A 72089-nucleotide genomic window follows, 5' to 3' on the forward strand; every position below is an offset into this window, starting at 1 on the left:
AAGTTGAATATTCCACTAGTAATTGGAATGACATTGTGGACTCTCCATGTCATAGGGAAGAAATACATGTAATGTGCATTTTCTAAATATGAAAACGGTTTAAGTGTTGTTATATGTCAGATAATTATGAATTTAAGTTTGGATATTACCATAAAATTCTTCTTTAGCTAATATAAGAGTGATGAGATGTATGTGTGAATGTGGACTTTAAATGAAACCTGTTTCTGAACATTTCATCACCATACACGTAATAGCTCAGAAGGAAAGGCTATGGTACACTACACGGTGTGTAATTGGCTAAATTAAACAGGAAGCTTCAGGAAGTCATACACATGGTAGTCTAGTTTGTTTTATTATAATCCTTTGTGTGTATGCAGCCCTTAAAGTGACAACACACTGGGAGTCTGCATGGATATATGGTTTCCATGTGTGGCCTAAACTGGCACCAAGACTACTCCTTAACAACTCCCTCAGCTTCTTACAAAGTAGATTGCTTGATGGCTTCTGACTGGGACTGGAGGAGCTTGGTGTCCTGTGTCAAGCCTGATGGAGATTAGCTGCAGCATGCTGTGGCACAAGGACTGTGGAAAGGTCCACATCTGCCTGGCAACATGGTGCAGTGAAGTTCGTGCTGTATGGTCCAGAAAGACATAAATATAGGATTCCCTTAAAAAGACAGTCAAGACAAAATTATATGTTTATGATTCAGATAGAGCATGCAATTTTAAACAACTTTCTAATTTCTTCTATTGTGAATTTTTCTTCATTCTCTTGGTATCTTTTGTTGAAAAGCAGGGGCGTATGCTTAGGAGCTGGCCCATTTCTAGAGCATTAGATGGCAGCAGTTTTGCAAGAATGTTATCCATTTGCAAGAGCACTAGATGGCAGCACTATTTCCTGCCATGTATCGCTCCAGAAGCCTACCTAGGTTTTATTATTATACTTTATAAAGCGCTAACAAAGTCTGAAGCGCTGTCCATGGGTACAATAGGAGAACAACGATGATGCAATACTTGTAAGAGAAGACACAAATTATCAGACAAATACATGAGGAACTGAGAGCCCTATTCCCTTGGGAACTTACAATCTCTCTTCAACACAGAACATCAAGAGAACAAAGTAAACTTGATAATAAAAGTAAATTGGAAAGTTTTTAAAACTGGTATGCTCTGTCTGAATCAATAAATAAAGTTTTTGGGTTTCATATCCCTTTAAGAGCATTAGGCCAACCTTGGTCAAGTTCTTGGATATATTCCCCTTGCAGTCTGCTCTATAACAATGTTCCTGCACTGGATAACCCATGGTCCCACTTGACAGTTAGCCTCAAGGTGACCTGGCACACTCACTATGATCTTCTCCTGCCCATCCTATATAAAACAATAGGGACTGAACTGGCATTCTTCACCTTACCATGCGTGGTGTCTGTGGGAAAGGTTTTTTTCACCATTATTTGCAAACATCACTTAAAGGGACATGAAATACATTTTTATTCTTTTTTTTCATGAATCGGATACAACGTAATTTTAACCAACTTTCCAATTTACTTATTTTATCTAATTTGTTTTTTGTTTTCTAGGTATCCTTTGTTGCAAAGGATACCCAGGTAGGCTGAGCTGCCGATTGGTGACTGTGCATATATGCCCCATCGCATTGGTTTACCCAATGCATTAACTAGCTCCCAGTAGTGCATTGCTGCTCCTTCAACAAAGGATACCAAAAGGAACAAAACAAATTAGCTACTAGAAGTATATACATTGGAAAGTTGTTTTAAATCAGAAGCTCTATCTGTACCCTCTGTGTCTTTATTTTGCACTAAATTCCTTAGCTTTCTCTGAAGTTTAGGGGTTTAGACTTTAATGCATAATACAACTAATTCATGTAGCAGCTGACAATACTGCTAATATGGTTTGTACCTCTTATGTTTTTATACCTTCCATAACCTTAATCTTTTTTTTATAGGTTTGATTTATTTACCCAGCCTGCCTTAGAAGGCTATAAAAATACACAGTCACGCACCAGAATGCGGTGCAGCTGTACTCCATACTGAACTTAAATGGACCGTATACACTACTATAAAGAATATGCAGATACTGATCTAAAAATCCAGTATAAAATATATATATAAAAACTTACTTGATAACTCCCAGTTTAGCACTGTTGATGAGGTTAGGCTGGGACACCCAGTGAAAGGGGCTGGAAAAGCAGAAAGGGCAAAAACGCCCCCTCCCTGCATATGAAAAGATCCATTACACAACCAGGAGTTTGTAGACATTAGTATACATCTAAACCTTTGGGACTTGGTTAAGAGTCTGAAAATCAGCACAATGTTATTAAATTTTTTTTTAAAAAAAATAAACATTGTTACAGAAACACTCCCAGATTGGCTAAATAAACTGATTGTCTACAAAACATTTATGCAAAGAAAAATCTAGTGTACAATCTCTCTTGAAATTACAGGGCTCTATAAAGGGGTTTATGATGCTGGAAACCAGCGGATTTGAAATATTTCTTCACCATGTAGCCCACAATCCTTGTGTTTTCCCATAACCTTTGTAGAGTGTTATAAAAAATAAACTTTCACGGTTCAGATGGAGCAGGCTATTTACATACATATTTATCTTGGTATCATTTGTTTAATTCTTGTTATTTTCCATGAGAGCATACTGAGGTTGGCTCCGGAGTGTGCACCTGTGTAGAGCACTATATGGCAGCAATAACAACATTATGCAAATAGAGCTGAAGACACATGCACACTCCAGGGCCTACCTCAGTATGCTCTCATGGAATGGAACAAAAGTCTGAATCATGACATTTTAATTTCCATATGACTTTAAAAGGGACCTGAAACTCAACATTGTTCTTTCATGACTCATATATAGCATACAATTTTAGACAACTTTCATATTTACGTCTATTCTCAGATTTGCTTCATTCTCTTGATATCCTTTGTTGATGGAGCAATTCATTACTGAGCCAATGACAAGAGGCATATATGTGCAGCCACCAATCACCAGCTAGCTCCCAATAGTGCATTGAGGATCCTGAGCCTACCTAGGTATACTTTTCAACAAAAGATACCAAAAGAATGAAGCAAATTGCTAGATAATAGAAGTAAATTGGAAAATTGTTTTGTATTCTCTAGCTGAATCATGAAATATTGAGCTTCATGTCCCTTTAACAATATTTATAAATGATTATTTTGAAACATCTATTGCACCCCCCTCATTTCTTTGTAAATGGGTTTGTTTTTCTGTAAATTAACATAAAACTCTAAATTGAAGTGCAACTGAATATATTTCAGTTTTCCAACACAAATGTATTAGTGAAAATGACTTAGTGATACATTTTACTATTCATTTCAAGTCATTGTATGTCCTTTTTATTATTTTTAGAACTCTGCATAGCAACCAGCATGTGATGACATTTGCATTTTCTATAAATGTACAGATCCAAAGCCTTAGCAGATAAACAGTCGCATTAGGTTCAGTTAAATAAGTTCTACACAATGTTAATATGACTAATACAGTACCTTACACACAACAAGAAAATCCAAAATTATTATATATAAAAGCAAACATGGTGCATTAGTCTATGTAGGAGGAATTAGTCATTTGTAGTGAGTGAAAATGACCTAAAAGTTAGACCCTGAAATATGTTTTTAGAACCATTTAGATATGACATCTGAACAGAAAGCTACAGATATTAAAACTCAATGTGTCGGCTTCATTAATAGTTCTTATTGGGGGATTTTTTGTTTCTACGTGGAGTCCTGTTTTGGTTTCTGTTACCATATCCCACATTGGAATGCGACGTACTGGATCCATTTTCTGCTCCCCTTCTGTTGGACGAATCCCTGCCATTCTCACCTCCTGCTCCTCTAAGGAGAGTAGGCCGGGGTAAGCTATCTTGCATACATTTGTGCTCATCATCTGCATGGTCATCAGTGTTCTTGCTTTTTGTAGTAGGGGGACGAGGATCATACATTTCTGCCCCCCCTCTGACATTATAGGGCTTTCTTTGGTAGGTTTCTTTAATTGCTTTGCATTGCTGCATAAACTCATAGGTATCTTTGGAAAACCCAATCAGATGTAATGAATCTTCATAAATCCTTGACAAAATGCCACATCTCATTGCACCCTCTTTAATTTTGCCAACAATTTCTGTCCTATATTGAGCTGGGAATTCTTTCAGATTAAGGTCTTCGGTTCTCAGTTGTGTCTGGCACAAGGTGAACAACTGTGATATTTCATTACGAGCCTTTTCAAAGTCTGTCGATGTGCAGTGTTGCTTTGGTTTTAAGGTGACATAGCTCAAATCATCTGTAGTTGCGGTAACAATATCAACTGCATATTTTGTGAGAATATCATTCACCGATTGTTTTTTGAAGACATTTATATACTCTAATATATCACATTCTAAAATGAAGGTTTCTGATTGGCTTGAGTTTGAGGGTGTTCCACTGACAGATTCTGAAGACAGCCCAGTAGATGATGCGGATGAGGGATCTGCAAATCTCTGAGATGCTTCAACGTTTCCTTTAATGGACACCACACTGGTTGTTTCTGGCGGTAAACTGCTTCCCTGACTTGAGAATGGTTGACGTTCTGATTTTGAGTATACGTTGCTGGGTGAATTTCTTTCATGATCCCTTGCTGAAAAACCAGCTGTGTTTTTCTTATTAAAGGGTATCTTGGGACGTACTGAATTGTTGGCTTTGTAGTGCGATTCAGAAGCCTTGTAATTTGTACCATTTACATTTGCTTTAATTTCAGTGTGTGCTGAAGGAAAGACATCACTAGATGATACATGCTGACCTCTTCCAGAGCTTCTAAATTGTGGACTCCTTTTTCCTTTAGGTACTCGCTCAATGTCTGCATGACGGGATGTTGTATGAGGCCCATGATTGGCCGAGCTACATTCACTTATCATGTTGGCAAGTTCATTTCTAAACCTTCTTAATTCTTGGAACTCCCCTTCTATCTCAATCTCTGTTCCCCTTCTGAAAAGTATTCTCAGTCCACATTTCTTCACTATTGTCTCTACTTCTCTTTCGTCCTTAAAAGGTTGCAGGTTCAATGTTGCTTTTGTGCGCATCGTGAACTGCAGATGAAAAAAACAGAAAGCTAGTGACCATATGGTACTGGAAAACCTCCCAAAACAACAAGCCTCTCTTTCTTGTGTAGGAAGCCCTTATTATGTTACTATAGTTCCACTTCAAAGTCTGTGTGGCAGTTATGTGGGCATAATGATGTCCCTGGAGACATTGCTATAGGGGGGAAACTCACTCACAATGCACTGGTATCCAAGGAGTTATAGGGATATGAAACCCATTTTTTTTTCCTTTCATGATTCAGATACAGCATGCTATTTTAAACAACTTTCTAATTTACTCCTTTTATCAAGTTTGTTCATTCTCTTGTTATCTTTTGTTGAAAAACATAATTAATGCTTACCCGATAAATTCCTTTCCTTCCGGATAGTGAGAGTCCACGGCTTCATTCCTTACTGTTGGGAAATACAACACCTGGCCACCAGGAGGAGGCAAAGACACCCTAGCTAAAGGCTTAAATATCCCTCCCACTTCCTCATTACCCCAGTCATTCTGCTGAGGTAACAAGGAAAAGTAGGAGAAACATTAGGGTATAAATGGTGCCAGAAGAATAAAATAAATAATAGGGGACCGCCCATAGGCAAGAAAAAACGTGCGGGGGGGGCGTGGACTCTCCCTATCCGGAAGGAAAGGAATTTATCTGGTAAGCATAAATTATGTTTTCCTTCCTAAGATTGGGAGAGTCCACGGCTTCATTCCTTACTGTTGGGAAAACTATACCCAAGCTCCACAGGACACTGAATGAATAACAGGAGGGAACAAAAAGGAAGAGGCGGAGCCTATTCTGAAGGCACCAGAGCCTGCAAAACTTCTCAAGAAAGCTGTTTCAGCTGAAGCAAAAACATCAAACTTGTAAAATGTTGAAAAAGTATGTAAGGGGACCAGGTAGTCGCCTTACAAATCTGATCCATAGAGGCCTCGTTCTTAAAGGCCCAAGAGGAAGCCACTGCTCTAGTGGAATGAGCCGTTATCCTCTCAGGAGAACGATGTCCCGCTGTCTCGTAAGCTAAGCGGATGACACTCCTTAACCAAAAAGATAGGGAAGTCGAAGTAACCTTCTGCCCCTTACGCTTCCCTGAATAGACAACAAACAAAGAGGAAGATTGTCTAAACTCCTTAGTAGCCTGAAGATAGAACTTCAAGGCGAGAACCACATCCAAATTGTGAAGTAAGCGTTCCTTCGATGAAGAAGGATTAGGTCATAAGGAAGGAACCACAATCTCCTGATTGATCTTGCGATCTGACACAACCTTAGGAAGAAAACTGAATTTAGTACGTAAAACTGCCTTATCTGCATGAAAAATCAGATAAGGGGGCTCACATTGCAAAGCAGAGATCTCAGAAACTCTGCGCGCAGAGGCAATAGCCAATAAAAAGAGAACCTTCCAAGATAACAATTTAATGTCAATGGAATGCAGAGCCTCAAACGGAACCTGTTGCAAAACCTGAAGAACAAGATTTAGGCTCCAAGGAGGAGCCCCAGATCTAAACACAGGTCTGATCCTAATCAGAGCCTTAACAAAGGACTGCACATCTGGAAGCTCAGCCAGTCTCTTGTGCAATAAAACTGACAGTGCCGAAATCTGTCCCCTCAGGGAACTAGCAGAAAGGCCCTTCTACAGCCCATCCAGGAGAAAAAATAAGATCCTGGCAACCTTAACTCTGTGCCAGGAAAAACCATGCTCTTCACACCAGAATAACATAATTTATGTAAGAATTTACCTGATAAATTCATTTCTTTCATATTAGCAAGAGTCCATGAGCTAGTGACGTATAGTTTCCCAAACCTCAAAATGCCTATAAATACACCCCTCACCACACCCACAATTCAGTTTAACGAATAGCCAAGAAGTGGGGTGATAAAGAAAGGAGCAAAAGCATAAACAAAGGAATTGGAATAATTGTGCTTTATACAAAAAAATCATAACCACCATAAAAAGGGTGGGCCTCATGGACTCTTGCCAATATGAAAGAAATTAATTTATCAGGTAAATTCTTACATAAATTATGTTTTCTTTCATGTAATTGGCAAGAGTCCATGAGCTAGTGACGTATGGGATAGCAATACCCAAGATGTGGAACTCCACGCAAGAGTCACTAGAGAGGGAGGGATAAAAAAAATAAAGACAGCCAATTCCGCTGAAAAATTTAATCCACAACCCAAATCATACGTTTTAATCTTATAATGGAAAATAAAAAAACTGAAATTATAAGCAGAAGAATCAAACTGAAACAGCTGCCTGAAGAACTTTTCTACCAAAAATTGCTTCTGAAGAAGAAAAAACATCAAAATGGTAGAACTTAGTAAATGTATGCAAAGAAGACCAAATTGCTGCTTTGCAAATCTGATCAACTGAAGCTTCATTCTTAAAAGCTCAGGAAGTGATGAATCAAAAGCTTTAACCAAGATGCTAAATAAATGGCAGAAGCCTTCTGACCTTTCCTAGAACCAGAAAAGATAACAAATAGACTAGAAGTCTTCCTGAAATCTTTAGTAGCTTCAATATAATATTTCAAAGCTCTCACCACATCCAAAGAATGTAAAGATCTTTCCAAAGAATTCTTAGGATGGGGACACAAAGAAGGGACAACAATTTCCCTACTAATGTTGTTGGAATTCACAACTTTAGGTAAGAATTTAAATGAAGTCCGCAAATCTGCCTTATCCTGATGGAAAAACAAAATTTATGCTTACCTGATAAATTTATTTCTCTTGTGGTGTATCCAGTCCACGGGTTCATCCATTACTTGTGGGATATTCTCCTTCCCAACAGGAAGCTGCAAGAGGACACCCACAGCAGAGCTGTCTATATAGCTCCTCCCCTAACTGCCACCCCCAGTCATTCGACTGAAGACAAGAAAGAAAAAAAAAGGAGAAACTATAGGGTGCAGTGGTGACTGTAGTTTAAAAATATTTAAAAAAAAAACACCTGCCTTAAAATGACAGGTCGGGCCGTGGACTGGATACACCACGAGAGAAATAAATTTATCAGGTAAGCATAAATTTTGTTTTCTCTTGTAAAGGTGTATCCAGTCCACGGGTTCATCCATTACTTGTGGGATACCAATACCAAAGCTTTAGGGCACGGATGAAGGGAGGGACAAGGCAGGAACTTAAACGGAAGGCACCACTGCCTGTAAGACCTTTCTCCCAAAAATAGCCCCCGAAGAAGCAAAAGTATCAAATTTATAGAATTTAGATAAGGTATGAAGCGAAGACCAAGTCGCCGCCTTACAAATCTATTCAACAGAGGCCTCATGTTTAAAAGCCAATGTTGAAGCTACTGCTCTAGTAGAATGAGCTGTAATTCTTTCAGGAGGCTGCTGGCCAGCAGTCTCATAAGCTAAGCGTATTATACTTCTTAGCCAAAAAGAAAGAGAAGTTGCCGAAGCCTTTTGGCCTCTCCTCTGTCCAGAGTAGACAACAAACAAAGCAGATGTTTGACAAAAATCCTTTGTAGCTTGTAAATAAAACTTTAAAGCACGAACCACATCAAGATTGTGTAATAGACGTTCCTTCTTTGAAGAAGGATTAGGATATAGTGAAGGAACAACAATCTCCTGATTGATATTCTTATTAGATACCACCTTAGGAAGAAACCCAGGTTTGGTATGTAACACTACCTTATCTGCATGGAAAATCAGATAAGGGGAATCACATTGTAAAGCAGATAACTCCGAAACTCTTCGAGCCGAGGAGATAGCTACTAAAAACAGAACTTTCCAAGATAAAAGCTTAATATCTATGGAATGCAAAGGTTCAAACGGAACCCCTTGAAGAATTTTAAGAACTAAATTTAAACTCCATGGCGGAGCAACAGGTTTAAACACAGGCTTGATTCTAACTAAAGCCTGACAAAACGCCTGAACGTCTGGAACCTCAGCCAGACGTTTGTGCAAAAGAATAGACAGAGCAGAAATCTGTCCCTTTAAGGAACTAGCTGACAAACCCTTCTCCAATCCTTCTTGGAGAAAAGATAATATCCTAGGAATCCTGACCTTACTCCATGAGTAACCCTTGGATTCACACCAATGAAGATATTTACACCATATCTTATGATAGATTTTCCTGGTGACAGGCTTTCGCGCCTGAATTAAGGTATCAATGACCGATTCGGAAAAAACAGGCTTTGATAAAATCAAGCGTTCAATCTCCAAGCAGTCAGACGTAGAGAAATTAGATTTGGATGTTTGAAGGGACCTTGAAGTAGAAGGTCCTGCCTTAGCGGCAGAGTCCATGGTGGAAAGGATGACATGTCCACCAGATCTGCATACCAAGTCCTGCGTGGCCACGCAGGGGCTATCAAGATCACCGAAGCTCTCTCCTGCTTGATCTTGGCAATCAGACGAGGGAGCAGAGGAAACGGTGGAAACACATAAGCCAGGCTGAAGGACCAGGGCGCTGCTAGAGCATCTATCAGTGCTGCCTTGGGAACCCTGGACCTGGACCCGTAACAAGGAAGCTTGGCGTTCTGACGAGACGCCATGAGATCCAGTTCTGGTTTGCCCCAAAGTTGGATCAACTGGGCAAATACCTCCGGATGGAGCTCCCACTCCCCCGGATGAAAAGTCTGCCGACTTAGAAAATCCGCCTGCCAGTTCTCTACTCCTGGGATATGGATAGCTGAGAGATGGCAAGAGTGAACCTCTGCCCATAGAATTATCTTTGAAACCTCCAACATTGCCAAGGGGCTCCTTGTTTCCCCCTGATGGTTGATATAGGCTACAGTCGTGATGTTCTCCGACTGAAATCTGATGAACCTGACCGCAGCTAGCTGAGGCCAAGCCTGAAGAGCATTGAATATCGCTCTTAGTTCCAGAATGTTTATCGGAAGGAGGGCCTCCTCCTGAGTCCACGAACCCTGAGCCTTCAGGGAGTTACAGACTGCACCCCAGCCCAGAAGGCTGGCATCTGTCGTTACTATAGTCCATTCTGGCCTACGGAAACTCATTCCCTTGGACAGATGGACCCGAGATAGCCACCAGAGAAGAGAATCCCTGGTCTCTTGATCCAGATTTAGTAGAGGGGACAAATCTGTGTAATCCCCATTCCACTGATTGAGCATGCAAAGTTGCAGTGGTCTGAGATGTAGGTGGGCAATGTCCGATGCCGCTACCATTAATCCGATTACCTCCATACACTGAGCCACTGATGGACGAGAAATGGAATAAAGAGCACGGCAGGAAGTTAGAAGTTTTGACAACCTGACCTCTGTCAGATAAATCTTCATTTCTACTGAATCTATCAGAGTTCCTAGGAAGGAAACTCTTGTGAGAGGTGAGAGAGAACTCTGTCCTTTGTTCACCTTCCACCCGTGAGACCTTAGGAATGCCAGAACAATGTCCGTTTGGGACCTGGCGATTTGAAAAGTTGACGCCTGTATCAGGATGTCGTCTAGGTAAGGGGCTACTGCTATACCCCGCGGTCTTAGAACCGCCAGAAGGGACCCTAGAACCTTCGTAAAGATTCTTGGTGCCGTGGCTAACCCAAAGGGAAGAGCCACAAACTGGTAATGCCTGTCTAGGAAGGCGAACCTGAGAAACTGATGATGATCCCTGTGTATCGGAATATGTAGATAAGCATCCTTTAAATCCACGGTAGTCATATATTGACCCTCCTGGATCATAGGTAGGATGGTTCGAATAGTCTCCATCTTGAAGGATGGGACCCTGAGAAATTTGTTTAGGATCTTGAGATCCAAGATTGGTCTGAAAGTTCCCTCTTTCTTGGGAACTATAAACAGATTTGAATAGAAGCCCTGCCCCTGTTCCTCCTTTGGAACTGGGTGGATTACTCCCATAATTGTGAGAGATGAAATCTCCCCTTTGGAGATGAAGCTTTGAAATCCAGAAGATATCCCTGGGAAATAATCTCCAGAGCCCAGGGATCCTGGACGTCTCTTGCCCAAGCCTGGGTGAAGAGAGAAAGTCTGCCCCCCACTAGATCCGGTCCCGGATCGGGGGCTACTCCTTCATGCTGTCTTAGAGGCAGCAGCAGGCTTTTTGGCCTGTTTCCCCTTGTTCCAAGCCTGGTTAGGTCTCCAGACTAGCTTGGACTGGGCAAAATTTCCCTCTAGTTTTGTAGAAGAGGAAGATGAAGCTGCGCCACTTTTGAACTTTCGAAAGGAACGAAAATGAGTCTGTTTGGTCCTTAACTTGTTGGACCTATCCTGGGGAAGGGCGTGGCCTTTTCCTCCAGTAATATGAGAAATGATCTCCTTCAGTCCAGGCCCAAATAGGGTCTGCCCTTTGAAGGGGATATTGAGAAGTTTAGACTTTGAAGTGACATCAGCTGACCAGGATTTAAGCCATAGCGCCCTACGTGCCTGAATGGCAAAACCTGAATTTTTAGCCGTTAGCTTGGTTAAATGAAAAACAGCATCAGAAATAAATGAATTGGCTAACTTAAGAGCTTTAAACCTGTCAAGGATATCATCCAACGGGGTCTCTACCTGTAAAGCCTCCTCCAGAGACTCGAACCAGAAAGCCGCTGCAGCAGTGACTGGGGCAATGCATGCAAGAGGCTGGAGAATAAAACCTTGTTGTATAAAGATTTTCTTAAGGAAACTCTCTAATTTCTTATCCATAGGATCTAGGAAAGCACAACTGTCCTCGACAGGAATAGTTGTACGCTTAGCTAGGGTAGAGAGTGCTCCCTCCACCTTAGGGACCGTCTGCCACAAGTCCCGTGTAGCGGCATCTATAGGAAACATTTTCTTAAAAGCAGGAGGGGGAGAGAACGGCACACCTGGTCTATCCCATTCCTTAATAATTTCTGAAAACCTCTTAGGGATTGGAAAAACATCAGTGTAAACAGGCACTGCAAAGTATTTGTCCATTTTACACAATTTCTCTGGGACTACAATGGTGTCACAGTCATCCAGAGTCGCTAAAACCTCCCTGAGCAACACGCTGAGGTGTTCAAGCTTAAATTTAAATGCTGTCATTTCAGAGTCAGACTGAAGTTACGCCTTCCCTGAATCAGAGAAGGCACCCACAGATAGAAGCTCTCCTGCTTCAACTTCTGCACATTGTGAGGGTATATCAGACATAGCTACTAAAGCGTCAGAGAGCTCTGTATTTGTTCTAGCCCCAGTGCTGTCTCGCTTTCCTTGTAACCCTGGCAGTTTGGACAATACCTCAGTGAGGGTATGATTCATAACTGCCGCCATGTCTTGTAAAGTAAACGCATTGGACGCGCTAGATGTACTTGGCGTCCCTTGAGCGGGAGTTATAGGTTCTGACACGTGGGGAGAGCTAGATAGCATAACCTCCCTTTTGTCAGTCTCAGAAACCTCAGGTGATAAATCTTTAAAAGTCATAATATGGTCTTTATAACTTATAGAAAGGTCAGTGCAGTTGGTACACATTCTAAGAGGGGGTTCCACAATGGCTTCTAAACATAATGAACAAGGAGTTTCCTCTATGTCAGACATGTTTAACAGACTAGTAATGAGACCAGCAAGCTTGGAAAACACTTTAATAAATGTGAAAAAAGCAATAATAAAAAACGGTACTGTGCCTTTAAGAGAAAAAAACTACCACATAAACTGCAAAACAGTGAAAAAAAGTAGTAAACTCTACGAAATTTTTAGAGTGTGTATAAGGGACTAAAGCAGCATTGCACCCACTTGCAAATGGATGATTAACACCTCAGGCCCAAAAACTAATTAGAAAAACTTAAAACCTGTTAACAAACAGTCAAACACACTGCCACAGCCCTGCTGTGGTCCTACCTGCCCTTAAAAACGATTTTTGCAGGAACAAAACCCTCTATAGAGGTCCTATAAGCCAGAGGACTCCTTCAGGGAAGCTGGATGTCTCAGACTGAAAACGAAAATAGGCCCCTCCCACCATGCACTCAAAGTCAGAGGGCCTTAAAAAAGTACTCCTAGGAGTAATCTAACAAGCCATGTGGAAATTAGGCCCCAAATAAAGATTTATCACCCTCAGAGAAAAAATGTTTTTATTTATAAATCATGCAAACGTTTTTACACTAAGTAATATAGGTTTTAACATGAATATTATCCCTTTTTGCAAGCATGATCCCAGTTGTTGTTAAATCACTGTATCAGGCTTACCTTAAATATACCAGGCACTGTCAGCATTTTCTAGAACTTATCATCTCTCTAGAAAAAAATATACTGAACATACCTCAAAGCAGGCAATCTGCAAACCGTCCCCCCAACTGAAGTTTTCTTTCCATACTCTTCAGTTATGTGTGAGAACAGCAATGGACCTTAGTTACAAACCGCTAAGATCATCAAACCTCCAGGCAGAAGTCTTCTTCCAATTTCTGCCTGAGAGTAAAAACAGTACAACGCCGGTACCGTTTAAAAATAACAAACTTTTGATTGAAGGTAAAAACTACACTAAGTCACCACATCTCTCTTGATACTTCCTTTCTTGTTGAGAGCTGCAAGAGAATGACTGGGGGTGGCAGTTAGGGGAGGAGCTATATAGACAGCTCTGCTGTGGGTGTCCTCTTGCAGCTTCCTGTTGGGAAGGAGAATATCCCACAAGTAATGGATGAACCCGTGGACTGGATACACCTTTACAAGAGAAATCAGAAAAGGAGACTCACAAGAAAGAGCAGATAATTCAGAAACTCTTCTAGCAGAAGAGATGGCCAAAAGAAACAACACTTTCCAAGAAAGCAATTTAATGTCCAAAGAATGCATAGGCTCAAACGGAGGAGCCTGTAAAGCCTTCAAAACCAAATTAAGACTCCAAGGAGGAGAGATTGATTTAATGACAGGCTTGATACGAACCAAAGCCTGTACAAAACAATGAATATCAGGGAGTTTAGCAATTCTTCTGTGGAATAAAACAGAAAGGATCAACTAGTGATAGTAACCAAGCGCTAAGGAATTTACCTCTAGCTGTACACAAAAGGCTTCCTAACTAGCCCAGGAAAGAATAGAGATAGTATTGGTGTGTGTACAGCGCCTATGGCCGTGGAATGGGAAAATATAATAGGAGAGAGTGACTGACTGTTAAGGCAGTAACCGTGTGGATAAACAAATAGCAAACTGTTTAAATGATTACTTTTGTTCAGTCTTTACAACAGATGGTAAAGATAGTGAGATTCTATTAAGGGATGTTACTGTAAATAATAATGTGAGTAGTACTTTTCTTTTTACAGAGGAAGAGGTTTCAAGGGCTTTATCAAAAATAAAAGTTAATAAGGCTGTGGGTCCAGATAATATTCATCCAAGAGTTCTAAAAGAACTTCGATCCGTAATAGCTACTCCATTAGCTGATTTATTTAATCAGTCACTTCTAACAGGAGTTGTTCCAAAAGACTGGAAAATTGCCAATGTAGTCCCTCTTCATAAAAAGGGTAGTAGGGAAGATTCTGCTAACTATAGGCCAGTCAGTTTGACCTCAATTGCAGGGAAATTAATGGAAACTCTTTTAAAGGAAAGACTTGTATCTTTCATTCAGACAAACAACTTAGAAGACAAAGGACAGCATGGTTTCACTGCTGGAAGATCATGCCTGACTAATCTAATTGATTTCTTTGACCATGTAACTAAAATAATAGACCAGGGAGGAGCCGTAGATGTTGCATATCTAGACTTTAGCAAAGCATTTGACACCGTCCCACACAACAAACTTATTCACAAAATGTATTGCCTTGGAATAGATGCTAAGATTGTTAAGTGGGTAGAATGCTGGCTTAAAGATAGACGACAGAGAGTTTCAATTAATGGAGTACATTCAAATGAGGCATCAGTTACTAGTGGTGTTCCCCAAGGGTCAGTTCTTGGGCCTGTTTTGTTTAACATGTTCATAAGTGATATTGGAAGTGGGCTTAAGGGGAAGGTTTGCTTGTTTGCTGATGATACAAAAATTTGTAACAGGGTAGATGTTCCAGGAGGAGTTGATCAAATGAACTGTGATATTAATAAACTAGAGGACTGGTCAAATAAATGGGATCTGAAATTTAATATTACCAAGAGCAAAATTATGCATACAGGATCCAAAAACCCAAAGGCCAATTATAGTCTCAATGGTACATTACTGACTGTAATTAAAGAAGAAAGGGATTTGGGAATTATTATTTCAGATGATTTAAAATTTGGTACACAATGCCGCAGTGCAGCCAGCAAGGCCAGTCAAATGCTTGGTTGCATTGGAAGAGGTTTTATTAGCAGAAATAGCAAGGTTCTTATGCCACTTTACAGATCATTAGTTAGACCAAATATGGAATACTGTGTACAGTTCTGGAGACCATATCTTAAGACAGATATAAATAAACTAGAAGCTGTCCAAAGGAGGGCTACTAAAATGGTACATGGTCTAAAATATAAAACATACAAAGAAAGACTCTATGATCTAAATATGTATAGTTTAGAGGATAGAAGGGAAAGAGGTGACATGATAGAAACCTTCAAATATATGAAGGGACTTAATAAAATAGAAGCTGAAAGCATTTTTCACAAAAAAATAAATGCCAAAACAAGGGGTCACAATCTAAAGTTAGAGGGTAGTAGATTCAGGAGAAATTTGAGGAAGCATTTTTTTACAGAAAGGGTGGTGGATTCATGGAATAAACTTCCATTTGAGGTGGTAAACACAAAGACTGTAAAGGAATTTAAAAATGCCTGGGACATGCATAAGGCTATCCTAAGGAAAAAGTAACATGTAATATGGGTAGACTTGATGGGCCTTTTTGGTTCTTATCTACCGTCAAATTCTATGTTTCTATGTTTCTATGTGTTGAGTGACACAAAACTTAAAAACTTAACAATATTTAATAATCAACACAATGTTTAACAAATCTAAAAACTTATTCATGGATCCATGAGTTAAAATATAATTATAACAAAGAGATTAAAATAATATGAACAGCCCTGATCTTGAAGATACTGGTATAATTTCTAAAACAACAATGGTTTCCTGCAAAGGGTGAGAATATAGTTGTGTAATTATGATGCTAGCAGACTACACATAAGAATATTGTACAATAAGGAGAGCTCTGTGTATTTAACAATAATTCATGCGTGTCCAGGCAATGATGGTAAAATGGATGGTGCAGAAATATGAAAATAAACGATGAGATGAGGGATGAACAAATGATCAATTTGAAAAAAAAATTAAAAAACAAAATTTATGCTTACCTGATAAATTTCTTTCTTTTGCGATGTACCAAGTCCACGGATTCATCCTTACTTTTGGGATATTATCCTTCCTAACAGGAAGTGGCAAAGAGAGCACCACAGCAGAGCTGTCTATATAGCTCCTCCCTTAACTCCACCCCCCAGTCATTCGACCGAAGGCCAAGGAAGAAAAAGGAGAAACTATAAGGTGCAGAGGTGACTGAAGTTTTCAATAAAAAATACTACCTGTCTTGAATAGACAGGGCGGGCCGTGGACTCGGTACATCGCAAAAGAAAGAAATTTATCAGGTAAGCATAAATTTTGTTTTCTTTTGCAAGATGTACCGAGTCCACGGATTCATCCTTACTTGTGGGATACCAATACCAAAGCTTTAGGACACGGATGAAGGAAGGGACAAGACAGGGGCCTGAAGGGAGGGACAATACAGGAGCCTAAACGGAAGGCACCACTGCTTGCAAAACCTTTCTCCCAAAAATAGCCTCAGAAGAAGCAAAAGTATCAAATTTGTAAAACTTGGAAAAGGAATGAAGCGAAGACCAAGTCGCAGCCTTACAAATCTGTTCAACAGAAGAATCATTTTTAAAAGCCCATGTGGAAGCCACCGCTCTAGTAGAATGAGCAGTAATCCTTTCAGGAGGCTGCTTTCCAGCAGTCTCGTAAGCCAAACGGATGATACTTTTCAGCCAAAAGGAAAGAGAGGTAGCCGTAGCCTTTTGACCCCTATGTTTCCCAGAATAGATAACAAACAAAGAAGATGTTTAACGAAAATATTTTGTTGCCTGCAAATAGAACTTCAAAGCACGAACCACGTCCAAGTTGTGCAATAAACGTTCCTTCTTAGAAGAAGGATTAGGACACAGAGAAGGAACAACAATTTCCTGATTGATATTCCTGTTAGTAACAACCTTAGGGAGGCACCCAGGTTTGGTACGCAAAACCACCTTATCAGCATGGAAAACAAGATAAGGCAAGTCACATTGTAATGCAGATAGTTCAGAAACTCTTCGAGCTGAAGAGATAGCAACTAGAAACAGAACTTTCCAAGATAGAAGCTTAATATCTATGGAATGCATGGGTTCAAACGGAACCCCCTGAAGAACTCGAAGAACTAAATTTAGACTCCATGGCGGAGCAACAGGTTTAAACACAGGCTTGAGTCTAACTAAAGCCTGACAAAAAGCCCGAATGTCTGGGACATCTGCCAGATGCTTGTGCAATAGAATAGACAAAGCAGATATCTGTCCTTTTAAGGAACTAGCTGACAATCCTTTCTCCAATCCTTCTTGAAGGACAAAATCCTAGGAATCCTGATCTTACTCCATGAGTAGCCTTTGGATTTGCACCAAAAAAGATATTTACGCCATATCTTATGATAGATTTTCCTGGTGACAGGCTTTCGACTCAGAGAAACCCCGCTTTGATAAAATCAAGCGTTCAATCTCCAAGCAGTCAGTTGCAGAGAAATTAGATTTGGATGCTTGAACGGACCTTGAATCAGAAGGTCCTGTCTTAGTGGCAGAGTCCATGGTGGTAGAGATGACATGTCCACCAGGTCTGCATACCAAGTCCTGCGTGGCCACGCAGGTGCTATCAAAATCACAGAAGCTCTCTCCTATTTGATTCTGGCAATCAGACGCGGAAGGAGAGGGAAAGGTGGAAATACATAAGCCAGGTTGAACGACCAGGGTACTGCTAGAGCATCTATCAGTATTGCCTGAGGATCCCTGGACCTGGATCCGTAACAAGGGAGTTTGGCGTTCTGACGAGACGCCATCAGATCCAATTCTGGTGTGCCCCATAGCTGAACCAGTTGAGCAAACACCTCCGGATGGAGCTCCCACTCCCTCGGATGAAAAGTCTGGCGACTTAGAAAATCTGCCTCCCAGTTCTCTATCCCTGGGATATAGATCGCTGATAGATGGCAAGAGTGAGTCTCTGCCCATCGGATTATCCTGGAAACTTCTATCATCGCCAAGGAACTCCTTGTTCCCCCCTGATGATTGATATAAGCTACAGTTGTGATGTTGTCCGACTGAAATCTGATGAATCCGGCGAAGCCAGCTGAGGCCACGCCTGAAGAGCATTGAATATCGCTCTTAATTCCAGAATATTTATCGGTAGGAGGGCCTCCTCCTGAGTCCACAAACCCTGTGCTTTCAGGGAATTTCAAGACTGCACCCCAGCCCAGTAGGCTGGCGTCCGTCGTCACTATAATCCACGCTGGCCTGCGGAAACACATTCCCCAGGACAGGTGATCTTGTGACAGCCACCAAAGAAGAGAGTCTCTGGTCTTTTGATCCAGATTTATCTGAGGAGATAAATCTGCATAATCCCCATTCCACTGTTTGAGTATGCATAGTTGCAGTGGTCTGAGATGCAAGCGAGCAAACGGAACTACTGTATGTCCATTGCCGCTACCATAAGTCCGATTACCTCCATACACTGAGCCACTGACGGCCGAGGAATGGAATGAAGAGCTCGGCAGGTGGTTAAAATCTTTGATTTTCTGACCTCCGTCAGAAAAAATTTCATGTCCACCGAATCTATCAGAGTTCCCAGGAATGGAACTCTTGTGAGAGGAATAAGAAAACTCTTTTTTACGTTCACCTTCCACCCATGAGATCTTAGAAAGGCCAACACTAAGTCTGTGTGAGACCTGGCTAGTTTGAAAGTCGACGCTTGAATTAGGATGTCGTCTAGATAAGGCGCCACTACTATGCCCCGCGGCCTTAGGACCGCCAGAAGGGACCCTAGCACATTTGTGAAGATTCTTGGCGCCGTGGCCAACACGAAGGGAAGAGCCACAAACTGGTAATGCCTGTCCAGAAAGGCAAACCTGAGGAACTGGTGATGATCTTTGTGGATAGGAATGTGTAGATACGCATCCTTTAAATCCACGGTGGTCATATATTGACCCTCCTGGATCATTGGTAAAATAGTCCGAATGGTCTCCATCTTGAAGGATGGAACTCTTAGGAATTGGTTTAGGATCTTGTGATCTAGAATAGGTCTGAAGGTTCCCTCTCTTTTGGGAACCACAAACAGATTGGAGTAGAAACTCCCATGGTAAAAAGGTCTTCTACACAGCGTAAGAACACCTCTCTTTTTGTCTGGATTATAGACAATTGAGAAAGATGGAATCTCCCCCTTGGAGGAGCATCTTTGAAATCTAGAAGATACCCCTTGGTTACAATTTCTACAGCCCAGGAATCCTGAACGTCTCTTGCCCAGGCCTGAGCAAAGTGAGAGAGTTTGCCCCCTACTAGATCTGGTCCCGGATCGGGGGCTACCCCTTCATGTTGTCTTAGTGGCAGCAGCAGGCTTTTTGGCCTGCTTACCCTTGTTCCAAGCCTGGTTAGGTCTCCAGGGAGGCTTGGATTGAACAAAGTTCCCCTCTTGCTTTGCAGCAGGGGAAGAGGAAGCGGGACCACCCTTGAAGGAACGAAAATTATTTTGTTTGGTCCTTGTCTTATTTGACTTATCTTGAGGGAGGGCATGGCCTTTCCCCCCAGTGATGTCTGAAATGATCTCTTTCAGTGCAGGCCCGAATAGGGTCTTACCTTTGAAAGGGATGGTCAAAAGTTTAGATTTTGATGACACATCAGCCGACCAGGACTTAAGCCATAACGCTCTACGCGATAAAATGGCAAAACCTGAATTCTTTGCCGCTAACTTAGCAAGATGAAAAGCAGCGTCTGTAATAAAAGAATTAGCTAGCTTAAGAGCCTTAATTCTGTCCAGAATATCATCTAGTGGGATCTCCACCTGAAGAGCCTCCTCTAGAGCCTCAAACCAAAAGGCAGCTGTAGTGGTTACAGGAACAATGCATGCTATAGGTTGAAGAAGAAAAACCTTGATGAACAAAAATTTTCTTTAGGAGACCCTCTAATTTTTTATCCATAGGATCAATGAAAGCACAACTGTCTTCAATAGGTATACAGGGAGTGCAGAATTATTAGGCAAATTAGTATTTTGACCACATCATCCTCTTTATGCATGTTGTCTTACTCCAAGCTGTATAGGCTCGAAAGCCTACTACCAATTAAGCATATTAGGTGATGTGCATCTCTGTAATGAGAAGGGGTGTGGTCTAATGACATCAACACCCTATATCAGGTGTGCATAATTATTAGGCAACTTCCTTTCCTTTGGCAAAATGGGTCAAAAGAAGGACTTGACAGGCTCAGAAAAGTCAAAAATAGTGAGATATCTTGCAGAGGGATGCAGCACTCTTAAAATTGCAAAGCTTCTGAAGCGTGATCATCGAACAATCAAGCGTTTCATTCAAAATAGTCAACAGGGTCGCAAGAAGCGTGTGGAAACACCAAGGCGCAAAATAACTGCCCATGAACTGAGAAAAGTCAAGCGTGCAGCTGCCAAGATGCCACTTGCCACCAGTTTGGCCATATTTCAGAGCTGCAACATCACTGGAGTGCCCAAAAGCACAAGGTGTGCAATACTCAGAGACATGGCCAAGGTAAGAAAGGCTGAAAGACGACCACCACTGAACAAGACACACAAGCTGAAACGTCAAGACTGGGCCAAGAAATATCTCAAGACTGATTTTTCTAAGGTTTTATGGACTGATGAAATGAGAGTGAGTCTTGATGGGCCAGATGGATGGGCCCGTGGCTGGATTGGTAAAGGGCAGAGAGCTCCAGTCCGACTCAGACGCCAGCAAGGTGGAGTACTGGTTTGGGCTGGTATCATCAAAGATGAGCTTGTGGGGCCTTTTCGGGTTGAGGATGGAGTCAAGCTCAACTCCCAGTCCTACTGCCAGTTTCTGGAAGACACCTTCTTCAAGCAGTGGTACAGGAAGAAGTCTGCATCCTTCAAGAAAAACATGATTTTCATGCAGGACAATGCTCCATCACACGCGTCCAAGTACTCCACAGCGTGGCTGGCAAGAAAGGGTATAAAAGAAGAAAATCTAATGACATGGCCTCCTTGTTCACCTGATCTGAACCCCATTGAGAACCTGTGGTCCATCATCAAATGTGAGATTTACAAGGAGGGAAAACAGTACACCTCTCTGAACAGTGTCTGGGAGGCTGTGGTTGCTGCTGCACGCAATGTTGATGGTGAACAGATCAAAACACTGACAGAATCCATGGATGGCAGGCTTTTGAGTGTCCTTGCAAAGAAAGGTGGCTATATTGGTCACTGATTTGTTTTTGTTTTGTTTTTGAATGTCAGAAATGTATATTTGTGAATGTTGAGATGTTATATTGGTTTCACTGGTAAAAATAAATAATTGAAATGGGTATATATTTGTTTTTTGTTAAGTTGCCTCATAATTATGCACAGTAATAGTCACCTGCACACACAGATATCCCCCTAAAATAGCTATAACTAAAAACAAACTAAAAACTACTTCCAAAACTATTCAGCTTTGATATTAATGAGTTTTTTGGGTTCATTGAGAACATGGTTGTTGTTCAATAATAAAATTAATCCTCAAAAATACAACTTGCCTAATAATTCTGCACTCCCTGTAGTTGTACGCTTAGCCAGAGTAGAAATAGCTCCCTCCACCTTAGGGTCCTTTATGGTGTTAAGATATGGGAAACATTTTCTTAAAAACAGGAAGGGGAGCGAACGGAATACCTGGTCTATCCCACTCCTTAGTAACAATGTCCGAAATCCTCCTAGGGACTGGAAAAACATCAGTGTAAACAGGAACCTCCAAATATTTATCCATTTTACAAAATTTCTCTGGAACTACAATAGGGTCACAATCAGAGTCGCTAAAACCTCCCTGAGCAATAAGCGGAGGTATTCTAGCTTAAATTTAAACGCCGTCATATCTGAATCTGACTGAGGGAACATCCTTCCTGAATCAGAAATCTCACCCTCAGATAGCAAATCCCTCATCCCTACCTCAGAACATTGTGAGGGAATATCGGATACGGTTACCAAAGCGTCAGAAGGCTCAACATTTGATCTTAACCCAGAGCTACTGCACTTCCCTTGCAACCCTGGCAGTTTAGATAAAACCTCTGTGAGGGTAGTATTCATAACTGAAGCCATATCTTGCAAGGTGAAAGAATTGTGCTGGTTGTGACACTTGGGGAGAACTAGATGGCAAAACCTGATTTCCTTCTAACTGAGAATCATCCAATGCCAAATTTTTATAAGTCAAAATATGCTGTTTTTAATTTATAGACTTATAGATTTATAGTGGGACACATTCTAAGAGGGGGTTCCACAATGGCTTCTAAACAAATTGAGCAATGTCAGACATGTTTAACAGGTTAGTAATGAGACAAGCAAGCTTGGAAAACACTTTATTTAATGAAAAAAACACAATTTACAAAGACGGTACTGTGCCTTTAAGAGAAAAAAAGGCATACACAAACTGCAAAACTGGTTAAAATTGCTTCAAATTTTCTGAAATTTTAACAGTGTACCCACAAAGCTTTAGAAAGATTGCACCACAAGTAAATAAGCAATACACCCCAAAATAAGAAAACCGGATTGATTAATGCCCAAAAACCGGTAAAAACCCCTGTCAGCACCTTGCCACAGCTCTGCTGTGGCGCCTACCTGCCCTTAGGGGACGAAAATATGAGGATAAAGCTTCGTTTAGGCTCAAGAAGAGTACCAGGACCTCTGGAAATGCTGCTTGCTGCTTGTCAGTATAAACTAAATGTGCAACTGAGGCGCGAAAATAGGCCCCGCCCATCTCACTCGATGTTGCTGGGCCTACACCAAATCCATCAAACCCTGTTTGTAAACCATGTGGGTTATAAAAACCCCTAAATAAGCCAAATGAACCCTCAAACAGATGTCCCATCAGCAAAATAAAAACGTTTACTCCCAGACACACAAACGTTTGCCCAATATATCATCAAACTGAGTGCCCATAAAATTAGCCCTTAATGCAAGCTAGTAATGCCCCTTATAAACTAGGATTACTGCTTACCCTTCCCCTAATGGGGATACTGTCAGCCTTTCTGAGTTAACACAGTCTCTGCAGAAAATATTACTGAACATACCTCATTGCTCTATAGCAAGAAACCGTTCCTCACACTGAAGTATTCCTGTACTCCTCAGCTTCTGTGAGAACAGCAGTGGACCTTAGTTACAAATGCTAAGATCATCATCCTCCAGGCAGAAATCTTCATCTATGTCCTGCCTGAGAGTAAATAGTACAACACCGGTACCATTTAAAAATAACAAACTCTTGATTGAAGATAAAATAAAACTAACAGTTTAACACCTCTTTCACTTTACCCTTCCTGCTTAGAGCCGGCAAAGAGAATGACTGGGGGGTGGAGTTAAGGGAGGAGCTATATAGACAGCTCTGCTGTGGTGCTCTATTTGCCACTTCCTGTTAGGAAGGATAATATCCCACAAGTAAGGATGAATCCATGGACTCGGTACATCTTGCAAAAGAAAATGATATATAAAAATTGTGGAAAAATGAAAAATGTGAACAATGAATAAAAAATGATGATGAAAATTTGTGATAAAAATTATCAAAAAAGTGATAGCATATGAAAAATGCAAAAATGCATGTGAAAAAATATAATGATGCAAAAAAGTGTGAGTGATGCAAAAATAACAAGAAAAAATGTAGCAATGCCCAGTGATGAAAATCCAGTAGCAAACTTTATAATCCCATGATATAAACAAGCTTGGTGATATAGTCCTTAATCCAATCAAAAGTATATAAATAAATAGTTTATGAAAAAACCTGTATATGTAGTGAAGAAAATCCTTAGTGTCCTATTGATGTTCCATTTCTCCTGTTGTTCTCATAAATTTGGAATGTCCCTTTAAAAGTAAAAAAGTCCAATAGTGTAATATATGTAATACACAAAACTAATATGGAGTGGTGCTTACCAGTAGGTCGACGCGTTTCGGCCCTTTAATCAGGCCTTTATCAAGACTCAGTCTGGCCTTAGTGGAAGTGGCCATGGTTGGCAACTGGACACCCGAACAAGATCCGCATACCAAAACCTGTGAGCCCATGCTGGAGCCACCAGCAGTACAAATGATTGCTCCATGATGATCTTGGAAATCACTCTTGGAAGAAGAACTAGAGGCGGAAAAATATAGGCAGGTTGATAACTCCAAGGAAGTGTCAATGCTGCTTCCGCGTGAGGATCCCTGGACCTGGACAGGTACCTGGGAAGTTTCTTGTTTAAATTAGATGCCATCAGATCTATTTCTGGAAGCCCCCACATCTGAAAAAATTGAAAAAAAAAATCTGGGTGAAGAGACCACTCTCCCGGATGTAAAACTTGACGACTGAGATAATCCGCTTCCCAATTGTCTATACCTGGGATATGGACCGCAGGAATTAGACAGGAGCTGGATTCTGCCCAAACAAGTATACGGGATACTTCTTTCATAGCTTGAGGACTGTGAGTCTCACCCTGATGATTGACATACGCCACAGTTGTGACATTGTCTGTCTGAAAACAAATAAACGGCTCTCTCTTCAATAGAGGCCAAAACTGAAGAGCTCTGAGAATCGCACGGAGTTCCAAAATATTTATTGGTAATCTCGCCTCTTGAGATTTCCAAACCCCTTGTGCTGTCAGAGATCCCCAGACAGGTCCCCAACCTGAAAGACTTGCATCTGTTGTGATCACAGTCCAGGTTGGACGAACAAAAGAGGCCCCTTGAGCTATACGAAGGTGATCTAACCACCAAGTCAGAGATAGTCGAACATTGGGATCTAAGGATATTAATTGTGATATCCTTGTATAATCCCTGCACCATTGGTTCAGCATACAAAGCTGAAGAGGTCTCATGTGAAAACGAGCAAAGGGGATCGCGTCCGATGCTGCAGTCATGAGATCTAAAACCTCCATGCACATAGCTACTGAAGGGAATGATTGAGACTGAAGGTTCCGACAGGCTGCAACCAATTTCAAACGTCTCTTGTCTGTTAGAGACAAAGTCATGGATACTGAATCTATTTGGAAACCTAAAAAGGTCACCCTTGTCTGAGGAATGAAAGAACTTTTTGGTAAATTGATCCTCCAACCATGTCTTTAAAGAAACAACACTATTATTAGATTCTGCAGAACGTAAAGACTGAGCAAGTACCAAGATATCGTCCAAATAAGGAAACACCGCAATACCCCGCTCTCTGATTACAGAGAGTAGGGCACCGAGAACCTTTGAAAAGATCCTTGAAGCTGTCGCTAGGCCAAAAGGAAGAGCAACAAATTGGTAATGCTTGTATAGAAAAGAGAATCTCAGGAACTGATAGTGATCTGGATGAATCGGAATATGAAGATATGCATCCTGTAAGTCTATAGTGGACATATAATGCCCTTTACAAAAGGCAGAATAGTCTTTATAGTGACCATTTTGAATGTTGGTACCCTTACATAACGATTCAAGACCTTTAGATCCAGAACTGGTCTGAATGAATTTTCTTTCTTTGGGACAATGAACAGATTTGAATAAAACCCCAGACCCTGTTCCTGAAATGAACTGGCATGATTACCCCAGATAACTCCAGGTCTGAAACACACTTCAGGAAAGCCTGCGCTTTCTCTGGGCTCACTGGAATGCGTGAGAGAAAGAAACTTTGCACAGGCGGTCTTACTCGGAAACCTATTCTGTACCCCTGAGAGACAATGTTCTGAACCCAATGATTTTGGACTGAATTTATCCAAACATCCTTGAAAAATTTTAATCTGCCCCCTACCAGCTGAGCTAGAATGAGGGCTGGACCTTCATGCGGACTTGGGGCTGGTTTAGATCTCTTAAATGGCTTGGATTTATTCCAGATTGAGGAAGGCTTCCAATTGGAGACAGATTCCTTAGGGGAAGGACTAGGTTTCTGTTCCTTATTCTGTCGAAAGGAACGAAAACGGTTAGAAGCTTTAAATTTACCCTTTGATTTTTTATCCTGAGGCAAAAAAGCTCCCTTCTCCCCAGTGACAGTTGAGATTATAGAATCCAACTGAGAACCAAATAATTTATTACCTTGGAAAGAAAGAGATAGCAATGTCGATTTAGAAGTCATATCAGCATTCCAAGATTTAAGCCATAAAGCTCTTCTAGCTAAAATAGCTAAAAACATATATAAAAAGACTATTTCTGTTTAAACAGAGTGATAGCAAAAATGTAGGGATGCACCGAAATTTCAAAAATGTGCATTGCACATTTCAGCCAAAAGAGGACCAAACGGACAAAAATTAGCCGTCCCTAATCCTCCTCCCACCACTCCGGTACAGCTTTATCCGTGGGCCCCCTTGTCACTGCTGTCCTCTCTCAGTGAAGGGGGCCCTTTCTGTGAAACATGCTGGCTATTCCGTGCAGGGTCTGGCCCAGGAGACTCCAGATTCACTTGTGGTAGGTCCTCCGAGGGGCCCGGCAGTCAGAGTGTTGCACGGGTTATATAGCGAGAGAGGGGGAGGACCTATTGCAGGTGAATCCGGAGTCTCCTGGGCCAGACCAATTCCATGGAATAGCCAACATGTTTCCACCAGGGAGTGGCTAGCGTGTCCTGGACCCCCTGCACCTAGACAGGGCCGTGCTGGGAGCCACAGGACCACCAGGGAATATAGTCCCCCCTCCCTGGCATCAGGTAAGAGGCAGGGAGGGGGAAATAAAAACAAAAACCCACAAAACTGCTCACTCCCCACAGCCCCTATCCCACAAATTCACACACACACAGACACACACACACACTGCATCCTCACACACTGCATCCACACACACTGCATCCACACACACTGCATCCACACACACTGCATCCACTACATCCACTGCATCCACTACATCCATTACACACACTGCATCCACTATACACACACACACTGCATACACTACACACACACACACTGCCTCCACTATACACACACTACATCCACTACATACACACTGCATCCACTACACACACACACTCATTTCGATGCATCCCTACAAAAATGCTAACAATTCTCTAAGCAAGTTTTTATCTAAAATTCCCAGTAGCGAAGTAATTAAAGTACCTATATATTTCATCCCCCACTAAGAACACAATCACTGCTGCCTCCCGTTTACATAACCTTTCTATATAAAAATACTGCTGTATTCATATTTTCAGTATAGGTTGTGGCCTCAACTGGAAAAAAAGATACAAGTATTTTAAATGACAAAATAAAAAGGTAAAGTAGCTATTTAGAAACCATTTGACACATTCCAGCGTGTAAAACAAATCACCGGGAATACTTTAAGCAGAGAACATTTTACAGTATAATTTCCCTTTAATCAACATTCTTATTTATACTAGTGCATATTTTTAAAGACAAACACGTGCTGTAGTGATCAGTGAATGATAAGCTATAAAAGCAGCATCTATGAGTGCATGGCTGTGTGACACGTTAACATTTCTTAATACGAAGCTTGGGTTAGGCTTCGGGTTAATACCCAGATGTTTAGTATACAAGTCACTCTTTGGGCATGGATTCTCTAAAACTCTCTGGTCTGGTGAGATTATATAAGGTGCCTTGTCTGTATTTAAGGGACGTTAAACACCTCAAGATATTAATATAAATGGTTTAATTACATGTAGTAGAACAACTTTGCAATATACTTTTATTATTTATTTTGTTCTCCTTTACTGTAATTTAATACTGAATATTATAGTTGTCCTAATTCATGTTAAACATGGAAGTGCAGACACAGCTCTATTCCAAACAGTCATTGGTTGCACACTCTAGTCAACTATTTATAACCATTCCTAATTGGCCTCAGCAGAAAAGGTAACTTAAGTTACAATATGGCGGGGCCCACTGCTCTATGGACATTAACTAGTGTTCACATGCCTACCTCTGTATTAAGGCTGTGCGGACGCATCACTTTCAGGGGATAGAACTTGCCGTCCACCGCAAACAAGTGCTTAGTTCTCAAGATCCTCTCGGCCACTGAAAAGATAATGAATAAAATGGTGTCAATCATTAATAACTTATGTCCCCGGGTTCCTGATGTGACAAGGATAGGTATAGCTGCCTAATGGCATTAAATGCCCAACTATAACCATATTGCAATAGATCTCACATTAAAGCGACATGAAACTTAAACTTTCATGCTTCAGATTCTCTTATAAAATGTATTTAGATCTCTTGGTAACCACTGTTGAACATCATATGTAGGTAGGCTCAGCAGCAACGAGGCTCTACTGGGAGCTAGCTGCTGATTGGTGGTTACAGACATATACCTACTGTCATTGGCTCACCCAATGTGTTCATCTTTCTCCGAGTGTTGTATTGCTGGTCTAGAGATGACTTTAACTATGTGTTCAAGGGTTAAGCACACAATTATATACAAGCAATATTATTTTATTAATTTTATATTGTGATGTCCCTTTAAAGGTACACTGTACCGTATGTTTTCACCCATAATATATTCCTAATGATTTATTTCTCCTCTAGGCTCATTCTTGCAACTGAAAAAGTTGGTTTTGCTCATTGTAACCCCCACCCATAATTAAAATGTCAGTAATTATTGGGCTTTGTGTATAAAGAGATAAGAAGTTCTGTTCTTCCTGTAGGCTCAGTCCATTTGAATCAGCATGTTCTTGAGTGGTGTCAATGAGCAAAACCAACTATTCCACAAACAAAAATAAGCATAAAGGAACAATGTAATGAAAACCAGTGTCCCTTTTGGCTTTGAGTGCAGAAGGGGGACACCTTTTCCTAAAGACCTTGTGCAACTACACTTGAGTACACTTACCTCAGTAAAAGAAATCACTTAAAGGGACATGGAGCTCAGTATTTTTTTTTCATGATTCATACAATAAAAAAACAAAAAGCTTCTGTTATGACATTTACTTCACTCTCATAATATTCTTTGTTGAGAACTTTCCCAGATAAGTAGCGTTTATGCATCTGGATTCTGCAAGAATCCTTTTCATGTCTTGTAAAACTTCCAAAACTGCTGCCATATAGTGCTGTAGACACGTGCACACTGAGATATGCTATTCAACAAAGAATACAATGAGAAGTAATAAGGATAACAACTGTAAATCGAAAGTTTTTTTCACATTATGAGCTAGATTACAAGTGGAACGCTAGTTTATCGCGTGCGTTGCTCGTTTGCCGGCAAGCAAATAATACACGGCCATTGCTAATGGCTGGTTATTTCTACCGCAAGCTCAGTAGAAATAAGCACTCAGAGGTAATTTTCAAAATAACCCCCAATTGCCCAAAAATAAAGTATATTTTTTTTTATTTTTAAAAAAAAAGGGGGATTAAAGTTGGGGGTCTGGGGAGTTAGAAAAAAACGGCACTGAAAAGTGCCTTTACATTGCGGTCTATGGGAACTGTGTGTTCCCAGTAAATATATATGTATAAGCTAATATACATATATATTTATACGTTAATATGTATGAGAATGAGGCTCTGATTGGAGCCTATAGAAGCGCTTCCATGCAATGCAAACGTGACCTCTTAATTACGTGAGCTGGTATTACAAGTGGAGCGCAAATATCTCGCTTGCGAATGCGCAATTTATATTTTATATATTTATTTATATTTTTATATATATATATATATTATCTGAATCACGAAATAAAGTAAGTTTACTGAAATATTAAACTTTTTTTTAAAATAATGTTGATGTTAATTCTGTGCAGACAAATTACTTTGTGCTTTTATTATTTATTTTACCTACTTTCCCTGCAATTTAATTCGGACAAATGTATTTTTTTATTTGCCCCCAGAGGCAATGAAGAATCCACACTCTGCAGCATTCTACACAGTGCTTGATCAGCGCAGGAGCTCAGTCAAAGGACAATAAAATTAGAATTACATTATTAAATACATTTCCAGTTTACTTCTCTTATCTAATTTGCTAGAAAAGCATATCTAGGAAGGCTCAGGAGCAGCAATGCACTATTGGTAGCTAGCTGCTGATTGGTGCATGCACATATATGCATCTTGTCATTGGCTCACCTGATGTGCTCAGCTAGCTCCCAGTAATGCATTGCTGCTCCTTGAACAAAGGATACCAAGAGAATGAAGCAGATCTGATAATAGAAGTAAAGTGCAATTGTATGTTCTATCTGAATCATGAAAGAACAACATTTGGTTTCATGTCCCTTTGTCACTAACTGGTGACAGCAGAGAAGATAAGATAAACATACTGAAGTGGCATTTCTATGGGTATGACCCTGTACAGCAGTTTTAAATGTAGTTTGTACATACATGTTTAGCAGTGTAGTGCCTGTTTGCTGATATATACTATGCACATATAAAATGACTTTACTGCCCCTTTAACTGCTACTATTAACCACTTAATGACCGTGACTTACTATGTACGTCGATGGTCGTTAAGGGTTTCCATGCTAACAATAGTGCGGGTCACGGTGTGAGCGGCGGGACCGTACTATTGTACCGTCCCTCCACCCTTCTGGTAATCGGAAATAGCGAGACCGCACTATTACAAATGCAATCCCCATTAAAATGTACGTCGCTGGTCCTTAAGGGGTTAATATATATTTTTTAACAGAAATCACAGATCAAACTTGTAAAACAGGAAGTCTAACATTTTCACCCAACCAGTCACATTCAGATTTTTTTTCATGAAATACCAGGAAGCAAATGTTAAAAACAATATTAACTAAAAACATAATTATGCTCTCTACTTAAAAAAAAAAAAAAAAAACACCCTCAAATGAACAATGCCATAGTCAAATACATGCGATCGTTTTCATTTGCACAAAGGTCCATATCTGCCTGGAAACATGGTGCAGTAATGTACTTTCTGTATGGGTCCAGAAATAAATAAATATAGGATTCCCTTAAAAGGACAGTCAAGTCAAAATTAAACTTTCATTATTCAGATAGAGCATGCAATTTTAAACAACTTTTATCATCAAATTTGCTTTGTTAAACCTAGGTAGGCTCATATGCTGATTTCTAAGCCCTTGAAGGCCGCTTCTTACCAAAGTGCATTTTGACAGTTTTCACAGTTAGATAGTGCTAGCTCGTGTGTGCCATATAGATACCAGTGTGCTCACTCCCGTGGAGTTATTTATGAGTCAGCACTAAACCGCAAGTCTGTAAAAAGAACTGAGATAAGGGGGAGTCTGCAGAGGCTTAGATACAAGGTAATCACAGAGGTAAAATGTGTATTAATATAACTGTGTTTGTTATGCAAAACTGGGGAATGGGTAATAAAGAGATTAACTATCTTTTTAAACAATAAAGATTTTCAAGCAGACCGCCCCTTTAAGCATAGAAATACAATGTTTATTGTGGGGATAAAAGAATGATACTTCAATAACAGTTATTAATTTAATTATTTAATATTATTAAATTATATTATAATTAAATATTATATCATTTGGTATCTTCTATATAGTCATCTTCAAATCAAAATACTTCACTTATCTAATTTGCTAAAAAAATGCATATCTAGGTAGGTGGAAATATTTATTTATGAATAAATAGAACGTGTTCTTCTTTGTGCAAATGAAAATTAATGTGAAATAACATAATTTATGTAAGAACTTACCTGATAAATTCATTTCTTTCATATTAACAAGAGTCCATGAGCTAGTGACGTATGGGATATACATTCCTACCAGGAGGGGCAAAGTTTCCCAAACCTTAAAATGCCTATAAATACACCCCTCACCACACCCACAAATCAGTTTAACGAATAGCCAAGAAGTGGGGTGATAAGAAAAAAAGTGCGAAGCATATAAAATAAGGAATTGGAATAATTGTGCTTTATACAAAAAAATCATAACCACCACAAAAAAGGGTGGGCCTCATGGACTCTTGTTAATATGAAAGAAATGAATTTATCAGGTAAGTTCTTACATAAATTATGTTTTCTTTCATGTAATTAACAAGAGTCCATGAGCTAGTGACGTATGGGATAATGACTACCCAAGATGTGGATCTTTCCACACAAGAGTCACTAGAGAGGGAGGGATAAAATAAAGACAGCCAATTCCTGCTGAAAATAATCCACACCCAAATAAAAGTTTAACAAAAAACATAAGCAGAAGATTCAAACTGAAACCGCTGCCTGAAGAACTTTTCTACCAAAAACTGCTTCAGAAGAAGAAAATACATCAAAATGGTAGAATTTAGTAAAAGTATGCAAAGAGGACCAAGTTGCTGCTTTGCAGATCTGGTCAACCGAAGCTTCATTCCTAAACGCCCAGGAAGTAGAAACTGACCTAGTAGAATGAGCTGTAATTCTTTGAGGCGGAATTTTACCCGACTCAACATAGGCAAGATGAATTAAAGATTTCAACCAAGATGCCAAAGAAATGGCAGAAGCTTTCTGGCCTTTCCTAGAACCGGAAAAGATAACAAATAGACTAGAAGTCTTACGGAAAGATTTCGTAGCTTCAACATAATATTTCAAAGCTCTAACAACATCCAAAGAATGCAATGATTTCTCCTTAGAATTCTTAGGATTAGGACATAATGAAGGAACCACAATTTCTCTACTAATGTTGTTGGAATTCACAACTTTAGGTAAAAATTCAAAAGAAGTTCGCAACACCGCCTTATCCTGATGAAAAATCAGAAAAGGAGACTCACACGAAAGAGCAGATAATTCAGAAACTCTTCTAGCAGAAGAGATGGCCAAAAGGAACAAAACTTTCCAAGAAAGTAATTTAATGTCCAATGAATGCATAGGTTCAAACGGAGGAGCTTGAAGAGCTCCCAAAACCAAATTCAAACTCCATGGAGGAGAAATTGACTTAATGACAGGTTTTATACAAACCAAAGCTTGTACAAAACAATGAATATCAGGAAGAATAGCAATCTTTCTGTGAAAAAGAACAGAAAGAGCAGAGATTTGTCCTTTCAAAGAACTTGCGGACAAACCCTTATCCAAACCATCCTGAAGAAATTGTAAAATTCTCGGTATTCTAAAAGAATGCCAAGAAAAATGATGAGAAAGACACCATGAAATATAAGTCTTCCAGACTCTATAATATATCTCTCTAGATACAGATTTACGAGCCTGTAACATAGTATTAATCACGGAGTCAGAGAAACCTCTATGACCAAGAATCAAGCGTTCAATCTCCATACCTTTAAATTTAAGGATTTCAGATCCGGATGGAAAAAAGGACCTTGTGACAGAAGGTCTGGTCTTAACGGAAGAGTCCATGGCTGGCAAGATGCCATCCGGACAAGATCCGCATACCAAAACCTGTGAGGCCATGCCGGAGCTATTAGCAGAACAAACGAGCATTCCCTCAGAATCTTGGAGATTACTCTTGGAAGAAGAACTAGAGGCGGAAAGATATAGGCAGGATGATACTTCCAAGGAAGTGATAATGCATCCACTGCCTCCGCCTGAGGATCCCGGGATCTGGACAGATACCTGGGAAGTTTCTTGTTTAGATGAGAGGCCATCAGATCTATCTCTGGGAGCCCCCACATTTGAACAATCTGAAGAAATACCTCTGGGTGAAGAGACCATTCGCCCGGATGCAACGTTTGGCGACTGAGATAATCCGCTTCCCAATTGTCTACACCTGGGATATGAACCGCAGAGATTAGACAGGAGCTGGATTCCGCCCAAACCAAAATTCGAGATACTTCTTTCATAGCCAGAGGACTGTGAGTCCCTCCTTGATGATTGATGTATGCCACAGTTGTGACATTGTCTGTCTGAAAACAAATGAACGATTCTCTCTTCAGAAGAGGCCAAAACTGAAGAGCTCTGAAAACTGCACGGAGTTCCAAGATATTGATCGGTAATCTCACCTCCTGAGATTCCCAAACTCCTTGTGCCGTCAGAGATCCCCACACAGCTCCCCAACCTGTGAGACTTGCATCTGTTGAAATTATAGTCCAGGTCGGAAGAACAAAAGAAGCCCCCTGAATTAAACGATGGTGATCTGTCCACCACGTTAGAGAGTGCCGAACAATCGGTTTTAAAGATATTAATTGATATATCTTCGTGTAATCCCTGCACCATTGGTTCAGCATACAGAGCTGAAGAGGTCGCATGTGAAAACGAGCAAAGGGGATCGCGTCCGATGCAGCAGTCATAAGACCTAGAATTTCCATGCATAAGGCTACCGAAGGGAATGATTGAGACTGAAGGTTTCGACAGGCTGTAATCAATTTTAGACGTCTCTTGTCTGTTAAAGACAAAGTCATGGACACTGAATCTATCTGGAAACCCAGAAAGGTTACCCTTGTTTGAGGAATCAAAGAACTTTTTGGTAAATTGATCCTCCAACCATGATCTTGAAGAAACAACACAAGTCGATTCGTATGAGACTCTGCTAAATGTAAAGACGGAGCAAGTACCAAGATATCGTCCAAATAAGGAAATACCACAATACCCTGTTCTCTGATTACAGACAGAAGGGCACCGAGAATCTTTGTGAAAATTCTTGGAGCTGTAGCAAGGCCAAACGGTAGAGCCACAAATTGGTAATGCTTGTCTAGAAAAGAGAATCTCAGGAACTGATAATGATCTGGATGAATCGGAATATGCAGATATGCATCCTGTAAATCTATTGTGGACATATAATTCCCTTGCTGAACAAAAGGCAATATAGTCCTTACAGTTACCATCTTGAACGTTGGTATCCTTACATAACGATTCAATAATTTTAGATCCAGAACTGGTCTGAAGGAATTCTCCTTCTTTGGTACAATGAAGAGATTTGAATAAAACCCCATCCCCTGTTCCGGAACTGGAACTGGCATAATTACTCCAGCCAACTCTAGATCTGAAACACAATTCAGAAATGCTTGAGCTTTCACTGGATTTACTGGGACATGGGAAAGAAAAAATCTCTTTGCAGGAGGTCTCATCTTGAAACCAATTCTGTACCCTTCTGAAACAATGTTCTGAATCCAAAGATTGTGAACAGAACTGATCCAAATTTCTTTGAAAAAACGTAACCTGCCCCCTACCAGCTGAACTGGAATGAGGGCCGTACCTTCATGTGAACTTAGAAGCAGGCTTTGCCTTTCTAGCAGGCTTGGATTTATTCCAGACTGGAGATGGTTTCCAAACTGAAACTGCTCCTGAGGACGAAGGATCAGGCTTTTGTTCTTTGTTGAAACGAAAGGAACGAAAACGATTGTTAGCCCTGTTTTTACCTTTAGACTTTTTATCCTGTGGTAAAAAAGTTCCTTTCCCACCAGTAACAGTTGAAATAATAGAATCCAACTGAGAACCAAATAATTTGTTTCCCTGGAAAGAAATGGAAAGTAGAGTTGATTTAGAAGCCATATCAGCATTCCAAGTCTTAAGCCATAAAGCTCTTCTGGCTAAGATAGCCAGAGACATAAATCTAACATCAACTCTAATATATCAAAAATGGCATCACAGATGAAATTATTAGCATGCTGGAGAAGAATAATAATATCATGAGAATCACGATTTGTTACTTGTTGCGCTAGAGTTTCCAACCAAAAAGTTGAAGCTGCAGCAACATCAGCCAATGATATAGCAGGTCTAAGAAGATTACCTGAACATAGATAAGCTTTTCTTAGAAAAGATTCAATTTTTCTATCTAAAGGATCCTTAAACGAGGTACCATCTGATGTAGGAATGGTAGTACGTTTAGCAAGGGTAGAAATAGCCCCATCAACTTTAGGGATTTTGTCCCAAAATTCTAATCTGTCAGGCGGAACAGGATATAATTGCTTAAAACGTTTAGAAGGAGTAAATGAATTACCCAATCTATCCCATTCCTTAGCAATTACTGCAGAAATAGCATTAGGAACAGGAAAGACTTCTGGAATAACCGCAGGAGCTTTAAAAACCTTATCCAAACGTATAGAATTAGTATCAAGAGGACTAGAATCCTCTATTTCTAAGGCAATTAGTACTTCTTTAAGTAAAGAGCGAATAAATTCCATCTTAAATAAATATGAAGATTTATCAGCATCAATCTCTGAGACAGAATCCTCTGAACCAGAAGAGTCCAAAGAATCAGAATGATGTGTTCATTTAAAAATTCATCTGTAGAGAGAGAAGATTTAAAAGACTTTTTACGTTTACTAGAAGGAGAAATAACAGACAAAGCCTTCTTTATGGATTCAGAAACAAAATCTCTTATGTTATCAGGAACATTCTGCACCTTAGATGTTGAGGGAACTGCAACAGGCAATGGTACATCACTAAAGGAAATATTATCTGCATTAACAAGTTTGTCATGACATTTAATACAAACAACAGCTGGAGGAATAGCTACCAAAAGTTTACAGCAGATACACTTAGCTTTGGTAGATCCAGCAGGCAGAGGTTTTCCTGTAGTATCTTCTGGCTCAGATGCAACGTGAGACATCTTGCAATATGTAAGAGAAAAAACAACATATAAAGCAAAATAGATCAAATTCCTTATAAGACAGTTTCAGGAATGGGAAAAAATGCCAAACATCAAGCTTCTAGCAACCAGAAGCAAATGAAAAATGATTCTGAAATAATGTGGAGACAAAAGCGACGCCCATATTTTTTGGCGCCAAATAAGACGCCCACATTATTTGGCGCCTAAATGCTTTTGGCGCCAAAAATGACGCCACATCCGGAACGCCGACATTTTTGGCGCAAAATAACGTCAAAAAAATGACGCAACTTCCGGCGACACGTATGACGCCGGAAACGGAAATGAATTTTTGCGCCAAAAAAATCCGCGCCAAGAATGACGCAATAAAATGAAGCATTTTCAGCCCCCGCGAGCCTAACAGCCCACAGGGAAAAAGTCAAATTTTCGAGGTAAGAAAAATATGATAATTAAAGCATAATCCCAAATATGAAACTGACTGTCTGGAAATAAGGAAAGTTGAACATTCTGAGTCAAGGCAAATAAATGTTTGAATACATATATTTAGAACTTTATAAATAAAGTGCCCAACCATAGCTTAGAGTGTCACAGAAAATAAGACTTACTTACCCCAGGACACTCATCTACATGTTTGTAGAAAGCCAAACCAGTACTGAAACGAGAATCAGTAGAGGAAATGGTAAATATAAGAGTATATCGTCGATCTGAAAAGGGAGGTAAGAGATGAATCTCTACGACCGATAACAGAGAACCTATGAAATAGACCCCGTAGAAGGAGATCACTGCATTCAATAGGCAATACTCTCCTCACATCCCTCTGACATTCACTGCACGCTGAGAGGAAAACCGGGCTCCAACTTGCTGCGGAGCGCATATCAACGTAGAATCTAGCACAAACTTACTTCACCACCTCCATGGGAGGCAAAGTTTGTAAAACTGATTTGTGGGTGTGGTGAGGGGTGTATTTATAGGCATTTTAAGGTTTGGGAAACTTTGCCCCTCCTGGTAGGAATGTATATCCCATACGTCACTAGCTCATGGACTCTTGTTAATTACATGAAAGAAATTAATATTTTCATGTCGGGTTAGCGCACACGAGAATATGCAATCGGGTTTGCGTGCGAGTGTAAGGTGTTGAACTGCCTGCTTGTTACCGAACTCAGCATTGCCTATTGACCATTCTACAGCATAACCCTTTGATTCTAAGAAAGATTGGCCTGCCTGCCTGTTACTGAACCCTGTATTGCCTATTGACCATTTTTCTGCTTAACCCTTTTGTTACGCTGAAAGATTGGATTGCCTGCTTGTTACTGAAACCTGCATTGTCTGACCATTCCTTTGCTTAACCCTTGGATCCTCAGTAACATTGGACTTCCTGCCCTCACAGTACTGTGCTCTGTAGAGTGAGCATTTCTTTTATTGTTTGTGTTTCTCTGAGGAATAGAACTGTTTGCTTACTTTAGTAACCTTCTTGGCTCTGCTTCTCATTAACCCTTGCAGCTCACGGTATTTACTATTCCTGTATTACCTTATTTCTTCAATCCATTAAATTTAGTTCTGGGATTTTTCCTTATCTTTCCACTTGACGCTGGGATAAGAAGACTACTGGCAAGGATTGGTCTGATAAGGAAATATCTCACAAACATAACATTGACACAGTGGGAACGGAGATGGTTTACAGGTAAACCCTTACACAGTCTTTTCACCAACAAATCATTCTATATTCCCACTTGTTTGTGAAGACCCATCCCACGAAGGACTGGGAGAGAGAAATGTGCTACATCGGAATTCTGAGGTGGCATATGGTCCCAGTTAAGTTACACTGGATTTTCCTTCAGAAACTGGAAAACTTTTGGAGAGGATACAAACAGAGGGGAGTGCAATTTCATATATGGTGGGAATGTTGCAAATTAAGACCACTATAGTCTCACATAGTTGAATTGGTGCTCAAACTAAACTTAGTACAACATTTACAAAGTCGCTCTTTTTCATCTGGGCTTAAAAGGTTTACAAAAGCCAGCAAAAGTCTTGTGCGTCACTATCTGGCTACAAAACTAGTGATAGATACACGTATAACTTTATTAATGGTACTTGATATACGTTTATTTATACAGACAATGGAAGAATATTCTTTGAGAGTTGAAGGCTGCTCAGATTTTAATAGCTTGGTTTGGGTCCCATAGGATGGAGTTACAGATGCAAGTGACAAGTAGGAGGAGGAGTCTGATAAATGATGGGGTTAGGGGATGGAAGAGTTAGAGGGCACTGGGTTTGGAGTGAGGAGTTGGGGAGCTGACTCCTCTCTTAGAATTTATTTTTTATTATTAATCTTTTATTATAAGTTTGCACTTTGGGCTTCTTTATGGAATCAGTTGACTTCTTGTTTGTTTGTTAGCTTGCCATATGTTTTGTAATGATGGATTTCATTTCTCCATATGTTGAATTTTGTTACAGTTGTCCTCCATCGGACATTCACGGATTACTGGACCAAAATATGGTCCTGATAGACATGGGAGGTGCTTTCTAGATAAAAAGAGGATATCGACAAGGACTAACAGCAGTGATTATGTTGCAACACTGTCTTGATGTATACTCATTACCCTCGTGATTTTGTAGCTGTTATGTATTTAACTGTATGTCATTGCTTCCTCAATTTGAAGAAAAAGAAAGAAGATAGATAATCCCTTTATTACCCATTGCCCAGTCCTGCATAACCAACACAGTTATATTAATATACTTTTTAACTCTGTGATTACTTTGTATCTAAGCCCCAGCAGACTTGCATTTTTGCCAATTAGTGCTGCTTCATAAGTAACTCCACGGGAATGAGCACAATGTCATCTATGTGGCACACATTAACTAGCAGTAACTTGCTGTGAAAAAATGTCAAAATGTGCTGAGATAAGAGGTGCTCTATAGTGGCTTAGAGACAGGCAGAAATGTAGAGATTGTACAAAGCTGGGGAGTTGGACATAAAGGGTTTTTCTAGCTTTTTTAAATTAAAATTTTTGGAGTAGACTGTCCCTTTAAGGGGTTGATTAGATATGTGGTTTGGTAACCATTGGCATGTTAGCAGCCACGTTCAGCCATTTCATTATTAGCAGCACTTTTAACATTATCCTTTTAGTAAACAATGGCCTTAAATTTAACACGTGCCTTTTTTTTATCACAATCCAATTTTACAACATATTTTTCCCTTACTGAATTCCATAGCTCAAAGGGGTAGAAAGGTCAAAACCGAAATGTGCATAAGTGCATGGGTGCATTTCAATTTTCAATGCAAGCATTTTTGCAATATACTTCCATTAGCAAAAATCTTGCAAAAGTTATTACAGGTTTTAAGCAGCATACGCACATATCCTGTGAAGGCTTGTGCACCAGTATTCAAACACCATGATAGCCAATGGCACGAACCTGTCCTTATTCAGCCAAAGAAAGATCAGTCCTTTATTGTAGAAGTAGATGCCTCAAAAACTGCCCTAGGGAGCAGCATCCAGAGGCCTTCTACTCCCAAAAACAATCTCCTGCTGAGATGAATTACTATGTTGCCGATCGAGAGCTCCTTGCTATTAAAAGTGCTTTGGAGGAGTGGAGACGCTTGCTTAAAGGGATAGTATGCATACATTTTCATATAACTGCATGTAATAGACACTGCTATAAAGAAGAATATGCACAGATACTGATCTAAAAATCCAGTATAGAACCTTTTTAAAAACTTACTTAGAAGCTCCCAGTTTAGTACTGTTGATGAGGTTAGGCTGGGACACCCAGTGAAAGGGGCTGGGAGCAAACACTCTCCCCAACCTCCCTTCCCTGCATATGAAAAGACACAATAGACAAACAGAAGCCAGCAGTTGTCTATTAACACATGTTTACATCTTATACTTGGTGTGTGGGTGTGTGTGTGTGGGGGGGGGGTAGGAAAATCAGCACAATTTTATTAAAAAATAAGCAAAACTATACATTGTTACAAAAACACACCCAGACGGGCTATATAAATGGATCTTCTACAAAAAATTTCTGTAAAGAAAAATCTAGAGTACAATTCCCCTTTAAGAAAGTACCCAGTCTAACTATAGTATTAACGGTTTAAAAAAACCTGGAGTACCTCAGAAATGCCAGATGTCTAAGCCCTCGCCAGGCCAGGTTGGTCTTATTTTTCACACACTTCCCTCTCCAAATCATGTTATAGACTTGGTTCAAAGAACCAGAAGGTCAATATCCTTTCCGGTATGTACGATGCCGATCCTGAGGACCATATCCTTCCTGACACAGTGCTCCACCCTAAATATTTCCTGTCCGCTCAACATTTGTTAAGAGAGATAAGACAACATTTCTCAACAAATCCTGCTCCAATCCAGACACATCTTACAAAAAAATCAAGGACTTCTTCTGTACAAGGATAAGATTTATTTTTACCATGCAGTTTATTTAAAAGTGTTGAAACACCATCATGATGACCCCACAAATGGACATGGGGGAATAACAAAGACCGTATATCTCCTGTCAATTTTGGTGGCCCCATCTCTATAGAGATGTCAAAGCTTATGTCTCTGAATACGGAATTTGTGCTTGAAACAAGCGCTTCAACCAATACCCTGTTAGTCCTCTAATGCCTCTACCTGTGCCAGCCAGACCCCGGCGCAACAAATCTCTTAATAGATTCACCAAGATGGTTCACTTGAATGGGCTGCCAAGTGCCAGCACCCCTGCATATCTATTCATGAAAGAGATATTCCAACTACACGGGCTTCGGGAGTCCATCACATCAGATAGAGGTACCCAGTTTACTTCTAGATTCTGGGAACTTTTATAGAAATCTGAAAATCCACTGTTCTCTAACCATAGCTTACCATCCCCAAGGCAATAGATAGACCGTGTTTACCAAATCTTGGAGCAATATATCCGCTGTTGAGTGTCCTATCTCCAAAACGACTGCTACCATTAGCAGAATTTGCTTATAATAACCAGGTCCAACAATCCAGTCAAGTGTCACCATTCCTTGCAAACTATGGTTTTCATCCAACCCCACTATCTGGTCTTCCATGTTATACACCAGTATTGTCAATTAACCTTACTTTAATCACAAAGACATAAAAAATTGCATGCTGATAAAACGAAGAACTGCAGCACCTGTGTACCAATATAGGGATAAAGTCTTACTATCAACAAGCCAGATTATTAGTGAAAATACAGAAAAATAACAATTACAATGACTTCCCTTGTATTTCAAGATGCTGCCAGCCCCAGTTACTCCTCCACCGTCGGCACAGAACTGTTTTTCAGGTGGCAGCGCAGTCTTTCACAAGGAGCTTGCCAAACGTCTTTCTCCCACCTCATGTCTCAGCAGAAAACCTCAGAAGAAAAGCCAACAATAGTGCAATATAGCTTAGCAAACAGCCTGCACTAAAAGGAACATACTCACAGGGTTACGTGAAGAAATTGAAGATTTTATTCATTGATGTCAGTGATTTCCAGCTTTAATAAAATCCAATAAAAAGCTCAAAGTATGAGTAAAAAAGCTCAACAGGTTTCAGCAGACACAGCTGCCTTTTTCAGAATAAAATCTTAAATTTCTTCTAATAACCCTGTGAGTTGTTCCTTTTAGTGCAGGCTATTTGCAAAGTCTTACTGTCAACCTGCAACTTTCCTGTCCTTCTAAGAAATAGGGCCCTTGTTTTATTGGTCCTATCAAGAACACGAAAGTCATTAACCCAGTAACAGCACATCTGGAATATTTCCTTCATCCAACCTTCCATATATCTCTGGTAAAGCCATACATCTCTTCTGACCCCACTGTAACTCCTAATACCTAGTTAAGTGGAAGGGCTTTGGTCCTGATGAAAGATCATGGGAACCGGCATCTAATGTTTGTGCACCGTCTCTGCTGCGACAATTTCAGAACAGGCACCCTGGCTAAAGACACGTGCACGCTCCCAAGCTCACGTAGGATTACTATAACAACGATAATAGAAATAAATTGGAAAGTTGTTTAAAATAACATGCTCTATCCATTAAGTTTAATTCTGACTTTACTGTCACCCGTCACCTATTAGTATTACTACACACAATTAAAAATGATCATTCAACACACAGGCCCTTCAACCTGTGATGTGATTGCTAAACTCTCCGAAATCACAATGTGTTTGTCTTTATAGCCTGTGCATTTTTGAATAACAAAATCAGGAGATTAACTGCAATGATAACAATTTTGTGTTGGTTTCAGGAGGAAAAAAAGAGAGAAGCCTCAGGGCTATTAACATTAAAAACTTTTTTGTGATCACATCAAAAACACATTGATGAAAAACGGTCTAGGTTCAGAAATCTTTATATCTTATTAAAGAGACATAAAATCGCATTTTTTTCTTCTTCCTTGATTCAGATAGAGCGTACAATTTAATGAAATTTCTAATTGACTTCTATAATCAAATTTACTTATTCTCTTGGTATCCTTTGTTGAAGTATCAGCAATGCACTACTGAGAGCTATCAGAACACATTGTGAGACAATAACAAGAGGCATATATGTGCAGCCACCAATCAGCAGCTAGCGCTCAGCAGTCCATTAATGCTACTGAGCCTACTTAGGTATGCTTTTGAACAAAGCATAACAAGAGAACAATGCAAATTAGATAATAGAAGATAATTTGATAATAGAAGTAAATTGGAAAGTTGTTAAAAATGGCATGATCTGTCTGAATCAGAAAATAAAAATTGTAACCGTACTGTCCCTTTAAAACAAGCACAAGATTGGGATCCGACCCAGAAATGACTATCAACACACAGGGCAACAATATTTAATGCCTGTTCACTATATATAACTAGTTGTTGAGGAATAAGATCAACTCTTAACATGTAATTGTCCTACCACTAAGTTATATTTGTGATTAAATGCTATACTTAAAAAAGATACTGCAGGGCTATGGGCAAAAAAAATATAAAATGTAATAAGGTTATTAAGGAGTTAATACCCCATGTACAAAGTAAAAAATAGATATACATCTGTGATAAATGCAAGTATTACTAGAAAATAGCACCAATTTGGTTGGTTCCATCCTAAAATGACATGTGATAATTATCCTTGGAGATCACAAAAATATAGGAGGAAAGTCAGCTTGATGCATTTTAGCTGGAAGACGGTTACCTATAACAGCAGACGGTTTTCAGTTAACACTTAAAGTGACCATAAACAGTCTTGAATAAATATACTAGGTTAGTTTGAATACATTAATCTCTTGTTTGCTGCAACTGTTTGTCAATAGCCAAACTCCACACACCACTTACCTTATTTAAGAAGTCAACCCGAACTTGTTACTAGAGTAGACAAGGCTAGCCACTGTCAATTGTTTAGCAGTTTATCTTATCTTCTCTGCTAAAACCAATTAGGCACTCATATATGCTATATCACCTTGTAATCTTGTCTACCTAAAGCCATTACCCATTTCAGATCACTCCATAACTGTGCCCCCATAATACCATTACCCTTCCAAAAGCCTGTAAACACTTACCTTGCACATGCCACAGCACTCTGCCCACACAAACTTAAAGGGATACTCAAGTCAAAATAAACTTTCATTATTCAGATAGAGCATGCAATTGTAAACAACCTTTCAATTTACCATTAAGTCTTTTTAGATTTATACTTTTTGAGTCACCAGCTACTACTGAGCATGTGCAAGAATTCACAGAATAAACGTGTATGCATTTGTGATTGGCTGATGGCCGTCACATGGTACGTGTGTGTATTTGTGATTGACTGATAGTTGTCACATGGTACAGGGGGAGTGGAATTAGACATAACTTTTAAAATTGACAAAAAAAATCTACTAATTATTTGAAGTTCAGACTAAGTGCTATTGCATTGTCTTGTTATCTTGCATTTGTTGATTATGCAAATCTACTGTGTTTACTGGTCCTTTAAGGAGAAAACTACATGTCATTGTCAGCTGTAAACTTTAGTCAGTTATTACCTTCTTTCTGCTCAAACGTGATCATGGCTTCCCCAGGTCCTCTCATGGGGTATTGTAGACTAATAATTTCACCCCCGTTGTTCTTGGGCCTCAGAAAGTGTATGAGAAGCTTGTCTTTCACCACCTCATCATCATCAAACAAAGAACCAGGTATACCGGATACAAGGACCACCCTCGGATCTGTGGTTGTCATGGTTCACTCCTGCAGCAGAGCAAAGTAGTTTATCAGGCCAGGTTAAAGGGACAGTTTACTCAAAAATGTTCTCCCCTTTAATTTGTTCCCAATGATCCACTTTACCTGTTGGAGTGTATTAAATTGTTTACAAGTATTTCCATTACCCTTATATTGGCATTTGAAATAGTTTATTTAGCCTGTGGTTTCCCCACCCATCCTGAAAGTTTTTGGTCTTGAGGCCAAGCTGTGTAAATACAGCCAGTAGAAGAAATTACACTCCCAGTGGGGTATAGAAGAGATAAGGTAATAAAATGTTAATTTTCCACTGTTCTCTCCAAGTATTGGTGATTGGTTTATGGACAGATAAAGAAGCCGGTATATGTACACAATGTGATAAAGTAATGAGATCTGATTATACCTACAAGCTCAACCCATTTTATTAGGTTGTGGCTTCAAAACACAAAACCAGCTAATTCATATACACAATAAGCCTTAAAAAGCAAAATCTCATACATTTTATACTCTGTAGCTGGTAAAAAAAAAGTAATTGGAAACACATTAAAGGGACACTGAACCCATTTTTTTTCTTTTGTGATTCAGATAGAGCATGCAATTTTAAGCAACTTTCCAATTTTACTCCTATTGTCAATTTTTCTTCGTACTCTTGCTTTCTTTATTTGAAAAAGAAGGCATCTAAGCTATTTTTTTGGTTCAGACCATGGAAAGCACTTTTTTATTCGTGGGTGAATTTACCCACCAATCAGCAAGAACAACACAGTGTGTTCACCAAAAATGGGCCGGCATCTAAACTTACATTCCTGCATTTCAAATAAAGATACCAAGAGAATGAAGAACATTTGATAATAGAAGTAAATTGGAAAGATGCTTAAAATTGCATGCTCTATCTGAATCACGAAAGAAAAATTTTGGGTTCAGTGTTCCTTTAATCATGGAAAATTGATTTTAAATTTCATGTCACTTTAACCACTTGAAAAGCCACTGTGACCTGATGCAAAAAGCACACCCGTTCACAAAGCTTTATAAATTTGCAAATGCTCAGTTTATGTTATTAAAAAACAACAACTTTTCCTGGATTAATAAAAAAGATATTAATATAGATCAAATCAACGTTTTAAAATAAACTATTTAACTTGTACTTAATTAAAACATAATTATCAGAATCAGTATTTAGAATTGGTATTAAGTGCCTGGGCAATACAATTTAAAAACCAACAACATATCTTGTACTGATAAAGGGCTAGATTACATGTTGAGCACAAAATATCGCTTCCGCAAAAGCAATATTTGCACTCAACTTTGTAATACCAGTGCACGCTAATGTGCGCTGGTATTACAAGTTAGGTGCAACGCGAACGCAACCTCGCATTTGCATTGCACGGAGGCATTGTACTCATAAGAGCGTGTTTCATAGGCTCCAATGGGAGCCTCGTTCTTATGCTGTCAGACACGGCATAAGAACTAGCGCAGCGAAGGGCGTAAGTCGCTTATGTATATAAGCATATACATATACAGTATATTTACAGGGAACACACAGTTCCCATAGACAACAATGTAAAGGCACTTTTCAGTGCTGTATTTTTTCTAACACCCCACTCCTGCAAACTTTAACACCTTATAACTGCTTCGTTTTGTTGAATGCCAATTGCTACAGCGAGCTTGCGTTAGCAATAACCAGCCACTTGTAATGGCTGGTTATTTATCATGCGCCTGCAAATGGGTGAATTTGCCCGTTTATGCATTTGCGACAAATTAGCGATTCACTTGTTATCTAGCCCATTATTGGTTAAGTGTGGACATATTAGGCAGTAAATTAATTAGCTGCTATGTGTTATTTTGTTCTCTGTAGTTTTGTAAAGTCCCAATACCCTTCCTAAAAAGAAGCCAAAAAACACCCAATGTAAATACAAAGCTTTTGCACACTAAATTTAAACGTACATTTTACTATTTTGTATTTGTAATGTATTTTAAAAAGCAGTAAACATATTAAAAAAAAAATTTGTGCACAAAGGGTTAAGTACAATCTGTTTATATTTAAAGGGACATAATACTCATATGCTAAATCACTTGAAACTGATGCAGTATAACTGTAAAAAGCTGACAGGAAAACATCACCTGAGCATCTCTATGTAAAAAAGGAAGATATTTTACCTCCCAATCTCCTCAGCCCAGAAGCAGAACGTTTTTTCACTTTCTGCAATGAGATATTTTTGTAGTAAAAAATTTTCTGCAGGTCATTTTTCAATAAAATTCCGTTTTAAATTGTGTGTGTGTGTGTATGTGTGTATATATATATATATATATATATATATATATATATACACCCCCCCCCTGCATATCAATATCCCCATGGTCTCTTCATACATACCCCCCCCTGCATATCATGTCACCATGGTCTCTTCATGTATAACCCCCCCTTATATTAATATCACCATGGTCTCTTCATACATACCCCCCCTGCATATCATATCACCATGGTCTCTTCATGCATAACACCCCCCCCCTGCATATCATATCACCCTGGTCTTTTTATGCATACCCCCTGCAATATATTATATAAACATACTTTCACTTCACATATACCACCCCACCATATTGATTTTATTATGATTACTGTGTGACCATATCAGAGCCTTCAGATGAATGTGAAAGTGTACAAATGCAATAAATAAAACCATTGTTGTCACATTTTATAAACACTTAAATGCCCCCCTCCCAAAAAAAAAAACAAAAAAAAACATTGAGACCATTGATCCAGTTGTTGTTTACACTTTCTGGAGGGAAAACCCCAGGTAAATGATCCTAAATATTTAAAGGGACCCAAGAAAGCACCTGTTATATGTATTTACGGTCAATGAATGTGCAAACACCAGTTTCCTGACAAACGCCCCTGCTCGATGCTGGCTGTCTCTTGGTTTAACAATCCTGACAACCTCAACTCCTCCAGCTAGCACAACACGCGTTAGGAGCTGCTGAAGTCCTCATCACCTGAACGCCCTCTGCTGTTCAGCATATTATTCCCTTCTGCACCTCACAACATATCAAGGAATTTAGAGCTCCACAGACACCAGCCAGAAACACTTATAAACAAATCCATAGACTCGCTGAACCCACTAATTAAACTAGACTAAAGCAGTAATAGAGTCAGGGAACAGTCTACGTTATCTAAAGCTACAAATGTAACAAGTCATAGCTGCTCAGATATGCCATGGGCCAACAGAGCAGATTAGGGAGTTTAGCAAACAGTGTCTTGTACCTTAGCACCTTGCCCATAGCCTGCAGTACCATCTTGCAACTGAAGCCATTTTTAGGGCTGCCGGTTTAGGGAGCTTAGCAAACAGTGTCTTGTACCTTAGCACCTTGCCCATAGCCTGCAGTACCATCTTGCAACAGAAGCCATTTTTAGGGCTGCCGGTTATGGGGGGATCTGTCGGGGGAAATGGATTCAGGGGGCCCCAGCATCCTCAGACCAGAGGGATCCCCCTCCGGACTTGTGAGCACAGCCAAAAAACAGGACAGGCTCCTAAACTTCCCAACAAATAAAGCAGATCGGGGAACTGAGCACTCAGTGTCCCTCCTACAGTGCCGTAGAGAGGAGGAGAGCAGGGAGTGTTAGAGGATTCGGGGCAGTCTGGGGCAGGCAGGCAGGCACGCACGTAGTAAATATAATATTATATGTTAAGAGGCTCAGGCTGGGAATGAAAGGGAGGCACTTCTCAGTGTCACATCTCACATGTACTGCGTGCTTTCAAAACAGACTACGGAACGGCAATATTACAAAATGACATTCTTGAAAATCATAATTTGTTATTGCCATTCCGTAGTCTGTTTTGAAAGCATGCAGTACATGTGAGATGTGACACTGAGAAGTGCCTCCCTTTCATTCCCAGCCTGAGCCTCTTAACATATAATATTATATTAACTACGTGCGTGCCTGCCTGCCCCAGACTGCCCCGAATCCTCTAACACTCCCTGCTCTCCTCCTCTCTACGGCACTGTAGGAGGGACACTTAGTGCTCAGTTCCCTCATCTGCTTTATTTGTTGGGAAGTTTAGGAGCCTGTCCTGTCTTTTGGCTGTGCTCACAAGTCCGGAGGGGGATCCCTCTGGTCTGAGGATGCTGGGGCCCCCTGAATCCATTTCCCCCGACAGATCCCTCCTAACCGGCAGCCCTAAAAATGGCTTCAGTTGCAAGATGGTACTGCAGGCTGTGAGCCTCTTAACATATAATTAACTACGTGCCTGCCTGCTCCAGTGCCCACTCAGTAAAAACACGATTTAATCAACAGCACTAATCAAATAATAATACAGAATTAGTGCACTCACTGCTCAAGTCAACACCAAGCACCGAAACAGAGTTTCAAACAGCTGCAGTAATAGAAAAGCTAGTACACTTACCTCGCAGTCGCAGACAGTCACAGAGTTCTGGCGGGTAAAAGTATATTGTATCTAAAATGTATCAGTTTCAGGAGCAGAGCAGCCATTAGCCAATAATTGCAAAGTACTGCAGTAAAAATGTGCCGGTTGTCAATTTAAAAGCACTGCACTGGCCAAAAAAAAAAAAAAATCCTTTAAAAAAAAATTCTATGCTTAACGGACCTGGCCATTCTTTTTCTGCAGGCAGGCTCCAGTTTCTGCGATAAGATCGCAGATCGCACTATGTTCTGCCTTGGGGCTCCTCAGCTCAGTAGAGTAAGTTCTGTGTAAATAGTTATACTTCAGCTGCTGCCCAGCTGCAGGTAAAAACAAATAAAAAATTAAGAAATGAACAGCAGCCAATCAGCATCAGCAGTGCTGAGGTCATGAACTCTTTTACTGTGATCTCAAGAGATTTCACTTAACTCTCATGAGATTTCATAGTAAACTTTCTTAAACTGAATAGGGAAATAACATGAGTGTGCACGAGGCTCACTCCCTTGCCTGTCCCGGACAGACATACTGATTTGCTGCTTAAAGCCCTTTACAATAGGGTGTGAATACTTAGGACATTTTGAGGTAAAATATCTTCCTTTTTTACATAGAGATGTTCAGGTGATATTTTCTAGTCAGCTTTTTACAGCTATGCTGCATCACTTTCAAGTGTTTCAACATTTGGGTATCATGGCTCTTTAAAGGGATATAAAACCCAATTTTTCTCTTGTATGATTCAGCTAGAGCATGAGAGTTTAAATAACTAATTTACTCCTATTATCAAAAAGCAGGGATGAATGCTTAGGAGCCAGCCCATTTCTGGAGCACTATATGGCAGCAGTTTTGTAAGAATGTTACCCATTTGTAAGAGCACTAGATGGCAGCACTATTTCCTGCCATGTAGTGATCCAGATGACTACCTAGGTATCTATTCAACACATAATATCATGGGAACAAAGCAAATTTGATAATAGAAGTAAATTGGAAACTTTTTTTTAAATAGTATGTTTTGCCCGATTCACAAAAGAAAATTTTTGAGTTTCATATCCCTTTAACCCCTTAACGACCAAGGACATGCCAGGCACGTCCTCCACTGGAGACAACTTAACCCTTCAAGCTCCCTACAAGCTACCTAATTAACCCCGTCACTGCTGGGCATATTACATGTGTGGTGTGCAGCAGCATTTAGTGGCCTTCTAATTACCAAAAAGCAATGCCAAAGCCATATATGTCTGCAATTTCTGAACAAATGGGATCCCAGAGAAGCATTTACAACCATTCGTACCATAATTGCACAAGCTGTTTGTAAATAATTTCAGTGATAAACCCAAAGTTAGTGAAAAAGTTAACGTTTTTTTTATTTGATCGAATTTGGCGGTTAAATGGTGGCATGAAATATACTAAATTCGGCCTAGATCAATACTTTGGGTTGTCTACTACACTAAAGCTAAAATTAACCCTACACGCTACCTAATTAACCCCTTCACTGCTGGGCATAATACAAGTGTGGTGCGCATCAGCATTTAGCGGCCTTCTAATTACCAAAAAGTAATGCCAAAGCCATAAATGTCTGCTATTTCTAAACAAAGGAGATCCCAGAGAAGCATTTACAACCATTTGTGCCATAATTGCACAAGTTGTTTGTAAATAATTTCAGTTAGAAAACAAAAATTTGTGAAAAAGTGAAAAAAATTTTTTATTTGATCGCATTTCACGTTGAAATGGTGGCATGAAATATACCAAAATGGGCCCAAATCAATACTTTGGGATTTCTTCTTAAAATATATATATATATATATATATATATATATATATATATATATATATATATACACATGTCAAGGGATATTCAGGGATTCCTGACAGATATCAGGGTTCCAATGTAACTATCGCTAATTTTGAAAAAAAGTGGTTTTGAAATAGCAAAGTGCTACTTGTATTAATTGCCCTATAACTTGCAAAAAAAGCCAACAACATGTAAACATTGGGTATTTCTAAACTCAGGACAAAATTTAGAAACTATTTAGCATTGGTGTTTTTTGGTGGTTGTAGATGTGTAACAGATTTTGGGGGTCAAACTTAGAAAAAGTGTGTTTTTTTCCATTTTTTCATCATATTTTATAATTTTTTATATAGTAAATTATAAAACAGAAAAACAGTATATAATATGTGTGGGTACAGTAAATGAGTAAGAGGAAAATTACAGTTAAACACAAACACCGCAGAAATGTAAAAATAGCCTTGGTCCCAAATGGTCAGAAAATGGAAAAGTGCTGTGGTCACTAAGGGGGTGAAGGGACAATGAACCCAAATGTTTTCTTTCATGATTCAGATAGAGCGTGGAATTTTAAGCAACTTTCTAATTTACTCCTATTATCAAGTTTTCTTCATTCCCTTTGTATCTTTATTTGAATCAATTTTTGGTAAACAACCTGGGTTGCCCTTGCCGATTGGTGGATACATTCATCCATCAATAAAAAAAGTGCTGTCCAGAGTCTGAAGCAAAAAAAAGCTTAGATGCCTTATTTTTCAAATAAATATAGCAAGAGAACGAAGAAAACTTGATAATAGTAGTAAATTAAAAAGTTGCTTAAAATTGCATGATCTATCTGAATCATGAAAGAAAAATTGTTGGTTCAGTGTCCCTTTAAGTTGAAATTAAAATGAAGTGAAATGATTACATGCAACTGAGTCCTGTTGTTCACTGGTTGAAAGTGACAAATCCCACAAAAAAAGCTGGTTTATTCAGCACAAAACAAAGCAAAGCTTTGTAATACATTTTGTAGGCAGACCAGAGACACTTTTGTCTAGCCCTAGGGTCATATGTGGCCCAAAAGATAGTTTAATCTGGCCCTCCCTTGTTTATTAGGTAAATCGTTCATTTTAGCCCTATTATTTTTTTTAAGGTTCTAAGCGTTTTAAAAAGTTGATGTTCTATTTAAGGACTCACTATATAAAAACAAGCATGCATTGTCCCTTGTAGACTCCTACCATACACTGGTTGGATAAATACCACTTTTTACACAGTTATACAGAATGCTCACTTAGCACTCAAAAGATAAAAATACACAACTGTGTATGTCTATTGTGGGTTACAACTCCCACCATACACTACTACATGGGTAAATGTCACTTCCAGTTCCTGGTTTATCCAGTTCCAGAGCACTCACTCTTTTCAAGTGGCCCCTATCAGAGAAGCACACTTGGCAATTGGCCTCCAGATACATTGAGCTTGGTACCCCTCAGTTATAACATTTTCTTTATTTGCACTTGTATTTCCCATTAACACAGTATATTACAAATTTGCTTAGCAAACAGTTCTGTGGCTAAAGAACCCCAGAATGCTTTGCTCTGGAGCTTCTCCCTTTTACCATTGGTGATGTGTGTCTGGAAGTGAAACTGAAGCCCACATCATAAATCTGGCACATGATACAGTATAGATCTTTATAATCGAAAAATGTAGTTCTCAGCTTTAACCCTCATAGCTGCAAATAATTCTAGTGCCTGCCGTGGGAATGGCCTATACCTTCTGAGATATTAGGGCAGAGGCAGAAAAACAAACTCATCCAAAGGCAACTTATGTTTCCTTAAGAATCACAAGGCATAAAATCCTGTGGTGCATAAGAGAGGCTTTATCAGCATTAAAACTTTTATTTAAAGTGATGGTCAACTTTCACAATCTGATACACATTGTTAAATAAGGTTAAGTTTCATTCACCACTTTCTTTAAAGTGCTTACTAATGTAGATATCACTGCTGTTCACTGTACGAATAATAAGTATCTGAGTTTCTCTACCCGTATCCAAAGCTCAATTTTTTTGTCTCTCGACATTTCGCTTGATAACCAATAGTAATGTGGCCCTCTTGGCGTCCCGCTGCTGCACTGTAGCCAACATACCCCTCTGATGTCTGCCTAACCGACTATGTGCGTTCATGTTTGATGCATGCGCAATAGGCATCAATAACAACTTTATGTGGTCCCAGCTCTACGCAGAGAGCGGAGGTTTGCAAATGCGCACACTTTACATACTCAGGAGCGGGTTTGGATGCCTATGTAGGCAGTGGGTGGGACCACTCTACATCACACACTCTTGGTATCCGTTGTTGAATTAGCAGTAATGCACTATTGGGAGCTAGCTGATAACATCAAGTGAGCCAATGACAAGAGTCATATATGTGCAGTCACCAATTAGCATCTGGCTCCCAGCAGCTCCTGAGATTACCTAGATATGCTTTAAAACAAAGAATACCAAAAGAACAAAGCAAAAGACATGATGTTTCCCACCAAAAAGGGATATATATGAGTTTAGGAGAGTAGAGAATTGTTTTACAGCTACAAACATTTTAAAGAAGGGGTTGAACAGGTTGCATCACACCGCTTATAGTGCATATAATATGATTACCATTGGCCTTACAGCAAAAGTCAGTTTTTTGGGAACAGAATGTGGGAGTAGGATTTTTTATATAGAGAGGACCACAGAGGTCAGCAATTCGCAGTAGAAAATATATACCCAGTCAATCTGATGTTGTGACTCTCAGTTTAGGAGTCAAAAAGCAAAGTGGCTCTAAATCAATTAGCCTGGGTCCTCAGTCTCACCCTCTGTTGATTACATTGGATATGGAGGAAACTAGTCCTCTTGATATTAAAACTAGTAAACGCTTAAATTCTATTTATCAACCTCCTGTGGTTATTCCAGAGGTTTTTCCAGATCCTGATGCTATTTCTGATATGATTTCTAAGGAATGGAATAGGCCTGGTACTTCTTTTATTCCTTCTTCAAGGTTTAGAAAATTGTATCCTTTGCCAGCAGTTACTTTTGAGTTTTGGGAAAAGATCCCCAAAGTTGATGGGGCTATCTCTACTCTTGCTAAACGTACTACTATTCCTACGGAAGATAGTACTTCTTTTAAAGATCCTTTAGATAGGAAACTTGAATCTTATCTAAGGAAAGCCTATTTATATCCAGGTCATCTTCTCAGGCCTGCAATTTCTTTGGCTGATGTTGCAGCTGCTTCAACTTTTTGGTTGGAAACTTTAGCGCAAGTATTGGATCATGTTTTGTCTAGCATTGTTAACTTGATTTAACATGCAAATAATTTTATTTGTGATGCCATTTTTGATATCATCAAAATTGATGTTAAATCTATGTATTCAGCTATTTTAGCTATCAAAGCTTTGTGGCTTAAATCTTGGAATGCTGACATGACTTCTAAGTCCAGAGTGCTATCTCTTTCCTTCCAAGGTAATAAGTTATTTGGTTCTCAGTTGGATTCAATAATTTCAACTGTCACTGGGGGGAAGGGAGTTTTTTTGCCTCAGGATAAAAAACCTAAGGGTAAATCTAAAGCTTCTGTTTTCGTTCCTTCGAAAAAATAAGGAACAGAAACCTAATCCCTCCCCCAAGGAATCTGTTTCCAATTGGAAGCCTTCATTGAATTATAATAAATCCAAGCCATTTAAGAGATCAAAGCCAGCCCCCAAGTCTGCATGAAGGTGCGGCCCTCATTCCAGCTCAGCTGGTATGGGGCAGATTAAGATTTTTCAAAATCAATGGATTCAGAGAATTGTCTCTCAGGGGTACAGAATAGGATTCAGAGTAAGACCGCCTGTGTGAAGATTTTTTCTCTCACGCATCCCTGCAAACCCAGTAAAGGCTCAGGCTTTCCTGAAGTGTGTTTTAGACCTGGAGTTATCAGGGGTAATCATGCCAGTTCCGTTTCAGGAACAGGGTCTGGGGTTTTATTCAAATCTATTCATTGTCCCAAAGAAAGAAAATTCATTCAGACCAGTTTTGGATCTAAAATGTAAGAGTACCAACTTTCAAAATGGTGACTATAAGCACTATTCTGCCTTTTGTTCAGCAAGGGCATTATATGTCCACAATAGACTTACAGGATGCATATCTTCATATTCCGATTCATCCAGATCACTATCAGTTCCTGAGATTCTCTTTTTTAGACAAGCATTACCAATTTGTTGCTCTTCCTTTTGGCCTAGCGACAGCTCCAAGAATCTTTTCAAAGGTTCTCGGTGCCCTACTCTCTGTAATCAGAGAGCGGGGTATTGCGGTGTTTCCTTATTTGGACGATATCTTGGTACTTGCTCAGTCTTTACGCTCTGCAGAATCTCACACAAATCAACTAGTGTTGTTTCTTCAAAATCATGGTTGGAGGATCAATTTACCAAAAAGTTCTTTGATTCCTCAGACAAGGGTAACCTTTTTAGGTTTCCAGATAGATTCAGTGTCCATGACTTTGTCTCTAACGGACAAGAGACGTTTGAAATTGGTTGCAGCCTTTCGGAACCTTCAGTCTCAGTCATTCCCTTCAGTAGCTATGTGCATGGAAGTGTTAGGTCTCATGACTGCAGCATTGGACGCGATCCCCTTTGCTCGTTTTCATATAAGACCTCTCCAGCTTTGAATGCTGAACCAATGGTGCAGGGATTATACAAGGATATCACAATTAATATCCTTAAATCCCAATGTTCGACTATCTCTGACTTGGTGGTTAGATCACCATCGTATTGTTCTAGGGGCCTCTTTCGTTTGTCCAACCTGGACTGTGATCACAACAGATGCAAGTCTTTCAGGTTGGGGAGCTGTTTGGGGATCTCTGACAGCACAAGGGGTTTGGAAATCTCAAGAGGCGAGATTACCAATAAATATTTTGGAACTCTGTGCGATTCTCAGGGCTCTTCAGTTTTGGCCTCTATTGAAGAGAGAACCGTTCATTTATTTTCAGACAGACAATATCACAACTGTGGCATATGTCAATCATCAGGGTGGGACTCGCAGTCCTCAAGCTATGAAAGAAGTATCTCGGATACTTGTTTGGGCAGAATCCAGCTCCTGTCTAATTTCTAATTTTCTTCTCATCTAAACAAGAAACTTCCCAGGTACCTGTCCAGGTCCAGGGATACTCAGGCGGAAGCAGTGGATGCGTTGACACTTCCTTGGTGTTATCAACCTGCTTATATTTTCCTGCCTCTAGTTCTTCTTCCAAGAGTGATCTCCAAAATCATCATGGAACAATTGTTTGTGTTGCTGGTGGCCTCACAGGTTTTGGTATGCAGATCTTGTTCGGATGTCCAGTTGCCAACCTTGGCCACTTCCATTATGACCGGACCTTCTGTCTCAAGGTCTGTTTTTCCATCAGGATCTAAAATCACTAAATTTGAAGGTATGGAAATTGAACGCCTAGTGCTTAGTCATAGAGGTTTCTCAGATTCAATAATTAATACTATGTTACAGGCTCGTAAATCTGTTTCTAGAAAGATTTATTATCGAGTTTGGAAGACTTACATTTCATGGTGTTCCTCTAATAAATTCTCCTGGCATTCTTTTAGAATTCCTAGAATTTTACAGTTTCTTCAGGATGGTTTGGAGAAAGGTTTGTCTGCAAGTTCCTTGAAGGACAAATCTCTGCTCTTTCTGTTTTATTCCACAGAAAAATTGCTAAACTTCCTGATATTCACTGTTTTGTACAGGCTTTGGTTCGTATCAAGCCTGTCATTAAATCAATCTCCTTGGAGTCTTAATTTGGTTTTGAAGGCTTTACAGGCTCCTCCATTTGAGCCTATGCAATCTTTGGACATTAAATTACTTTCTTGGAAAGTGTTATTACTTTTGGCCATCTCTTCTGCTAGAAGAGTTCTGAATTATCTGCTCTCTCTTGTGAATCTCCTTTTCTGATTTTTCATCAGGATAAGGCAGTTTTGTGGACTTCATTTAAATTCTTACTTAAGGTTGTGAATTCTAACAACATTAATAGAGAAATTGTTGTCCCTTCTTTGTGTCCTAATCCTAAGAATTATTTGGAGAGATCTTTTCATTATTTGGATGTGGTGAGAGCTCTGAAATATTATGTTGAAGCTACTAAAGATTTCAGGAAGACTTCTAGTCTATTTGTTATCTTTTCTGGTTCCAGGAAAGGTCAGAAGGCTTCTGCAGTTTCTTTGGCATCATGGTTAAAGCTTTTGCTACATCAAGCTTATTTTGAGTCGGGTAAAGCCCCACCTCAGAGAATTACAGCTCATTCTACTCGATCAGTTTCCACTTCTTGGGTTTTTAAGAATGAAGCTTCAGTTGATCAGATTTGCAAAGCAGCAACTTGGTCTTCTTTGCATACATTTCTACCATTACTAAATTCTACCATTTTGATTTATTTGCTTCTTCGGAAGCAGTTTTTGGTAGAAAAGTTCTTCAGGCAGCTGTTTCAGTTTGATTCTTCTGCTTATGATTTAAGTTTTTTCCTTTCATTTACAAGATTAAATTTATATTTGGGTTGTGGATTAATTTTTTTCTGCGAAATGGCTGTTATTATTTTATCCCTCCCTCTCTAGTGACTCTTGCGTGGAGTTCCACTTCTTGGGTATTGCTATCCCATACGTCACTAGCTCATGGACTCTTGCCAATTACATGAAAGAAAACATAATTTATGTAAGAACTTACCTGATAAATTCATTTCTTTCATATTGGCAAGAGTCCATGAGGCCCCCTTTTTATGGTGGTTATGATTTTTTTTGTATAAAGCACAATTATTTCCAAATTCCTTTGTTGATGCTTTTTACTCCTTTCTTTTTCACCCCACTACTTGGCTATTTGTTAAACTGAATTGTGGGTGTGGTGAGGGGTGTATTTATAGGCATTTTGAGGTTTGGGAAACTTTGCCCCTCCTGGTAGGATTGTATATCCCATACGTCACTAGCTCATGGACTCTTGCCAATATGAAAGAAATGAATTTATCAGGTAAGTTCTTACATAAATTATGTTTTTCTTGTCTCTCACACTTGTGCCTGGGTCATCACCCTCTGTTCCTGACTCTCTCACCGCTGTACCTGGGTCATCACCCTCTGTTCCTGACTCTCTCACCCCTGTGCCTGGGTCCTCACCCTCTGTTCCTGACTTTCTCACCCCTGTGCTTGGGCCCTTACCCTCTGTTCCTGGCTTTCTCACCCCTGTGCTTGTGTCATCACCCTCTGTTCCTGACTTTCTCACCCCTGTGCCTGGGTCATCACCCTCTGTTCCTGACTCTCTTACCCCTGTGTCTGGGTCATCACCCTCTGTTCTTGGCTCTCTCACCCCTGTGCCTGGGTCATCACTCTCACACCTGTGCCATCACCATCTGTTCCTGACTCTCTCACACCTGTGCCATCACCCTCTGTTCCTGGCTCTCTCAACCCTGTGCCTGGGTCATCATCCTCTGTACCTGACTCTCTCACTCCTGTGCCTGGATCCTCACCCTCTGTTCCTGACTCTCTCACCCCTGTGTCATAACCCTCTGTTACTGGCTCTCTCACCCCTGTGCCTGGGTCATCACTCTCTGTGCCTGGGTCATCACCATCTGTGCCTGGGTCTCACACCCCTGTATCATCACCCTCTGTTCCTGACTCTCTTGCCTGGTATTTCTGTGCTGGACTGTCATTGGGCAGGATCAGACTGATATGCTACATGATATTTTTTTCTCTGTGAAAAGGCATAGTGTGCAAAAAGATACTGCACCATGAGTGGCACTGGCCTTGTGGACAAGAACAGAAGTTTTTCTAGCTATTGTTCTGTCTCAGTGAGTGCGTCTCTCTATTTTCTTGATTTTATGTAAATTGCTCTTAGTTCTCCCTAAGAGTAAAAGGGGGAAACCAGATGTGGACTCCTTGCACACATGTCCTAGAAATATGCAACTGCAACTTTTACTGATTGTTTTTATTTGTTCATTGATTCATTTTTATATAAAATACTTTGATATACTTCTGAAGTCTCCTATCTTCTATTTTGAACATCTATCTATTGCTTGCCAGAGTGGTATGTGCGCTGGGCCACTGCAATATACCCAGCTTGTCTCATTAGCACTATAGTGTGCTACACACGGTGTTGAGTATCTCTCTGAAGGGATACGTTGGTGGGTATATACTTTACTAACTAATCTGCACTAGGAGTCGCCCTCTGTATACCCTTCCAAATATGCAACTGCACCTCACTGACGAGGCCCAAGAGAGGCCGAAACGAACGTCTGGGGTTTGTTGTTTGTCTTGATCAGAGAAGCATTGCCTGGTATTTCTGTGCTGGACTGTCAATGGGCAGGATCAGACTGATATGCTACAGGATATTTTTTTCTCTGTGAAAAGGCATAGTGTGCAAAAAGAGACTGCACCCTGAGTGGCACTGGCCTTGTGGACAAGCACAAAGTTTTTCTAGCTATTGTTCTGTCTCAATGAGTGTGTCTCTCTATTTTTGTGATCTCTCACACCTGTGCCATCACCATCTGTTCCTGGCTCTCTCACCCATGTCTGGGTCCTCACCCTCTGTTCCTGACTCTCTCACCCCTGTGTCATGACCCTCTGTTCCTGACTCTCTCGCCCATGTGCCTGTGTCATCACCCTCTGTGTCTGACTCTCTCACACCTGTGCCTGTGTCATTACCCTCTGTGTCTCTCTCACACCTGTGCCTGGGACATCACCCTCTGTTCCTGACTCTCTCACACCTGTGCCTGGGTCCTCACCCTCTGTGTCTGACTCTCTCACCCCTGTGTCATCACCCTCTGTTCTTTGCTCTCTCACCCCTGTGCCTGGGTCATCATCACCCTCTGTTCCTGACTCTCTCACACCTGTGCCTGTGCCATCACCCTCTGTTCCTGACTCTCTCACCCCTGTGCCTGGGTCATCACCCTCAGTCCCTGACTCTCTGACCCCTGTGCCTGTGTCATCACCCCCTGTATCATCGCCCTCTGTTCCTGGAGTCCTCACTCCCTGCTTTCCAACGCTCTTATCTTTGGCTCTCTGACCCCTGTGCTTATTTTCTAGCTTTTTCGCCTCCCTCTATCTGGACTCCGCAACCTCTCTCTTCATGGGTCTCAAACTGTGCTCCTACCTGTTTCTGGATCACTCACCCCCTTTACCTGGGCCTCTCACGTTGGGTCCGTTTAACCCCTGCCTGGCTCCCACCCTTTCTCACTCACCGTGATCAGTTGCACCAGGCTGTGGCGGGTTCTCCGGACACTCAGCAGCTTATACACAGGAGCTTCTGTTTCACAAACGGTTACACAGCACATCGAGCAGTTACTTGTTTTCTTTTTAAGGAAACGAAAGTGAAAGTACAGATCTCCGGATACTTCCCGTGAGGCAGCCTGCCAAGTCTGAGAGACGCCTATACCTGCTGATGCAGCCCATTCTGTGAGTCAGTGCTGTAGTGTGAGTGCTGTAGCCCATTCTTTGAGTCAGTGCTGTAGTGTGGATGTAGCCCATTCTGTGAGTCAGTGCTGTAGTGTGAGTGATGTAGCGTGAGTGATGTAGCCCATTCTGTGAGTCAGTGCTGTAGTGTGGACGTAGCCCATTCTATGAGTCAGTGCTGTAGTGTGAGTGATGTAGCCCATTCTGTGAGTCAGTGCTGTAGTGTGGATGTAGCCCATTCTGTGAGTCAGTGCTGTAGTGTGAGTGATGTAGCGTGAGTGATGTAGCCCATTCTGTGAGTCAGTGCTGTAGTGTGGACGTAGCCCATTCTATGAGTCAGTGCTGTAGTGTGAGTGATATAGCCCATTCTGTGAGTCAGTGCTGTAGTGTGAGTGATGTAGCCCATTCTGTGTGTGAGTGCTGTAGCGTGAGTGATGTAGCCCATTCTGTGAGTCAGTGATGTAGTGTGAGTGATGTAGCCCATTCTGTGAGTCAGTGCTGTAGCGTGAGTGATGTAGCCCATTCTGCGAGTCTGTAGCGTGAGTGATGTAGCCCATTCTGTGAGTCAGTGCTGTAGCGTGAGTGATGTAGCCCATTCTGCGAGTCTGTAGTGTGAGTGCTGTAGCCCATTCTGTGAGTCAGTGCTGTAGTGTGATTGATGTAGCCCATTCTGCGAGTCAGTGTTGTAGTGTGAGTGATGTAGCCCATTCTGTGAGTCAGTGCTGTAGTGTGAGTGATGTAGCCCATTCTGTGAGTCAGTGATGTAGCCCATTCTCTTAGTCAGTGCTGTAGTGTGAGTAATGTAGCCCATTCTGTGAGTCAGTGTTGTAGTGTGAGTGATGTAGCCCATTTTGTGAGTCAGTATTGTAGTGTGAGTGATGGAGCATATTCTGTGAGTCAGTGCTGTAGCCCATTCTGTGAGTCAGTGCTGTAGCCCATTCTCTTAGTCAGTGCTGTAGCGTGAGTGATGTAGCCCATTCTGTGAGTCAGTGCTGTAGCGTGAGTGATGTAGCCCATTCTGTGAGTCAGTGCTGTAGTGTGAGTGATGTAGCCCATTCTGTGAGTCAGTGATGTAGCCCATTCTCTTAGTCAGTGCTGTAGCGTGAGTGATGTAGCCCATTCTGTGAGTCAGTGCTGTAGTGTGAGTGCTGTAGCCCATTCTGTGAGTCAGTGCTGTAGTGTGAGTGCTGTAGCCCATTCTGTGAGTCAGTGCTGTAGTGTGAGTGCTGTAGCCCATTCTGTGAGTCAGTGCTGTAGCGTGAGTGATATAGCCCATTCTGTGAGTCAGTGATGTAGTGTGAGTGATGTTGCCCATTCTGTGAGTCAGTGCTGTTGCCCATTCTGTGAGTCAGTGCTGTAGTGTGAGTGATGTAGCCCATTCTGTGAGTCAGTGCTGTAGTGTGAGTGATGTAGCCCATTCTGTGAGTCAGTGCTGTAGTGTGAGTGATGTAGCCCATTCTGTGAGTCAGTGCTGTAGTGTGAGTGATGTAGCCCATTCTGCGAGTCAGTGTTGTAGTGTGAGTGATGTAGCCCATTCTGTGAGTCAGTGCTGTAGTGTGAGTGATGTAGCATATTCTGTGAGTCAGTGCTGTCGCCCATTCTGCGAGTCAGTGTTGTAGTGTGAGTGATGTAGCCCATTCTGTGAGTCAGTGCTGTAGTGTGAGTGATGTAGCATATTCTGTGAGTCAGTGCTGTCGCCCATTCTGTGAGTCAGTGCTGTAGTGTGAGTGATGTAGCCCATTTTGCGAGTCAGTGCTGTAGTGTGAGTGATGTAGCCCATTCTGTGAGTCAGTGCTGTAGTGTGAGTGTTGTAGCCCATTCTGTGAGTCAGTGCTGTAGTGTGAGTGTTGTAGCCCATTCTGTTAGTCAATGCTGTAGTGTGGGTGATGCAGCCCATTCTGTGAGGCAGTGCTGTAGTGTGAGTGATGTAGCCCATTCTGTTAGTCAGTGCTGTAGTGTGAGTGATGTAGCATATTCTGCGAGTCAGGGATGTAGTGTGAGTGATGCAGCCCATTCTGTGAGTCAGTGCTGTGTGTGAGTGATGTGGCCCATTCTGTTAGTCAGTGCTGTAGTGAGAGTGATGTAGCCCATGAGAATGATGTACCCCATTCTGTTAGTCAGTGCTGTAGTGTGATTGATGTGGCCCATTCTGTTAGTCAGTGCTGTAGTGTGAGTGATGTAGCCCATTCTGTTAGTCAGTGCTGTAGTGTGAGTGATGTAGCCCATTCTGTTAGTCAGTGCTGTAGTGTGAGTGATGTAGCATATTCTGTGAGTCAGTGCTGTAGCCCATTCTGTGAGTCAGGGATGTAGTGCGAGTGATGCAGCCCATTCTGTGAGTCAGTGCTGTGTGTGAGTGATGCGGCCCATTCTGTTAGTCAGTGCTGTAGTGAGAATGATGTAGCCCACTCTGTTAGTCAGTGCTGTAGTGTGATTGATGTGGCCCATTCTGTTAGTCAGTGCTGTAGTGTGAGTGATGTAGCCCATTCTGTGAGTCAGTGCTGTATCCCATTCTGTGAGTCAGTGCTGTAGTGTGAGTGGTGTAGCCCATTCTGTGAGTCAGTGCTGTAGTGTGAGTGATGTAGCCCATTCTGTTAGTCAGGGATGTAGTGTGAGTGATGTAGCATATTCTGTGAGTCAGGGATGTAGTGCGAGTGATGCAGCCCATTCTGTGAGTCAGGGATGTAGTGCGAGTGATGCGGCCCATTCTGTGAGTCAGTGCTGTAGTGAGAGTGATGTAGCCCATTCTGTTAGTCAGTGCTGTAGTGAGAGTGATGTAGCCCATTCTGTTAGTCAGTGCTGTAGTGAGAGTGATGTAGCCCATTCTGTTAGTCAGTGCTGTAGTGAGAGTGATGTAGCCCATTCTGTTAGTCAGTGCTGTAGTGTGATGTATCCCATTCTGTTAGTGCTGTAGTGTGAGTGATGTAGCCCATTCTGTTAGTCAGTGCTGTAGTGTGAGTGATGTAGCCGCCAATTCTGTTAGTCAGTGCTGTAGTGTGAGTGATGTAGCATATTCTGTGAGTCAGTGCTATCGCCCATTCTGTGAGTCAGTGCTGTAGTGTGAGTGATGTAGCCCATTCTGCGAGTCAGTGCTGTAGTGTGATTGATGTGGCCCATTCTGTTAGTCAGTGCTGTAGTGTGATTGATGTGGCCCATTCTGTTAGTCAGTGCTGTAGTGTGAGTGATGTAGCCCATTCTGTTAGTCAGTGCTGTAGTGAGAGTGATGTAGCCCATTCTGTTAGTCAGTGCTGTAGTGAGAGTGATGTAGCCCATTCTGTTAGTCAGTGCTGTAGTGAGAGTGATGTAGCCCATTCTGTTAGTCAGTGCTGTAGTGAGAGTGATGTAGCCCATTCTGTTAGTCAGTGCTGTAGTGAGAGTGATGTAGCCCATTCTGTTAGTCAGTGCTGTAGTGAGAGTGATGTAGCCCATTCTGTTAGTCAGTGCTGTAGTGAGAGTGATGTAGCCCATTCTGTTAGTCAGTGCTGTAGTGAGAGTGATGTAGCCCATTCTGTTAGTCAGTGCTGTAGTGTGAGTGATGTAGCCCATTCTGTTAGTCAGTGATGTAGCATATTCTGTGAGTCATTGCTGTTGCCCATTCTGTGAGTCAGTGCTGTAGTGTGAGTGATTAGAGTCACCAGCTCCTACTGATCATGTGGAAGAATTCACAGAATAAACGTGAATGCATTTCTGATTGGCTGATGGCTGTCACATGATACAGGGGGAGTGGAAACAGACATAACTTTTAAAATTTACAGAAAAAAATCTACTACTCATTTAAAGTTCAGACTAAGTGCTATTGCATTGCCTTGTTATCATGCATTTGTTGATTATGCAAATCTACTGTGTTGACTGGCCCTAACAGCACAACACAAATATACACAATTAAAAAGGACTTTAATGATTTGCAAAACCCTGGTGTTCCAAAACGTGAAATCAAGAATATTATGTAGGTTCTTTTTTAGAACAAGAGAGACAACTAATTTGCACAAATTTTCATTGATGACATTCAAAATACATTACAAATAATAATAATAATGAGCCAATCAGAAACTTTGGTTGCTGCTTCCTTTTCTTTTTGAAGAAATTCTGCTGTGATCAGATTCCCTTTTAAATGCTCTACGTTTTCTGACCATTGCTTCCCTTGGAGTTGGAAATATTGTATCATCGTATCTTGTAGTGCGGTGTTCAGCAGGGCAAAGCAATCAGAACGCACATAAGGTTTTGGTCGTAACCACTGTAGCGCAAAAGCAGCCATAGACAATAAACAATGTCCTAGATTAAAAACTACTGATTCTTACCTTCAACAAAATAATTTTCCCCTGTAAACGGCCGTAACGACCGCCCATTCTGTTAGTCAGTGCAGTAGTGAGAATGATGTAGCCCACTCTGTTAGTCAGTGCTGTAGTGTGAGTGATGTAGCCCATTCTGTTAGTCAGTGCTGTAGTGTGAGTGATGTAGCCAATTCTGTTAGTCAGTGCTGTAGTGTGAGTGATGTAGCCCATTCTGTTAGTCAGTGCTGTAGTGTGAGTGATGTAGCATATTCTGTGAGTCAGTGATGTAGCCCATTCTTTTAGTCAGTGCTGTAGTGTGAGTGATGTAGCCCATTCTGTTAGTCAGTGCTGTAGTGTGAGTGATGTAGCCCATTTTGTTAGTCAGTGCTGTAGTGTGAGTGATGTAGCCCATTCTGTTAGTCAGTGCTGTAGTGTGAGTGATGTAGCCCATTTTGTTAGTCAGTGCTGTAGTGTGAGTGATGTAGCCTATTCTGTTAGTCAGTGCTGTAGTGTGAGTGATGTAGCATATTCTGTGAGTCAGTGATGTAGCCCATTCTGTTAGTCAGTGCTGTAGTGTGAGTGATGTAGCCCATTCTGTTAGTCAGTGCTGTAGTGTGAGTGATGTAGCACAGTGTTTTTCAACCAGTGTGCCGTGAGAGATCCTCAGGTGTGCCACGGCAGACTGACAACAGTGTGACATATTTTTTAAACTTTGCTTGTTTTTTACTCCCAGTGCATGGGTAGTTTGTAGGAGGCATGGCATAACAGCACAATACATACAGTATGTGTGTATTTGTGTGTATGTGTATATATATATGCTGTATTAGGCTACAATGTGTGATTTTTTTAAAATTTTGGGATGGTGGTGTGCCACAGGATTTTTTAATGTAAAAAAGTGTGCCACGGCAAAAAAAAGGTTAAAAATCACTGATGTAGCATATTCTGTGAGTCAGTGATGTAGCCCATTCTGTTAGTCAGTGCTGTAGTGTGAGTGATGTAGCCCATTTTGTTAGTCAGTGCTGTAGTGTGAGTGATGTAGCCTATTCTGTTAGTCAGTGCTGTAGTGTGAGTGATGTAGCATATTCTGTGAGTCAGTGATGTAGCCCATTCTGTTAGTCAGTGCTGTAGTGTGAGTGATGTAGCCCATTCTGTTAGTCAGTGCTGTAGTGTGAGTGATGTAGCCCATTTTGTTAGTCAGTGCTGTAGTGTGAGTGATGTAGCCCATTCTGTTAGTCAGTGCTGTAGTGTGAGTGATGTAGCCGCCCATTCTGTTAGTCAGTGCTGTAGTGTGAGTGATGTAGCATATTCTGTGAGTCAGTGCTGTCGCCCATTCGGTGAGTTAGTGCTGTAGTGTGAGTGATGTAGCCCATTCTGTGAGTCAGTACTGTAGTGTGAGTTCTGTAGCCCATTCTGTGAGTTAGTGCTGTAGTGTGAGTGATGTAGCCCATTCTGTTAGTCAATGCTGTAGTGTGAGTGATGCAGCCCATTCTGTGAGGCAGTGCTGTAGTGTGAGTGATGTAGCCCATTCTGTTAGTCAGTGCTGTAGTGTGAGTGATGTAGCATATTCTGCGAGTCAGGGATGTAGTGCGAGTGATGCAGCCCATTCTGTGAGTCAGTGCTGTGTGTGAGTGATGTGGCCCATTCTGTTAGTCAGTGCTGTAGTGAGAGTGATGTAGCCCATTCTGTTACGCTGTAGTGTGATTGATGTGGCCCATTCTGTTAGTCAGTGCTGTAGTGTGAGTAATGTAGCCCATTCTGTTAGTCAGTGCTGTAGTGTGAGTAATGTAGCCGCCCATTCTGTTAGTCAGTGCTGTAGTGTGAGTGATGTAGCATATTCTGTGAGTCAGTGCTGTGTGTGAGTGATGTGGCCCATTCTGTTAGTCAGTGCTGTAGTGAGAGTGATGTAGCCCATGAGAGTGATGTAGCCCATTCTGTTAGTCAGTGCTGTAGTGTGATTGATGTAGCCCATTCTGTTAGTCAGTGCTGTAGTGTGATTGATGTGGCCCATTCTGTTAGTCAGTGCTGTAGTGTGAGTGATGTAGCCCATTCTGTTAGTCAGTGCTGTAGTGAGAGTGATGTAGCCCATGAGAGTGATGTAGCCCATTCTGTTAGTCAGTGCTGTAGTGTGATTGATGTAGCCCATTCTGTTAGTCAGTGCTGTAGTGTGATTGATGTGGCCCATTCTGTTAGTCAGTGCTGTAGTGTGAGTGATGTAGCCCATTCTGTTAGTCAGTGCTGTAGTGTGAGTGATGTAGCCCATTCTGTTAGTCAGTGTTGTAGTGTGATTGATGTGGCCCATTCTGTTAGTCAGTGCTGTAGTGTGAGTAATGTAGCCCATTCTGTTAGTCAGTGCTGTAGTGTGAGTAATGTAGCCGCCCATTCTGTTAGTCAGTGCTGTAGTGTGAGTGATGTAGCATATTCTGTGAGTCAGTGCTATATCCCATTCTGTGAGTCAGGGATGTTAGTGCGAGTGATGCGGCCCATTCTGTTAGTCAGTGCTGTAGTGTGATTGATGTGGCCCACTCTGTTAGTCAGTGCTGTAGTGTGATTGATGTGGCCCATTCTGTTAGTCAGTGCTGTAGTGTGAGTGATGTAGCCCATTCTGTTAGTCAGTGCTGTAGTGTGAGTGATGTAGCCCATTGTTAGTCAGTGCTGTAGTGTGAGTGATGTAGCCCATTCTGTTAGTCAGTGCTGTAGTGTGAGTGATGTAGCCCATTCTGTTAGTCAGTGCTGTAGTGTGAGTGATGTAGCATATTCTGTGAGTCAGTGCTGTTGCCCATTCTGTGAGTCAGTGCTGTAGTGTGAGTGATGTAGCCCATTCTGTGAGTCAGTGCTGTAGTGTGTGATGTAGCCCATTCTGTGAGTCAGTGTTGTAGTGTGAGTGATGTAGCCCATTCTGTGAGTTCTGTTGTGTGAGTGATGGAAACTGTCTGTGAGTGAGGGACCCGCTCTGTAAGTGCTGAGGTGTGAGTGAGGGATCCTGTCTGTGAGTGCTGTAGTGTGAGTGAGGGACCCTGTCTGTGAGTGCTGTAGTGTGAGTGAGGGACCCGCTCTGTAAGTGCTGAGGTGTGAGTGCTGTAGTGTGAGTGAGGGACCTGCTCTGTAAGTGCTGAGGTGTGAGTGAGGGACCCTGTCTGTGAGTACTGAAGTGTGAGTGAGGGACCCTGTCTGTGAGTGCGGGACCCACTCTGTAAGTGCTGCAGTGTGAGTGCTGTAGTGTGAGTGAGGGACCTGCTCTGTAAGTGCTGAGGTGTGAGTGAGGGACCCTGTCTGTGAATGCTGAAGTGTGAGTGAGGGACCCTGTCTGTGAGTGCTGTAGTGTGAGTGAGGGACCCTGTCTGTGAGTGTAGCAACTCACCTCACAACTAAATTCCAATGGACTATCAAGTTTCATACTTATCGAGAACTTTAGCTGCAGGACGCGGCAGGACTATTGTAAGGCAATTACAGAGTGTTAAAATGAATGCTGTTTTTTTTTTAGCCTTGTTGTATTGTGCAATCTATTACAATAAAGCTTGTTATCCAAAATATATATATATATATATATATATATATATATATATATATATATATATATATATATATATATATATATATATATATATATATATATATTTTAATTAATATTATTAAAGGGTTAGACATCTTTATATTTGGAACGTACTACAAAATACAAAATCACTTAAAGGGCCATAATACCCAAATGTTTAAGCCATAATACTCAAATGTTTAAACACTTGAAAGTGATGCAGCATAGCTATGAAAAGCTGACTAGAAAATATCACCTGAACATCTCTATGTAAAAAAGAAAGATATTTTACCTCAAAAGTTTCTCAGTAGCCACATCCCATTGTAAAGGACTTCTAAGCAGCATATCAATATGTCTGTCCCGGGATAGCGGAAGGGGCGAGCTTACGTGCACTCTCATCTTATTTCCCTATTTAGTTTAAAGGCTTGCTATGAAATCTCATGAGATCACAGTAAAAGAGTTCATGACCTCAGCACTGCTGATGCTGATTGGCTGCTGTTCATTTCTTTATTTTTTTTATTATTTTTTTTTACCTGCAGCTGAGTAAAACTTTTTACACAGAACTTACTCTGCTGAGCTGAGGAAATTGTGAGGTAAAATATCTTCCTTTTTTACATAGAGGAATAGAAGAAAATAGAGGGGCGCCTCATGTGTAGGATCAACAGATATAAAAATCAGTAATAACAGTAGTAGAGCCAAATGGGTACTCACACACTTCACAAGCACACCAATGTGCTGGTAGTAGCAGGCTGCAGATTCAAATAGGTGTGGCAGCTCACCTCTCAGGTAGTACTGTGATGCTGGAGATGGAAAAGGAGACACAGAAAAAAAGCACTACATGTGCAGACTGTTAAAAATATAACAAACAATATTTTCAGTGGTACAGATGGTTACTCACATACTCCATGAGCACACTTATGTGCTGGTAGAAACAAGCTGCAAATTTTAGGCAGGTGTAGCAGCTCACCCCAGATCAGATTTCTTAATGCTGTAATCAAATGGCTCCAATAGGTAACACAAAGTCCCAAAAAGGTAGAGAGACTCTTATGTATCAGCAGGGCAGTAGGTAGGTAAAGATATCCACTCAAAGGCGTATTTCCAGTAAAATACACATATTTATTAAAAAAAAAAGTTAAAAAACACAACAGAACAATTGCTGTGTTAGGTGGATAAAAAAGGGGTTAACAGTGACCCCAATAATGCAACGCGTTTCTCGGTTTAGCACCGTTTCATCAGGCATAAAATTGTTCTTATTCCTACCTCTCCTGCCTCTGCTTTATATAGCCAGCTAACAAACATTATCCTCCTTTCAGAGGGGTGTGTTTAACAATTAATCACTGACACCTGTCTAAGGTGGCTAGTCTCCTAATTACAAAATGTTAAGGAAATCCAATGTACTTATATATGCAAGAAAACTGTCTATTTGTTGTTTATAATATACGTGTATATGTACAAAAGACTAGCTTTCTATCTGATATACGTATGTGTATAAGTGTAAGGGGGATTTTCTTTCTATTCCATCTATTTTATAGATCTCCCAACAGTGATAGTCTATTCCTATACTATATATGTTATATGGCTCATCCATCAGTAATATTTCCCTATATTAATTCCCTATATTAATTGGCCGGGGTGCATATGAATTTTAACCTCTGTGGGGGTTTTTTCCCCTATATCTAGAAATATTCATAGCCGTAAACTTTTTACAAAATAATCTGTCCTCTTAATAATATGTCCTAACGTTGTACTTTATAGGTAATAATGGGGGTTTCTATACTACGGTAATTTGCAGCTTGTTTCTACCAGCACATAAGTGTGCTCATGGAATATGTGAGTAACCATCTGTACCACTGAAAATATTGTTTGTTATATTTTTAACAGTCTGCACATGTAGTGCTTTTTTTCTGTGTCTCCTTTTCCATCTCCAGCATCACAGTACTACCTGAGAGGTGAGCTGCCACACCTATTTGAATCTGCAGCCTGCTACTACCAGCACATTGGTGTGCTTGTGAAGTGTGTGAGTACCCATTTGGCTCTACTACTGTTATTACTGATTTTTATATCTGTTGATCCTACACATAAGGCGCCCCTCTATTTTCTTCTATTCCTCATAGTTATACCCGGACCAGTCGGCGAGGAGGAGGCAGCCACCACAGGGCTTTTCCACTTGGTTTTGAAAAGGACTCATTTTTGCCTTGATTTTGTAATTATATTTGGACTTCCCTCATTTGAGAGGATTTTATTTCAGTTTTCTCTTATTTTGTTTTATTTTTTTATCTGTATTGTATACACAATTACCAATTTACATTTTTTAAAGAGTATATAGATTAATATCATTATCTATATTATCACTAGCGCCCCCTTACTTTGCTGTAAGGCTATATATACACTTTTTTACATAGAGATGCTCAGGTGATATTTTCCTGTCAGCTTTTTACAGTTATGCTGCATCAGTTTCAAGTGATTTAGCATATGAGTATTATGTCCCTTTAAAGGGACACTCAAGTCAAAATTACTTTCATTATTCAGATAGAGCATGCATTTTTAAACAACTTTCCAATTTACTTCCATTAACAAAATGTGCACAGTCTTTATACATATAAACACTTTTTGAGTCACCAGCTCCTACTGATCATGTGCAAGAATTCACAGAATAAACGTGAATGCATTTCTGATTGGCTGATGGCTGTCACATGGTACAGGGGGAGTGGAAACAGACATAACTTTTAAAATTGACAGAAAAAAAATCTACTACTCATTTAAAGTTCAGACTAAGTGGTATTGCATTGCCTTGTTATCATGCATTTGTTGATTATGCAAATCTACTGTGTTGACTGTCCCTAACAGCACAACACAAATATACACAATAAAAAAGGACTTTAATGATTTGCAAATCCCTGGTGTTCCAAAAGGTGAAATCAAGAATATTATGTAGGTTCTTTTTTTAGAACAAGAGAGACAACTAATTTGCACAAATTTTCATTGATGACATTCAAAATACATTACAAATAATAATAATAATGAGCCAATCAGAAACTTTGGTTGCTGCTTCCTTTTCTTTTTGAAGAGATTCTGCTGTGATCAGCTTCCCTTTTAAATGCTCTACGTTTTCTGACCATTGCTTCCCTTGGAGTTGGACGTATCTTGTAGTGCGGTGTTCAGCAGGGCAAAGCAATCAGAACGCACATAAGGTTTTGGTCGTAACCACTGTAGCGCAAAAGCAGCCATAGACAATAAACAATGTCCTAGATTAAAAACTACTGATTCTTACCTTCAACAAAATTATTTTCCCCTGTAAACAGCCGTAACGACCGCCCATAAATGTAGGCTGGAGTTGCAGATAATCTGTGCCAGCCCTTCATCCAATAGAGCTGCAGCACTGATCATGTACGGTAATTTGAATATTTCCAAAAACTACGGTCCCCATTGTAACTTGTGGGAGCTCGCATGCGCAATGCACAGTGAATCTGCATACCTACAATATCACAAGCGCATATATTATGTACATAACTGAGCTGCAGTTTTGGGACAATAACTTACTCCATCATTCTGGTGCGCCACGCCCACTCCTACATCATGCATCTGGCGACTGTCGAGGTGTTGATGACGCGTGCGGCTGAAGCTGCAGAAAACAAGAAGCATATGCACATGTATTGCAAGAAGTTACTTCAAATGCACAACGCCATATTAGTTCTTCCTAGGTAGAAATCAGCAATTCGCCTGCATAATGATCCAAAAAGGAAATTTATTCTTACCTGATAAATTGATTTCTTCTACGATACGACGAGTCCACGGATTCATCCTTACTTGTGGGATATTATACTCCTGCTAACAGGAAGTGGCAAAGAGCACCACAGCAGAGCTGTATATATAGCTCCTCCCTTCTCTCCACCCCCAGTCATTCGACCGAAGGTATAGGAAGAGAAAAGAAAAGCTAAAAGGTGCAGAGGTGACTGAAGTTTTGAAAACAAAAATACAATCTGTCTAAAATGACAGGGAGGGCCGTGGACTTGTCGTATCGTAGAAGAAATCAATTTATCAGGTAAGCATAAATTTCCTTTTCTTCTACTAGATA

The 72089-nt window shown here is 40.5% G+C and overlaps 2 protein-coding genes across 3 annotated transcripts; both read right to left on the reverse strand.

The window, feature by feature from the left end:
• Positions 1-3344: 3344 nt before the first annotated feature.
• Positions 3345-60199, reverse strand: LOC128660086 (uncharacterized). 2 transcript variants are annotated; one of them, XM_053713703.1, is made up of 4 exons: positions 60007-60199; positions 44452-44653; positions 28022-28116; positions 3345-5100 (listed from the first exon to the last, which is right to left on the reverse strand). In XM_053713703.1, exons 2-4 carry the CDS (start codon positions 44642-44644, stop codon positions 3727-3729), a joined length of 1662 nt encoding a protein of 553 aa, XP_053569678.1. In that variant the 5' UTR covers positions 44645-44653; positions 60007-60199; the 3' UTR covers positions 3345-3726. The 2 variants fall into 2 exon arrangements, with proteins under 2 accessions (XP_053569678.1, XP_053569679.1); XM_053713704.1 differs by lacking the exon at positions 44452-44653 and having other exon boundaries at positions 60007-60198.
• Positions 58133-60099, reverse strand: LOC128661392 (uncharacterized). Its single transcript, XM_053715650.1, has 3 exons — positions 60007-60099; positions 59491-59797; positions 58133-58404 (listed from the first exon to the last, which is right to left on the reverse strand). The coding sequence occupies exons 1-3, from the start codon at positions 60097-60099 to the stop codon at positions 58133-58135; spliced, it is 672 nt and encodes a 223-aa protein (XP_053571625.1).
• Positions 60200-72089: the final 11890 nt, after the last annotated feature.

The sequence above is a fragment of the Bombina bombina genome, chromosome 5, assembly GCF_027579735.1.
Source record: "Bombina bombina isolate aBomBom1 chromosome 5, aBomBom1.pri, whole genome shotgun sequence".
NCBI classification, from domain to species: Eukaryota; Metazoa; Chordata; class Amphibia; order Anura; family Bombinatoridae; genus Bombina; species Bombina bombina.

Coding starts and splice junctions, on each gene's coding strand:
- LOC128660086 (XM_053713703.1), bottom strand. CDS start 44,644: ATGACAACCACAGATCCGAGGGTGGTCCTTGTATCCGGTATACCTGGT. Junction 28,117..44,451: donor CACGTTTGAGCAGAAAGAAG/GTAATAACTGAC, acceptor TTATCTTTTCAG/TGGCCGAGAGGATCTTGAGA. Junction 5,101..28,021: donor CGCACAGCCTTAATACAGAG/GTAGGCATGTGA, acceptor TTTCATCTGCAG/TTCACGATGCGCACAAAAGC.
- LOC128661392 (XM_053715650.1), bottom strand. CDS start 60,099: ATGTGCTGTGTAACCGTTTGTGAAACAGAAGCTCCTGTGTATAAGCTG. Junction 59,798..60,006: donor GCCTGGTGCAACTGATCACG/GTGAGTGAGAAA, acceptor GTTGGAAAGCAG/GGAGTGAGGACTCCAGGAAC. Junction 58,405..59,490: donor GGGTGATGTCCCAGGCACAG/GTGTGAGAGAGA, acceptor TGTGAGACCCAG/GCACAGATGGTGATGACCCA.